We start from the raw sequence: 65,742 nt of genomic DNA on the forward strand, positions 1-65,742 counted from the left end.
ATAAAATGTGACGAGGTACATTATATATACATATGTATATTTCTAAAACTTAATTATTCTTCAAATTCAACTCAGTTTTTCCCTCAATGTTTATTTTTTAAATTCAGAATAATATACATGAGTATAAAATGTGACGGGGCACATTATATACAGATTGTATATTAACATTATTTAAATTTTAATTATTACTCGCTTAGTTCTTAGCTGATAACAATTTGCCAGCAACACAGAATACAAATGAGCGAGTATGATACCCAGCTTATTTATCATTTATTCTTAATGCATATATGATAAATAAGTTTTGATACAAGTTTAGCATAATTTGAAATAAAAATAAAAATTAATGAAGCAATATGCCTCCTTGTGTCAATGTTAAATATAATTTTATAAGCATTAAAACAGTGCTTATAAAATTATATTTGATAGGGGACTGGTAGCTCCAGTTATCAGCTAAAAATCAGTGTAACAAAATAACGGATATAACAAATATTTTTATTTAGGACATCCCTACTACATCCTCAACAGTCAACATTAAGAACTCCAGATCTTCAGAGGTCTACTCCAACCTCGACATTAAGAACTCCAGATGTTCAGAGTTCTACTCCAACATCAACATACAGAACTCCAGATCTTCAGAGTTCTACTCCAACCTCAACATTGAGAACTCCAGATCTTCAGAGTTCTACTCCAACCTTAACATTAAGAACTCCAGATCTTTAAAGTACTACTCCAACCTCAACATTAAGAGCTCTAGATCTCCAGAGTTCTACTCCAACCTCAACATTAAGAACTCTAGATCTCCACAGTTCTACTCCAACCTCAACATACAGAACTCCAGATGTTCAGAGTTCTACTCCAACCTCAACATACAGAACTCCAGATCTCCAGAGTTCTAATCCAACCTCAACATACAGAACTCCAGATGTTCAGAGTTCTACTCCAACCTCAACATTAAGAACTCCAGATCTTCAGAGTTCTACTCCAACCTCATCATACAGAACTCCAGATCTCCAGAGTTCTAATCCAACCTCAACACACAGAACTCCAGATCTCCAGAGTTCTACTCCAACCTCAACATAGAGAACTCCAGATCTTCAGAGTTCTACTACAACCTCTAAATAGAGAACTCCTGATCTCCAGAGTTCTACTCCAACCTCAACATACAGATCTCCAGAGTTCTACCCCAACCTCAACATTAAGAACTCTAGATGTCCAGAGTTCTACTCCAACCTCTACATAGAGAACTCCAGATCTTCAGAGTTCTGCTCCAACCTCTACATACAGAACTCCAGATCTTCAGAGTTCTACTCCAACCTCAACATTAAGAACCCCGTCAGGACATTTGGAGGAAAATGTACGCTAGATGCTGACGTGTGTATTTAGCTTAATCAACTACACTAATCTTGTTATTAGGTGCAGTACGTGGAAAAGGGATATGAAAATAAACCATTTCGTGTAATAAAATGAAGTGAAAACGATCTTTGTTTAATATGCAATCTTTTTCAAGAGGCACTGTATATATATGAAAATTCATCATCATTAACCATGCTATTTTGGGGAGCACTGTATATTTATGAGAAGTCGTCTTCATTTTCCATATCATTTTGGGGGAGCACTGAATATTGTGAAAAGTCGTCAATGCTTACCATTTAATTTTGGGGAGCACTGTATATTTTGAAAAGTCGCCAATGCTTACCATTTTATTTTGGGGAGCACTGTATATTCATGAGAAGTTGTCTTCATTTAATATGCAGTCCTCTAAAGATTTTAAAATGTTACATCTTTTCCTCTTTGAGTAAAACTATTTTTTATGTAACTTCCATGTACAAAATTGATAGGAGGGGGAAGGGGTAAAAAAATCGTATATTAGGAAATTACCGCTGTTTATGTACAAAATTGATGGAACGGGGGGGGAAACAAAAAATTTTAACAATTTTGTATAACAATGATAATGTGCATGCTTTGGGTCCGTCAAAGTATAAAACAATTTTCGGACCCCTCCACCCCCCCTTTCTATCAATTTTGTACAACCCTGGACCAAATATAACGCCCGCGCCTTATTTAATGTGAAACCGGGTCCAAAAATCGTTCTCTTGGCCACACCCTTTATAATAAAAGGATGAACCGATTTCTTTTTTTGTTTGATCACCTGTTAAATGTTGTCAGCTGATGTATACTTTAAGAGAAAACCAGTTGAAAATTTAAAGAAAGGTCACTGAGTACATTTTTCTAAACTTTACAAACTGCCAACGTAATACAACTTAGTTTTTAATTTGATTATTTGACAACGCAAAACATTCTCAACTCGACCTTGACATAATAAAATCACTATAATCAGCTGCGTCATCCTTTCAATGATTGAAAATCCGTTATTTGAGAAAGTAACGGATTTTTAATCACTGATTTTTTGTCGCAGATTAAAAATCGTTAAATAATGAAATTACTTTTAATCAGTGACAAAAAATCCGTTATTTGAGAAAGTAACGGATTTTTAATCACTGATTTTTTGTCGTTAAATTAGATACTTTTAATACCTTACTTAGAGACAATTTATCGTTAATTTACGGATTTTTTCTCTTTTATATTTTCAGATTTTTAATACGTAAGTAAGCGACAAAAAGTCTGTAACTAAGGGATTATTTGTCGCAGATTATTAACATTTTGATCTTAAGGATACAGTGTATGTCTCAAATGAATCCGAAAGAAGTTTTCCACAACACTGTATACTCAGTTCAACTACCATACATAGCCGGTCACTTCCTTAAAACAGATAATTATTCTTTTACATCTATCCAACAAATATGCCTCCATCATCTACCCATTCGGTCACTCTCCGTACCCCTGGAGGTAGTTCTTCTAGATGATTCAGGGCTGCTGGATTCAGTTGCTGCATTGGTACAGAGGATGCTGGCTGAAGTGCAGGAACTACCACATTATTCATCCTATGCGGAATCAAACTCCATAAAATGGGAAATGTGTATTCTCTCTCTTTTATAATGTACATGATAAGAGATGAAACTCCAAATATATTTATCTGGCAATGCACAAGTTCTGCTTGATTAGGAGACTTGAGCCCGGATATGAATATAACGGATGCAAACCCGACCAGAAACAGAAAACCAACAGTCATAGATTTGATCTTGAGACAGTCGCCAAAAGCCTCCTGATTTTCAACTTGAAATGAGCATCTGATGACAATGTTGCTAATGATAAAGATAAAGAAGTACATGACAACAAGGATTATGTTCATGTAGACAACATAGTCTGTATCTGCAGTAGGCATACAGTTACTTGGGAATGATTCTATCAGGTGCACAGTTTCTAAAAAATATGGTTTTAAATGATTGCTTTGTCGTTAAGATCATAACCCAGTTTTTACGATGTGGCCAGGCATGATATGAGACCATCGGAGTTAAAACGAGTTTCACTATTTGCATAGACATGCATGATTGCATTGGTTCAATGAATATCTACTTTATTTTTATATTAAATAATTTTAAACTTTAAACAATTTTAAACAGTTAACATAGAATGCATCATACACCATAAAGCATATATGACAGTGTTATAGACTTTTAGAATAAAATATAAGTTTAGATGCATGCATAGCATACACTTATATAAGAAAACATATACGGCTGCATAGGATGCATGCATAGAACAGATGCAAATTAGAAAATATATACAAGTTTATATACAGCTGCAGAGTAAGTATCAATTCTTATTCAATTTTTGTGTATATAAACTTGCAGTCGTATTTTCTAATATGAGTCTATGATATGCATGCATCCTGAAGCCGCATATTTAAACTTGTATACATATTTTCTGATATGAGTCTATACTCTATAATATGCCATGCATTCTATGCAGCCGTATATAAACTTTATATATTTTTTTATATGAGTCTATAATATGCATGAATCCTATGAAGCCGTATATAAACTTGTATATATTTTCTTATATGAGTCTATAATATGCATGCATCCTATGAAGCCGTATATAAACTTGTATATATTTTCTTATATGAGTCTAAAATATACATGCATCCTATGAAGCCGTATATAAACTTGTATACATATTTTCTTATATGAGTCTAAAATATACATCTATAATATGCCATGCATTCTATGCAGCCGTATATAAACTTTATATATTTTTCTTATATGAGTCTAAAATATACATGCATCCTATGAAGCCGTATATAAACTTGTATACATATTTTCTTATATGAGTCTAAAATATACATGCATTTTCTTCCATAAGTCTATGTATATATGAAAATTATATTGGTGTTTTATTTCGTCCTTATTTTTTACCTTTGCTTATATGAAGCCAAAGAAAAGGTAAATTGAAGAGAAGACCAAGGAAAAAGGAACTTAAGAAGCACCTGGTAGCCATCTTTTCCTGCTCAAAGGACATGATCCACTCGTTCTAGGTAAAAAAATTATTTTTATAAAACATGATTGACACGATTAAAAAAAAAATTATTTTAATATAAACATTTGGGTGTCACAGTCTTCCATAAAAATGCTTACCTGAAAAATCAAGAAGAGTCTGAAGGATGAGATGAAGAGAAAAAGATTGAAGATGATGAAGGATCCAAGAATAAGACCATATCTTGCCATCTTGCAGATCATCAGCGGAATAGGAAACAGCATACTTCTCCACATAGTTGGTACACACTTAATCGCATAATTGTGTCAAAATAGAATTGCTCAAAATATGACATTAAATAAAATATGGGTCCTCATTCGGTTTTTTCAAAATTATTTCATGACTTTCTACTATTTTGATTTGAGAAAGTACTACATTTAAACCCAGAACTTCGGAGACATCGAAAGAATTTGTAAAATGTCGTCTTCAAAAATGTTCAATGGGTTTCGATTATTAGACCTAAATCTCAGTGGTTGTAAAAATGAATAAATATAGCCATGAAATATGCGGGAACAGTTTTAAAGAGCTCCAAATAATTATTCAATTAAAAACCTAAATATCTGTAGGATTCAAAATTGTCATTAGGTTTAGAAAACGACATTTTATAAATTATTTTGGTGTCTTCGAAGTTCTGATTTAAACTGTTTATAAAAGAAAATGGGACTAAAGATTGACTTCAATAGTTTCTCTCTATAACAAAGTTTGATAGCATGTATTACCACAAGGTACATCATGATTGCCAAAGTGTCTACAACCATGATGTTGAGGAACACATTGATGGTTAGCTTGTGTGCTGGCAGATTGTTCTTGTAGTTGTGGAGAACCCAGGCTAGGACGCTAACTATGGCCAAGAAGGTTGCCATGATGAAGAAAACTTCAAGATGTTCACCAAGTCTAATTTCGATAATGTATGGCCTCATGGAACAGTTAAACAATGTTGAATTGGTTGCCTTCATTTTAATATTTTGTTAATTTTTCAACTATTGTTAATTTTTCACTTTTTCTAAGCTAAAAGTAACATTTAAGACTCTAAGTGAAATCTAGTATTGCTAGTGCAAGCAAGAAAATTTGATTACTGAAGAGCAACCAATCTTGAAACAGAGAAAGGATTTAATTTTTAAACCTCGGAGCTCCTCTTATTTTATTTTATTCAAAAGTACATAAGCCTTAGGTCCAAATATATTTAGAAAGGATTTTCAGTTTCTAATTTTCATCCATATTCATCCTAAATATGTCAAGAAAAGAAATTCTAAGATATATATTTTTAACATGATGGAATTTAATACCCCAAGATTCACGTTGGATTAAAAATTGAAAATTTTAATGATCATCTGGGGGTCTCCATCGTAATTATGGAGGTCTCCCATGAGAATATGGGGGTCTCCAATGAGAATCTGGGGGTCTGCAACGATAATCTGGGGGTCTCCAACGAAGATCTGGGATCTCCATCGTAATTTTGGGGATCTTCAACGAAAACATGGGGGTCTCCAATGAGAATCTGGGGGGTCTCCAACGATAATCTGGGGGTCTCCAACGAAAATCTGGAGTCTCCATTGAAAATTTGGGTGTCTCCAATGGAAATATAGAGGTCTCCAACAAGAATCTGGAGGTCTCCAACAAAAAGTTAAGGGGGGTCTCAAATAGAACTCCAATGATGATGATTTCTTCACAGATTCAAAACATAAGGCAAATATTTTTTTTTTGCAATGTTTTCATTTTTTGATTTATTGCATATGTTTTAGATAACAGAATTTAAATTAGTCCATGAGTTTAATTGGAACGATTCTTTTCAAAAACAATAAAAAGTTTAATGGATGATTTTTCATTACATATTTACGTTGAAAAATAAAATTTTTCAGTTTTTGTTACTTAAATGACTTTGGAGTTCTCAAAACGCACTGAGACCGTGTGTAAGATTTTGGTTTCATAGATGTGCAGTTCAGACCAATTTCTGTGAAACTTAAATCATCTAAATGGTTTTCTGTCGTTTATTCCTATATGGTTTCAGAAAACTGTTCAAAAAAAAGACCAAACATCAAACACACGTGTTTTGCAGTTTTGAAATCTGGGAGGTTTATTAATTTTTTGTTACAAGTTATAACGAACCAAAGAAAATCAACAACAGTACGCACATCCAGGTGAAAGCCCTCAAATATGTAGTGATGGTTTTCAGAAATGTGTCCAAAGAAGAAAAAGTAGAGATGAAGGTTTCAAGGGTGCCTGCCGAGTGCCTGCATAGAAGGTCACTTATAATTCCGTTTACAGTCCCTTTAAAAGATAATACTAGCGGAATCATGATCATGCTTAGTGAACCCCTTTGATCTTATTGGTCCCCGGTATATTAATATGTTAAAGTAAAAGTACTTGTAGAGGCTGAAGATGAATTTGGGTTGGATAGGGTATATTTCTTTAGTTCGCTTGGAGACTCAGATAAATCAACTTCATCCTGGTTTCAGACAAATACTGGATTATTTTCTTTATTTCAACTTTCTGCTTATTTTTTTTAAAGGGAGTGACCGGCTATGTAAGATAGTTGAACTGAGTATGCAGTGTTGTGGAACACTTCTTTCGGATTCATTTGAGACATATTAAACTATTTAAAGATCTGTAAATCCTAAGTTTCAGGGCAAATTTGACGTTCAAAAAGACAAATACTGGATTATTTTCTTTATTTCAACTTTCTGCTTATTTTTTTTAAAGGGAGTGACCGGCTATGTAAGATAGTTGAACTGAGTATGCAGGGTTGTGCAAAACTTCTTTCGGATTCATTTGAGACATATTAAACTTTTTAAAGATCTGTAAATCCTGAGTTTGAGGGCAAATTCGACGTTCAAAACTACTACTTTGGGGGTGGATACGTTTTTCCTGTCTCAGCTTGTCTGCTTAGTAGTTTTTTTATTTTGTTATTATTTTTTATGAAGTGAATTTTTCTCGGGGTTTTTCTGTCTTTGTAATTTTGAGTGGCCGGCCCACCATTCATAAAGAGATTTACAACTCTTCATTACAACTTTACCTAAATGTGGAAAATATCCTCTTTTTTTTTAACTTGAAAGTAATAATTCTGATAACTTCCTTAATATGTTTCTTCAGTAGAAATACGCAACTTTGTTGAAAAAAAAATTCGGCTTTGAAAAAGTAATATACTACAAGGATATGTTATTCGAATACTAATCTGATAACGTTGTCCAGGGTACTGTTGTGAATCTGAAATTCTAAATAGTTAATGGCAGTTCAATTTAAAACGTTTCAAAATAAGTTCTATTCTATTCAATTCTATTCAATTCTATTCTGTTCTATTTTATTCTATTCTATTCTATTCTATTCTATTCTATTCTATTCTATTATATTCTGAATTTCGAGTCACCTCGGCCGAAAAAATGAGGAAGAAATTGTTGATTCTGGTCGTTCATTAATTCATTTTTTAGATTATCCCTGAGATTTGAATATGTTTTAGTGAAGACAGGTCCTTGGTGAACTTAAAAGTATTTTTCAGAAATAAACATGGGAATGAAAGAACAACAAATCGTCTAATAGATTGGTCGAATTTGTTGTGAGATTGGGAGATAGAGATAATTGTTTTATTTTTACTTCTTTTTCAGATTTATTCAGAAAAAATGACTGAACAGCATTCATTAAACCTGTCTGGAAACGTTGAAAATACTTCAGACTGGATTCTCAAACTGGATATTTCTATGTTTCAGGTAAAATAATCTTTTGTGTGTGAACTGTACAGTAATGCCCAAAAAAATGTGGAATAGAAAGACGACTTTTAGACTTCAGTTCTGACTTCAAATAATCCAATTAACTTGAGACACTGTAATTGTAAATAGACCAATTTCACAATTAATAAGTGATTAAATATGTTACTAAAATCATAACTCACGAACCCCTGGAACGATTTGCCTTAAATTATGCTTGCTGAACTTGTTAGATCGACGGAAATGTTCTTAACTTGGTTTAAAGATTCTTATATAGGGTCAGGTTACTTTTAGAGGGAAAGTATAGTTTCCTCTAAAAGCTGGAATTCCAAGCCTTATTTATATTGTAAGTTTGTATGTAAGTCCGATCCGGCGATCATAACTCATGCACACCTTAACCATCTAGTCTGAAATTTTGATTGGGTAACCTGGTAGAACAATGCTGAAATGTTCTTAGCTAGTTTACAGGCAAAGCTGGGTTGTGATAAAAAACAGACAATTCTTACTGTATTAATGATACTTCTAAAAGATAAAAAATATCTCACGTTTTTGTTGAACCAGTAAACAATGGATTAAAGTGGTCATATAATCAAAAAATAATAATAAAAATATTCTTTAAAAACAATGAATATTACAATATATTTTAAAACCAAAATATGCTAAACTTCGATAATAATTGCTTTTTAGTCAAATTAATAGACGAAATGGGCCATTCAAAAAGATGAACGACAGAATTCGAACAAACGAACTCTCCTGTTTATATATCCGGTATATAACTCTCCTGTTTATATATCCGGTATATAAAAGACATGTTAAGACCACTCCTCCGGCCCTGAAGAACCTGATTTCAGAGGCTTTTATTACTCTGTGAACGGTATAATAAAATAATCAGAATGTTATAAATATCTTGCCACAGAATAGATTGTCAAAGATAGTGAGACCGACAAAATTAGGGGAAAAATGAGAAAGAAAGTCAATATAGAAATTAGGATATAATTAGGATATAATATACAGACAGTAACGGGGTATATATTGAAATATCCAAAATGAGAATGCAAACAATTGAATTTGGAAAACATGATTGTTTTCAAAATGATAACACATATTAAGTTATTTTATAAAAAGAAAACCTAATATTTTTCTGAAAATAAATCCAAGTTTCAGAAGAAAAAGCAACAAAAATGAGAAAGTGATCAGCTACTATGAATTTATTTATTTCGTGTGTATTTTCCAAATATGGTAAACTGTATTACCTTAAATGATAATCTTGTTCATCGCACTACTCATTCATTCATATTTTTATTCAACTACAAAGCAAGAGATAATACAAATAATAAATCACAATTTACTATGTAGTTTGGACCCGCCTAACCAGAGTTGGTTGTTTTGATTGGTTGGCCCATTAAGAAAGACTTTTTAATTTCTGAATTGGATTTAAAAGTTCGTTGTTTGTATCTTTATGAAGCTTAATTCTGGGTTTAATATTGTTAAACAAATCTTGTGTTTAATCTAGAAGAAATACGTGGATTTTATTGAAACCTAAAAATCCACACACACAGATATCTAGTTTTCCTCGAATTATAAATGTGTTCTGAGAAGTCAATAAATTCTCCGGATCTAATATTAATCTTAATATTTCAATCCAATATGTCCACTATCAAAACTAACCAAAATTGTCTTATCTAAAAGAAAACAAGAACTATAGAGTAGACCATTGTGACCTTTGAGGGAACCAGGAGAATTAAGGGAACTAAGAGAATCAAGGGAACTAAGAGAATCAAGGGAACTAAGAGAATCAAGGGAACTAAGAGAATCAAGGGAACTAAGTGAATCAAGGGAACTAAGAGAATCAAGGGAACTAAGAGAATCAAGGGAACTAAGAGAATCAAGGGAACTAAGAGAATTAAGGGAACTAAGAGAATCAAAGGAACTGGGGGAATCAAGGGAACTAAGAGAATCAAGGGAACTAAGAGAATCAAGGACCTTGTCTATTTTTAGGATTATCCTGATTGGATGTTAAACATGGCATTTTCTTTCTGTATAATCTTTCTAGGTAATAATTTGGAAACTTTATTTTACTTTAATTTTCCCCAACCTCACTATTGCCACTGTTGGGTGGGTTTTAATTTATGCTGCAAATATAACTAGAAAAACACAGAATCATACACAGAGATTTAGACTGCCATCGCAAATTCCATCAATTTTCAAGACTGGATGAAAAATGATGTAAAGTTAGTTATTCTGAAAAATTGCTAATTTCACTTATTCAATTAATAAAAAATCTCGAAAGAACTTTTGATTTAAATATTCAAAAACTATACAGACAGGTCAATGAGGTCAAGAATGAAAACTTTATAAGGATGTTTTTTGGGCAATTTTACCCCCAAATATATTTAGGCTTGAACATATCTCAATGAAAAGATTTTTGCACAAATTTAACCTTAATTGAATTTTATAAAAGAGATTTTTTTCGGCCTGCGCGCGCGCGCGCAAACTCTAGCCATTACTTTTTAGTCTGTGGATTGCCTGGCAACATTGTTACAATACTGGCTCTCTGTAAGTGTAAGAAGGTAAACTCAGGGAACATTTAAAGTCAAGAGTGGAAACCATGGAGCATTTAAAATCAAGAGTGGAAACCATGGAGCATTTAAAACCAAGAGTGGAAATCATTTTCAGCCCGCCTTGATTTGCAAAAAATACGCATTGTCGAAGTCATGGAATGGTTAAATTTTTTTTTCAATGTTTTTTACATTATTTTGTTTGTCTGTTTTTTGTATGAATCGATCAATTGATAATTTAAGGCTTTAAACTAATTTGGTTTCAAACTTTTAACGGGTATATAAATAACTATTTTACCTGAGCTAAAAACTTTAGAATGGTGGATATCGAGATCTATGCTTGTTATCCTCTTGTTATTAATCTCCAGATTAATTAACCGATCGGGATTATGGATATTTAATTCTAAAGTTTTCAGCTCTGACCATTTGCATTACCAGTTTAAAATAAAAATGTTAAAGAAGAAATTCTATTTATATTTGGAAAGCCCACGTTTAAAAAAAACTCAATAGCGTAATTATTTATGGACAACAACAGTAAAAGATACAATTAGAGCAAAAACATGAAAAAACCGAAGTAAAATACATAATATTCTATAAAATACAGTTAAACTCTAAATAAGCCATACATCGAAAGAATTCGTCAAATGTCGTATTCTTCCCTTTCTGATAATGGAATGTTGCAGATATTTAGTTTTTTAATTAAATGATTATATGGAGCTCTTTAAAACTGTTCCCGCATATTAATGGCTTTTTATTTATTTTCGCAAAAACTTATATTTGCCTAAAATAGTATAAACCTCATTGAAAAATTGCCAAGACAACTTTTGATAAAGTTCGAAAGGTTCGAAATCTTTCGATGTATGGCTCATTTAGATTTTAACTGTAGATTAAAACTTATAATAACGTTTAGCGTCAAACATGAACATTAAAACGGCAAACGCTGATAGGGCCCAAAGGAATTGAGTTTTTGACACAAACTCAAATTTTCTTATCCCTATATCTATAAAACCTAATTGTACCTTTGATATTTCAAAATTAGATTATTTGATCTAACAGATTTAATAGTTTGAAATGTCTAAGGTCTACGACATAGGGTTGTAAAGATATAGGGATTGTGAAATCATAGTTTGTGGCAAAGACTCAATTCCTTTATGTAATATCTCACATTAAAAAAGATAAAATCTTTTAAACGTATGACGAAAGCTTGCCGGATCAGAATCAAAAGTTTAAATAAGAAGATTACTACTTTACATATCGCTATTAATAAGAAGATCACTTTACAAATCCTTGTTTATTTCTATTAATACACGATTAACAATAAAATTTTTTTTTTAAATTTTAAAATCGTAAAGCTTGAGTTTTTAATCCTACATTCTCAGTTTAAATACTAAATAGTCTTCAATTTAAAACAAAAATGGAATGATGAATTAAAAGGAATTTGCATATTTCTGGATTTTCGAATAAATTAATAAATTAAACTCATTGTTCAATTTATAAACATAACTATAGTGGAAGCAGGGGGNAATCACATAGATCCAGATTGGGATGGTTGGTCTGCAAATTTTACCTGACTAACTAGCTTATACTTTTAGCCTTAGTTTTTCAGATGTAATTGGAAAAAGTCTCAATAATTTTTGCAACCCTTGTTGTTCTGTTGATCAGGGGTTTCTGTAATTACAAATGGGGGATTTAAAACAATAATTTTATTTTGTCCATTGAAAAGGTTATAACTTATTGTTTGCAAAAAAAACATTTTTTAAATACACACCAAACAAAAATTGCAAATTTTCCTCATAGACTTTTGATTTTGGCAAACTCGCTGTTTGCAGATTTAACCACCGTGACGAGTTCGCCAAAGCTGTATTTTTGCTAAAACTTTGTTGCTATAACTTTGATTTTTAAGGTTTTGTGGCTGAAGAGGTCTCTAGTAGAAAACTTGAAATAAACTTGAAAACATTTTGTAGCAAAAACTGAGACATTTCTTGCTCGGAAAACTATTCTTTAAAGGGACTGTACACGTATGTTCAAAAAAGCCTCCAGGAAAAGAATAGCATTTCCGATTCTTAACCATGCTCTTTATCTGAGTAACAATGTGGAAAATATCGTGTTATCTTTCTTCTTTCTGAAACATAAACGTGCTTGTCATTTTTGTAGTAATCGACTTTTACCACATTTTAGAAATATACTTTTTTTAATGACTCCCTAGGAGTATATTTTGTAGGTGTCCAATCTTCTGTTAATGCAAAAAATGGTAGCTTTAAACATTTCAACATTTCAACAATTCTTTTGAGTAAATAAAATATTTTATTAGACCCTAAATAGACTTGGAGAAGAGGGGAACTGCATAAGGTTGAGTTGAGAACGCTAATTTAATATAATAGAGCACTTTTGAATTTAATCAAAATATATTTAAGCTACGAGCATTAAATAAAATTTTTAAAAACCATTAAAAATTGATTATTGGTTTAAAATGAAAATATTTATATAATGAATTTTCACTGCGTATTTCTTTTTTAATTTATTTGAAACTTTCCCTAAACCTACAACACATCTCCAGTCTGTTAAAGGTTTTTCTTTTAGGTTCGAAACACAACAGCTATTTTCATCATAAACTTGTCTGTATCCGATCTACTCTTCTGCAGTTTTAACCTTCCTCTAGCTGCTTCAGTGTTCCAAGCTAGACGCTGGGTGTGGGGTAGTCAGCTTTGTCAGGTAGTTGCTGGATGTGGGGTAGTCAGCTTTGTCAGGTAGTTGCTGGGTGTGGGGTAGTCAGCTTTGTCAGGTAGATGCTGGCTGTGGGGTAGTCAGCTTTGTCAGGTAGTTGCTGGGTGTGCGGTAGTCAGCTTTGTCAGGTAGTTGCTGGTTGTAGGGTAGTCAGCTTTGTCAGGAAGTTGCTGGGTGTGGAGTAGTCAGCTTTGCCAGGTAGTTGCTAGGTATGGGGTAGTCAGCTTTGTCATGTAGTTGATAGGTGTGGGGCAGTCAGCTTTGTCAGGTAGTTGATAGGTGTGGGGCAGTCAGCTTTGTCAGGTAGTTGCTGGGTGAGGGGTAGTCAGTTTTGTCAGGTAGTTTCTGGGTGAGGGGTAGTCAGCTTTGTCAGGTAGTTGCTGGGTGTGGGGTAGTCAGCTTTGTCAGGTAGTTGCTAGGTGTGGGGCAGTCAGCTTTGTCAGGTAGTTGCTGGGTGTGGGGCAGTCAGCTTTGTCAGGTAGTTGCTGGGTGTGGGGTAGTCAGCTTTTTCAGGTAGACGCTGGGTGATGGGTCCTCAACTTTGTCAGGTAATTGCTGGTTGTCAGGTAGTTAATAAAAGTTCCGTTAACAAAACGGAGATTTTAAAAATAAACATAAGACTTTGTTAATAATCGGCATAAATATTAAATTTTTAAATTTTTAACAAACGGAAAAAGACGTGTTTGAAAAAACAAACAAATTAACACTTGAAAAAAATGTAATGGATGTGTTTTAAAATATCGGCGGGCGGCGACTTTCGTTCTTTTTTTTCTGCTTAAAATTGAATGAAACTGGCCGGAAAGAAAAGATAAGATTGTGTATTTTGATGTTTTTACTATCAACTGATTTTTCCATCGCTTATATGTTGAATTACAGAAATTTTATGGGTTTTGATTTTTTATAATTATCATCTTTCAATGTTTGTAGCTATTTATACATAAAATAATCGTTAACGGTTCGTTAATCTGACACCGATAACGTTTTCTAAAATATCTGCTGTTAATGCCATTAATAATATTGAGATCGTTAAGAAACGGTGGTTTAAAAAACAGTGTATTAAAGTAAATTAGAATGCCTTTTAGTATTGCTGAACAGGAGTGGATATAGAAATTTATTATAGGGGTAAATTTACTATAAGTTGCTAAAAACTGTAAAATTGTGTTTTAAAATCATTGCCTTATAAACAAGCATAGAAATATGACCAATTCAAGCTAGAATAAAGTAACTATATGTTATTTTTAAGCTGTTCCCTTTTCTGAGATACGGTTTACTGGCTGTATCCATATTCAATATTTTAGCCATAACTATCAACAGATATATAATGATAGCTCATCCTACACTTTATCCCAGGTAGACATTTATTTATTTATTTATTTATTTATTTATTATGGTGATACAGATAGCTCATAAGTATAACAACAATAATCTGCACAAATAAAATTTGTCGAATATAAAAAGTTTATAAAACCTACAATTTAATTGCTTTTAAGTCGATTGAAGAGCTTATTAGACCTGGCATTTAAATTGGGATTTACCAAAGATTGATCTACTACTGGGACATCTTCACATTTCAAATTTACTTTTTATGTTTTTTAGAAGACATTTCAATCTTTCACAGAAGAAAACATCTTTGAGAGTTTTTTAAATTGCGTCAGACTTCGTAGATTTGTTTGAAACCTTCTATAATTGTTAAAAAATAATGGAATATCTCAAAAAAAATATGCAAAACTTTTTTTTTAGAATACATTCTTGTCTACAAATGCAAATGTGTGTATAAATATCATCAATTATTCAAAAGATTTGTAACTCAGGAATTCAAGAAGAAAGTTGGATTTAAAATTCAAATTCAAAGTTTTTCCCTGAATGGACAATTTAATTATATTTCAAGATAAATCCAACAATTTGAAAAGTAATCTTTCATTCGTCATTTTTCATTTTGCGGTCATTTTCTTGGATTTGCCGCTGAATCTGTGTTCCCGCCATTTTGTTTTTAATTGGCCGCCATTAACTTTTAAAAACCCCGCCAATTGTTAAAAATATGTTTATTTAACAGGCTATATAGTAAACAGCTATTACCTTTACATGTAATCGGAACATGGATCGGAGGTTAGTTAAAATATACTATTAGATACTCTTAAAGGGAGTGTTAGTGAAAAATGAAAGGGAGTATAGGTTGACGTCGAATTGAATTCGATATCGATCGCTACTAATTTTACTTCGATCTGTTGTGTCTTTAAGGAGAACATTGTTAAAAACGACTCTACCGAAGAACTTTAGACCCAAAACAAATTCACGAAGTTGCATTATTCCACTTAGATTGTAAATAATTCAATAAAATCTAAAAAAACTAATTCAGATAATACTACCTACAATTGTCAAATTGTATACAGCTGATATTTCATAATATTCAAAAAAAGAATTTATGAAAATTTATGAAATTGACGTCTTTATATCAAAAATCCTCGAAATTTCAGGAATGGATATTTTCAAAAGTAACATGTGGATCATATAAAACGAAGATCAATTCGATATCATCCTATATGTAACTCCCCCTTTCGTTTTTCGCAAACTCTCCCTTTAAAATTTATAATCAATGGAAATTTAAGAGCCAGAGAGATTCAATACTAAACTTAGGGCGAAAATTTTATCATTGAATTTTAAAATTGTTTCACTTTCCAACAATTCTATTTTGTCTGAGAGCAAATGACATTTCTTTGTAAAGAGCTAGTTTGACAACATGAACCATCACAAGGTTATTATATAAGGAAAGTTGATTGCAGTTGCGTATACTCTGCGTACATTTTGAAACCAGTTCTGTCTTGGCGGAATTTGTAAACAAAAGTAGATGCATCAAAGTTTGTTCAGTATCCGAGGAGGATAAAAGCATTTAATTTTGATAATTTTGATAATTCACATAATAGTTTCCTTTGACCAGAATGTTTCATTGATTTTTTATGTGAAGAATGGATCCCATGTCAGGCTTCAACATCCGTCTTGTGTTTACATTACCGCCCAAAGACAGTACACTGCAGTACAAAAGATGCGCACACCTCTGAAATACCTTTCCTTGCATTATAATCTTGGACCAGAAAAAGGAAGTTTTTATATTAGTGGGATTCAATGAAAATTATTGCATAATAAAAAACCATACTTTTATAATTAAGGATCGTTTGATGATACAGGGTGTCCAATTAAACATGTGAATTGAGAAACGACTTGATGATGAGGTTTTCATAAAGTTGTATCTTAATAATTTGCGATATATTTTTTATTAAAACAATTGATTTACTATATAAATAAATATTTGTATAATTTTGCAATATCTCCGTCAATTTTTCAATATCAGATGTTTATGCCGGAATACTGCAATATTTGCTTTCATGAAAACATTCCAGATTGACCGAAGACGATATAAAAGTCGTCACTGAGTTCCTATGTTTATTGATGGGGCACCCTATATATTTACCAGCAGATTCTCATATGGAACGAAGCCTAACTTAGAGTCTCATTAAAATCTACCAAGAAGTGACATAGCCAGTAATCTACAGTAATCCATGCATGGTATATTATTCTAGGATTAGAAAAGAATCTGTGAGTCGGAAAATCAAGAAAAAAACTAAAATCTCGTCCTTAACAACATCAATTTGATTACTTCCCGGAGTAATATTTTTGAAAAGTTGTTGTAAAAGAAAAATGTTAACTTTTTAAAACAAATTTTAGGAAAACAACAATGTTCTTAACTGAATAGGTTTTGGAAGTTTAGTGCCCACTCTTGCATCAGTATGGGGGGAGTTTGGACTCGATCCGGGAATTGGTTCATGTACAATTCTTCATGACAGGTTATGTACAAAACTTCTTGACAGGTTTATGTACAATACTTCATGACAGGTTTATGAACAATACTTCATAACAGGTTTATGCACAATACTTCATTACAGGTTTATGTACAATACTTCATGACAGATTTTTGTAAAATAATTTATCACAGGTTTATGTACAATACTTCATCACAGGTTTATGTGCAATACTTCATTACTGGTTTATGTACAATACTTCATAATAGGTTTATGTACGATACTTCGTGACAGGTTTTTGTACAATAATTCATCACAGGTTTATGTACAAGACTTTATGACATGTTTATAAACGTACAATAATTCATGACAGGTTTATGTACAATTATTCAAAACCAGGTTTATGTACAGTACTTCATGGTTTATGTACAGGGTTACTCAAAAAAGAATATGACTGTAAAAATGACCTATAACTCACATAATATGACAACCCCAAGTCTAAACTACGTTTACTGCCTTACATATACTCGTTTACTGCCTTACATATACTCGTTTAATGGCTAACATATACTCGTTTAATGGCTCACAAGCTTACAGTTCCAGAGAATCGTGAATATAAGAAAACAGACAGTATACATTTCGTACAGTCGTCTCTGAAGTTTCATCCTTTGTGGGTAACACTACATATCATAGTCTATGACAGCTTTATTTACAAGCCATAAATAATTTATTTTTCACCTAACCAAAGTTATATAACCTAGTTTATTTAGAAATGGAAGATCGCCAAAACAATTTCTTTTTGTGTTTGCTTTCCTGGCACCTTGCCTAGCAATCATTCTCTGCTACGCCAGGTTAGATTGAAATTATTCAGTGAACCCAGGGAGTATAGAATAGAAGGGAGATATAACTGATGCGGTTCATATGATTATACATGCTTGGCGGACGGATACTCCATTTGTATAAGAAATATTTGTCTGATGTACATTTACCGCATATACAACAACCTATTCTGAATATTTCTTTTACAAATGGAGTACCGTCTGCAAAGCATGTATAATCACATGGTAGGGCGGACCGCGTCAGTTGTATCTCCCTTCTATTCTATACTACCTGGTGAAAACAGACCAAATATGCTCACAGCCAATATTTATCAGAATACAGTGAGAACCAGAAAACTCTGGAATAGACGAATTTTTATCGACTTAACTTATGACTTTTCATAAATAGTCAATTTTATCCGACTTCAGAACTCGGAATGGTATTAAACGTTGATCTCCATAATTTGCAGACCTCTACAGATTCATTTAATTCGTCTTCAAAAATCTCTGCAGTGATAACTTTAACTGATTCTCAAATTTAATCAGATAACGAGATCAAGCTTTCAAGATTATGGATATAGTCAATGATGGAACTTTTAAATTTTAAGATCAATGCTTGATTCTTCAATGTTTTCCCTGCAGATATTTACCACCAGGGATATCGAAGAGGAATTGATTGAATTGATCCGTGAGTCTGCATTAGATGATGTTTGATCGATCCCAAACTCCCAAAATCAATTCTCTAAATTGATCCGTGAGTCTGTATTAGATGATGTTTGATCGATCCCAAACTACCAAAATCAATTCTCTAAATTGGTCCGTGAGTCTGTATTAGATGATGTTTGATCGATCCCAAACTACCAAAATCAATTCTCTAAAATGGTCCGTGAGTCTGCATTAGATGATGTTTGATCGATCCCAAACTACCAAAATCAATTCTCTAAATTGATCCGTGATTCTGCATTAGATGATGTTTGATCGATTCCAAACAAACAAAATCAATTCTCTAGATTGATCCGTGAGTCTGCATTAGATGATGTTTGATCGATCCCAAACTACCAAAATTAATTCTCTAAATTGATCCGTGAGTCTGCATTAGATGATGTTTGATCGATTCCAAACTAACAAAATCAATGCTCTAAATTGATCCGTGAGTCTGCATTAGATGATTTTGATCGATCCCAAACTACCAAAATCAATTCTCTTAATTGATCCGTGAGTCTGTATTAGATGATGTTTGATCGATCCCAAACTACCAAAATCAATTCTCTAAATTGGTCCGTGAGTCTGTATTAGATGATGTTTGATCGATCCCAAACTACCAAAATCAATTCTCTAAATTGATCCGAGAGTCTGCATTAGATGATGTTTGATCGATCCCAAACTATCAAAATCAATTCTTTAATTTTCTGAATAAGAATATTTTAAGGATCAATTAGAAAAAATATGTTATGATAAACACTTACAATGAGAAAAACATTCATCAGAAATGCACAGTTTGGATTTACTAAAGAAAGAGAACAATTTCTATATTACTGAGTGTTTCTAAATACTTACATTAACTTCTATCATTCTAACCTGTAGTTTCAACCAAAAGTGCTTCTTATGATTACAATTTTTGATTTTAATATTCAGAAAAGATAAGCTTATAAGATGTTTGAAGTCCAGTATTCACTATAATTCTCAAAACAAAGAATCACTTTTTTTTCATAACGTTTTTTAGCTCTTCTAGGTGAAATTTTCTAGAAAACTAAGCCCTTGCAACTCACTGTAATGTACTACTCCCTATACCTTTGCAACCTGATAGGGAAACATCTGATATTTCAAACGTACACTCTTTTGAGAATTCATAGTTTAAAATATTAAACATCAAAGGCAAAGATGCAGGGGCTGGAGTTTCTGTTTACCGAATCTTTTTGCTTGTTCAAGCTGACGTGGTTCAACTGAGTCTACGTAGTTCAACTATACTCTCACATTCATTAAATCTAGTTTTATAAATAAGTATACTGAAAAATAAGCATTCATATAAATCAATTAAATATCTGTTTTCAATTAAAAAAAATCCGGGATCTACGACCTTGTTAAAAAAAATCTTTTAAGGAAATTATCGATTTTTCAAAATAATCTGATAGGAAAATCTTTTAATAAAATAATTTCCTTCAAATTACGTCATAAATAAATTACATTAACTTCTTAAAAAGAGATTAAGGTTAAAACGTCAATATGGAATTTTTTTTTCTCTGTTTATATATATTTTTGGCTTGTCTGTCTGTTTGTTTGCATCAAAGAAACTTCAAAATATATGAATTTTTGTGGCAACTCAGATTATCCTAGTAAAGTATTATGACTGGTCAAAATTGAAAATTGTGCCTGAAAAATATCGACTTCAACGATTTTTGAAAATGTACCAATTTTGCGGAATTTTTTAAAAGCTAATATTATTACTAGGAAAGGGTGAGCAAAAACATAATTTTAAATAATTTAAATAAAAAAAAATATTTTTGATTTTAGAATATTTGTGATTGCGCACAAAGCTGCCAAAAAATCTGGGAAAAAGAAGGAGTCCAAGGTTATTGAATACAAACAGGAGGATGTAAACAATGTTCAGGTAGAAACATTTTTACACGAAAATGAATTAAGCGAAAATTGTTTTCGAGAAATTTCGCGAAAACCATTGATGCAACAATTAATTGCGCAAAAAACTTGTAAAATTTTCTGAAAGCTCAGTATTAGAAATTTTTTTGCACAACAGATTAAAGCAAAATTTTGCGAAAAAGCAAATTATTTCGCGTTTTTCGCGAGTGAACGAAATGCCAAAAAATAAGAAATTTTCACTTTTCGCTGGAAACCCTACTTACAAGTTACAATACACTAAAAAACTCTTTTAAACTTTAAACACTTATTACTTTTTTGGCTTTTTTGATGCATATGATGGAGAGAAGAACAGTCAAACGTCTGGTTTCGAAAAAATCAAAAATAGTCTATTAATTTCTTTATTAATCCTACAGATTTAACATTTATTTATTTATTGAAAAAAAACTTTAAAATATGGATGTAATAACATGTGTCACATGTCAATATTTGTCAAACGTAAAAATGAATATTAATATATTTTAAGAAAGATTAATTTATTAATATAATGTGTGATAAGATGCACTCTCTTTTTTGTATTCTAAGAAAGAAATATAAAAACATGTGGCACTGAGGTCAAAAAAGTAAAAACGTAGCAAATTATAATAGGTTTCTTTAATATGTCGGACGTTTTTTACTTTTATAAGTGAATTTTAATTCTTAGTAAAATACAATGAAAAGTTTCGATTTCGCCTAAACAATATTTTATTCTAACAGATAGAAATATCTTTGAAAATTTATGCAATATGACAAAATGATAGATAGATAAATATGAACATTTTTCAAATTTTCTTGTAATTGCTGGTTGTTGTAAATAATTTTCTATCAAAACTTAGATTGTGAATAGAGAAAAGCATGAATTTTCCTCATCACTGCCTTCATCTTTACTTTCTTCAATGTCTGGCAAAAGCAAGGTAAAATTTAGGGTAATTCAGATCTAACTAGAGTAAGTATGAAAGTTGAGTGCTCTAATTTAAAGCATTACCTTTATTTACGTTTAATATTTTACAAATTTAACTTTTTATTTAGAGATTAATATCTTATTACTTATTATTATCCGACTATGTTTAGCTAATTTGTAATACTAGGCTTTTAGGGCGCTTCGCGCACATCTTCTTTTCATTGTGGCTTTATCTATAAGCATCTTCTCTTTGTACAGTATCAAACAAGAACAAATAAGTTTGTGGATTTCATAAAAATTTTTCGCGCATTTTTTAAATTTTACAAAAATAAAAAAAATTTTATCACAAATAAAATTTTAATCATTCATAAAACTTCCCTGGGGTCACGTGAGGTTCCACACAAAATTTGGGCCTAAACGGTTAAGCCGTTTTGACGTTTATTGGATACAAACAAACACCAAGACAGACAAGCTAAATTTATAAATAGATAGGATTTAAATGAATTCTATCAATTATTGCTTTTACTTTTTATTTTAGAAATAAAGAGAAAATATATTTTTAGATCTGAACATCCTTAAATTGATTTATCCGACTTAATTCAATTATTTTCTATGAAAAATTGCATTTTCCCCTCTGCCAATGTTGAGTAAAAGTCTAGTAGACCAATATATCGGTAGAACCTGCCAATTCACCTAGTTTATACTATACTAAGGGAGGACTCAAAAAATATAGTTTTTCTTTAAATATTTGATATTTAATATTTAATATTTAATAAAGAATTGGATATTGAAGAAAATTTGGGTTTGTGACAGTAACAAAGACTCAATTATATCAGAAACTAGCAAAACTCTGAGTTACTTTTCAAATTAAAACATTTTATAATAACTTAAAAGACTTTGGATTTTGTTTTAACGGACTTTAAAGTGAGGTTAATAAATTAAACAGTATATTTTTTTAATGAGAGAAGAAAAAATTGTGATTTGTGACCTCTTTTTCACATGCTTGCCGCTTGGGAAGTCTGAGATGCAAGGTTATCAACAAAAGATGAGACTATAAAGACGACGTGCAACTCATCAAATTTGACGATCCCAAGATTTTGAGGTTCCTATAAGACTGAATCGACTTTTTTAGGGAAAAATACATAAATTCGTAATTTAAAACCGTGTGCGGTTTAAGGCGGGAGTATCTATGAGTAGCCTGGGCAAAACTGGGTACTCAAGCTAGTGCAGTAAAAATTCCGTACAGTCGTCTTTGAAGTCTCAACCTTTGCGGGTAACCCTGCATGATAAACATGGACAGTATTAACGTCACAAAAAAAAACTTTTTTGTATAGAGATCGTTAATTTTAATCACTTGATCTGAGAGATCCATTGTGCGCACTTTTGTATTTGAGGATAAATGTTTAATCGCTCAATTACAGTTTTCCCTGCAGGGTTATCGAAGAAGAATTTAATGAATCTGCAGATCACCTTTGTTATTGTTTATAATAAAACCAGTTCCTTAGCTCATAATGCGTATTACAGACAACTATAATGAAATAACTGTCATCCTCGTTCTTTCACTATCAATCAAGAAAATATAACTTTGGCTTCATAAAAAACCTTTTTACTAATCCTACAAATTCTAAAAATTTACCAAATTCTGCAAATCCTCGAATCCTTTAAATCTCCAAATCTTCCAAATGTTTGTTTAGGACACTATGACGTCATCACTGCAAACACCATCGCCATTTTTAGAAAGGTGAAAGGAATCTACGATGTAGAAAAATTCTAGAAAAAAAAATTTAAGAATAAAAATTGAAAATTTAATTTTTAGTTATATTTTTATGTCAAAATACAGTTAAGAAACTATGGATTATATAGACGAAATGTTCATTGGACAATTTTTAAATCATAATTTTAAACTAAAATTCGAATTTCACAATTTTATGGGTATCACTGTATACTTTTTTAGAAACAGTTTGGAGAAACCTCAAATAACTAAAGAGAATGAAATAGGAGAGTTTGGAGTTCATCTTTGTGTACCAGGATACATAGATCCTTCAGTACCCCACAGATCAACTGGATTAAATGGAGAAAATGAAGAACGTGTACTTCATTCTATGCTAGAGGGTGGAGTTTGTACAAAACGAGATGGATTGTCAGATTTTGATGTACAACAAGAGAAACAAGGGATGTATCGTACATTATTAAAAAACATTTTCCCAAATTCCCAAATTTTCAAAGTGAATGTTATATTTGTAATTTCAACCTTTTATTAAGAAATAATGGGCATTCATCACAACGGTACCCTAACACGTATATCTGATCTGAATCGGACCTAGAAATTACATCCATACTTTCCCCTATTTCTAACTGACATCTTTAAATTTGTTAATTCAAACTTTGGTCCAAACTTTAGATTTACTTAGAGTAAAGTTTACTCTGGAAGTAATAATATCTGAGAGACGTAGTTGAACCGTGCAGTCGTAGTTCAATTCTCTTGTGTGGTAGTTCAAATAAAAGATAAAGGGCTGAACCACGTCTACGTTAAATCATTAAATCTGGCCTCAGTTTCTTTAATATTGTACCAAATACCTAGCAGGTGTATTGATTTTGAGGGAAGAAAAGGGTAAAAAACTATTAGAAGAAGAAGATGAACATGGTTGTATTTCCGGACAAGATCTACGAGGGGCTGAGGAATGTAAAGGAGTAGGTTCGGAAGTACTACATGAAGGAGTTTGTCCAGATGTTCCTGGTGAACATAAAGTAGCAGGTCCAGGATTTTCTGAGGAACATAAAGCAGTAGTTCCAGGAGTTCCCGATGAACATAAAGGAGTATGTACTGGAGTTCCTGAGGAACATAAAGCAGTAGTTCCAGAAGTTCCCGAGGAAAATAAAGGAGTATGTACACTAGTTTCTGATGCACATGAAGGAGGATGTTCAGGAGTTCCTGATGCACGTAAAGGAAGGTGTATAGGAATTCCTGATGCACATAAAGGAGGATGTCCAGAATATCCTGGAGAACATACATCAATAAGTTTAACAGTTCTTGGAAAAAAAGAAGATTTCAAATTGAATTTACCAGGATTAGGAACTCGCCTAGATAGTAAAATTGTATTTGGACCAGGAGGAGGAACTCATGATAAACTAGAAGTACAGAAAGATAAAGGATACTATGAACCAGGAACCAAATTTAATGAAAAGCAAGAAGTTGAATTACATAAACTAAGTTCCGGCGCACGCAAGAATTTGTGTTTAATCAACGTCTAACGTTTAATTATAAGTCCTGATAAAAAGTCAGGGAGACTCAATTTTGGAACCCATTTTAATGAAGATTTTTAGAATTTTCTATCTAATACTCTTGTTGGACTAAAGATATATTTTAAATAGTAAAGTTCTTAAAGTTGTCAACATCCATTAAAAATATTTTTTTTAAGTTTGTTTAGAATTAAATATACTTGATTAAATTTGGTTCAAGGAAAACTGAATATTGGCAGAGGATTGAGAAGAGAGTCTTGTGTATCCTTCTCCCTGAGAATACCAAATATAACCCCAGGATTTATCAGGTCTGGGTGTCGAATTCATTCTGACAATTTCTAGGCCATAATTGTTAGAGATAGGGGCGTTCGTTTTTTTCATTTCGTTCGTTCATCGTTCGGAAACGACCAATTTTGTTCTTTTTTTCAATCGTTAAAAAAAATTTCGTTCGTTCTGAAAAATATCGTTCATATTCCATCTATTCAAACGATCCAAGTCGTTTGTCCATCGTTTGTTTTTGAACGACACCATCATTCACAAAAAGGTTCGTTCGTTCTGAAAAATTTTGTTCGTTCACTTAATGATGCCCATCTCTAGTTGTATACAGATGTATGATTCTAATTTTATATTATCATATGAATGTTTTGTTTTACAACTGGATTCACTTCTTTTTCTTTAACAGGTGGTAAAAATTACCGAATTTAATAAATTATTGCCGCGTCTCCAATCCGCCGAAAACCGGTTTCAATCTTAAAACATTGAATACGATTTTAAGTGGAACCAACCATATTTGAGCCGCGGCTCAAATTCTTTACATTCGGCCTCTGATCGTTGTTTTTGTCCCTTTAACTTAAGTTGAACCCTTGATAGGTAACTTTTCAATCACCCTCATAATAGATATTTCTTGAGGCAAATTCTTCCTGTAAATTGTGATGAGTTGGTTTAGATGAAATCCAAATCCAAATCTGAGTTGCTTGAAAAATACCATTTTTAGAAAATTGGATAGTAATTCTACATAGACTACAGTATTTTTTTCGATAAAGAAGGATGAAAAAAATTATTCTTTAATAAAATTGGCTGTTGTCAAAGGATTTTCAAAGTTTAAAATTTTTACATAGACAATTTGCATGTCATAAATACGAAAATCAACTCAGAAAAGGGGCTTTGGCATCAACTATTGTTTCTAGGGACACCTCATGTAAATTTACATATTTAATGTGTAAGATTTGTATGTTTTTGGTATTTTTTGTGTTATAATCTTCAATTTATGGTTTACAAAATACAGTATAACTTTGCAACGCCTAATTTTCAAACAAATATTATAAATGTTTATTTGTAATTGGGAAAATTAGGGGATAAATAATGACTGAAGGATTAACTGAGAAATTCTGGAAAGCAAATATTTATTTTTCGTTAGAAATGGAACTCGCCGGCGATCTCTACGTCCAGGGAAGTTATCACAAAAGGATCGACGACTTCTGAAGATGATTTTAGTGATCTTCATCAGGAATGCAGATGATCGATAATTTTGAAATTTAATTATTTGTACCATTAGGTTGCAAAGATGTAGTGATCAGAATTTAATACCCATCAAGACTTACAATTTTATTAATTCATGATAAGTCAATTTTCAAAATAATTATAAATATGTAAAATTTCAAATAAGCATAAACGAGCATTTTACTTATAAATATTCACTTGTCATGTAAAAATGTTTATTTACAGATCAATTATCTGCGCAATTGGAACCAATCAATATTAATGATACATTATTGATTATTTCTAAAATTAGTTTTCTTGTTTGCTATCTTCCTATCACACTGGTTAAGGTAAAAACAGACAATATCAATTACGATGGAATAGAAAAATTCCAGTTTTGAAACCCCGCTTTGCCTGGACTCGAAGCAATGAAACTTAAAAATGCGTGTACCAGATTAACTTAGACACACAAACGGACAAACAGAGATTTTCAAACAACAATTATTTTCTTTGTTAACTTTATTCTTATTTCAGATAATTTTTGGATTAGATTCAGCAAATAGATTGATCTATTTGCTGAATCAGTACATTTAAGAATGAACAAACATGAATTTTTCGTCGATATTAAACATTAAATCCTCCCACTTTTAATTTGTCCTGCTTAAACAATGAATCTAAAATATTCAATTGTATTTATCAGTGTTGTTTTTTGATTTGTTTAAATCTGTTCAATGTCGAAAGTGTTGATCAGGTGCTAAACCAATCAGGCCAAATTAAGGCAATCAAGTGCAAAGATTGTCACTTAGTAAATTTAGATGTTAAATAAGAACATTTCCTATGGTTGATGTTGTTGTTGTTGTTGTTGTTGTTGTTGTTGTTGTTGTTGTTGTTGTTGTTATTGTTGTTGTTGTTGTTGTTTATGCTGTTGTTGTTGTTGTTGTTTTTGTTGTTATTGTTGTTTTTATTGTTGTTGTTGTTACAGGTGGTCCGTGACCCCTCTCTCCACCTTCTGTCGATACTAGGATATATCCTGATATACCTGAGTACATGTATTAATCCTATTATCTATGTACTCATGTCCAGTGAGTACAGGCAGGCGTACAGGGCTCTACTCACATGCCAGACTACCAGGTACAGTACAGTACAGTACAGAACAGTACATTACAGTACAGTACAGTACAGTACAGTATAGTACAGTACAGTACAGTACAGTACAGTACAGTACAGTACAATACAGAATAGTACTGTAAAAAAATGACAGCTCCGTAAGTTCAAAGATTTTTAAATTATAAGCCAAATGCGATAGAATTAAAATTATAGAAACCGAACTCATGTTATGTATGTATGGTATGTTGCAACTATTCCTCATTCTGGCATTATTTGATTAAAATTCTGTTTTTAAAGAATAATTCCTATAATGCAATACATTGTTAACCAGTTTTTTTCAATAAGGACCATGCTTTGTTAACTTCTAAACTTGTAATTTGACAAATGCTTGATAGGGATCAAAGCATTATTAATAAAAATCGTCTTTATTGTATTGATATAATCACCAACCACTGCACTATTTTAGGATGGGGAGATGAGCTGAAACTAAATGAAACCACAATTTTAATTTTGAATTAAAAAAATATATTTAAAACCGGCTTGATAAACTTCATTCTAAATCTGATAAAAAAATCCTATTAATTTTAAATCGCTTTATCAATGTTTAAACTAACTAGAACACAACCAGAGTAAATACCATTATGTAATTGTAAACTTCATTATCAAAATATTTAAAAAAAAAACTTCTTTCAATATTACATTTTTAGCATACTGTTATTTTAGCCAATAGCTCGTTGATTCTTTTTTTAACAATATTCTTTTAGCTGTAGAAAAGTTTTATTTTGAAAATTTTGTCTGTCTAATAAAATAATATTAGTTACCTACAAAATTGGACCAGCTATGTGATTTTTTAAAATGAATTGTGAGAAAAAAAAGGTGAAATTCTTCTAAAGATTTATGAAGATACTGGCTTGGGAACCCAGAGCTACCAAGGTTACTATAAGTTAGTCCCGCCGTTTACCCGCGCTTGAACGATTCTACCAGGAAACTAAATTTTCGCTATTAAAGTAGACCCACTCAATTATAAATCTCAAAACAAAGCAAAGAACATTCCCGTGGCTCTTCCGAGTTCCCCAATCTAAATTTGAGGCAAATCGGTCCAAAGGTTCCTGAGTTATGATCGGAAAAACAAACAGACAAACATAGATTACATCTTTATATACACATTACATAGAGGCATGAAGATATACCAGTTTTAACAATTGCAAATTTCTCAAGCATAAGGCAGAACAAAGACGACTTAAAAAAAAATTTCTAATAGTGAAAAAATATGAATTCACCTTTTTTTGATTCACACTGTAGTATATATATTTACATATATAAAATAAATGTTTAGACTTTTTTCAGATATTTTAATATTCAATTTGTTAAACAGGCAAATTTTCACTTTTGAAACAGATCCAAAGGATAGAAAAAGTACATAAAAGTAATAAAAAAGTTTTCCTAAATTTAGGTTTCCAATATTAAGTTCCTATAACAATTAAATTTTCTATAGTAGGTGGGTTAAACCGAATAATGAAAGATATTACTCTTGAAAATTTTTAACTTTTTTAACATTTCTTTTATAATAAATATGAATTATTGTATTTTGTAGGTTTGCAAGACTAGGTTTCAATAATTATATGCTTTAAGTTATAAGTTTAAATAATGAATATACCAACACTCTATACAAAGTAGGTATATCATAAAATAATTCAAGCCATGGTGCTGCTTTAGCCTAAACTCATAACACAAGTCACACTGTAGACTTTTTTTCGACGTTACTGCAACTCAAATAGATTCTAGTACAATAGACATGGCATCGTAGAATTTGTACACTCTCAGTACAGTTGTATTCTGACGCCACAAGTGTCAATTCAGTTGTGTTGTGTCCGACAAAATTATTATTAAACACAGATTTCTATCTTGCGTGCAATTTACTTTAGCTTGACGTGAAGTTAAAGGGAGTGTTCGCTAAAAATTAAAGGGGGTATAGGCTTTTGATCGCTACTAATCTTACTTCTATTTCAGAAAATTGCAATCCATGAATCAGATCGTAAAAAAATCAATTTAATTTCAATTTAATTTAATTTCACACTCTCTTTCAGCTATACACTGACCAAAGAGAGTGTGTCTGTTAGAAAGAAGAGAGTCCCATTTAGAAATAGGAGATATGAATTTCTGAACTTTATTTACACAGCAGTATTCAATTTGAAGCGATTAGAAACCAGAAAAAGTAGATGACTTTTTCATGACATTTTTAATGATATTTTACCCAAATACTTTCTTTCGAAGTTTTCTGAAAGTTTGCTTTTCTTGAAAGTTTAAAAGATTTGATTAAATTACAGATTTGCAGTTCGGACTTTAAGAGCTGTATATAACTTTTTAAAATCAAAGTTTAGATAACCTGAAAGTTAAAAAATGTTTTATTTATTTATAGAACGTCGTGTAAAAATACTTTCATAAACCCTCCAGATGAATATTTTACTTTATTAAATTATTGTCTCAAAATTATCTTGCTGTTCTCCTTTTCCTTTAGTGAAAATAATGCAAAGTGTATAAATGACAACCTCTGTAAAAACCATGGATTAATGAGTTGAGAGAAAGAGAAGCCATTATTTGGACCAACATTATCTAGTTTTTGCTCATTAATTGTTTTATTCTGCGGTTTGTCTCTAGTTGGTTTAACGCCAACAAAACAATAACACTAGAGAACAGTATCACAGTCAAATATGTATATAAATATATAGTTCGGGATCTTTGGATCAATTACATTGATCTCCATCTTAAGCAGTTTTTGATTGAGGGATTAAGCATTGATCCTGAAATTAAAAGTGCCTCCATTGGATATCGAGATCAAGCTTTCAAGATTATCAATATCCACACATTAGATCTCTAAACCCCTACCTAAAAACCCTATGTCCTTTAAAATCAGATGATGTAAACCTTTATAAAGCGAAATGTAAACTATCTAAATGATAACAAAATGTCAGATCGGGTTGGAGGAGTTGGAGAGATAAAAGTTTGTAAAATTATTAGTTTGGGCACCCAGCTTTGCACAGGATTGAGGGTACTAGTTACTCCCGCCGTTTACCCGCAATTAGATGATCTTTCCGGAAACTTAATTTTTGCTTTAAAAGTCGACCCTCTTAACTTAGAATTTCAGAACAAAATCAAGAAATTCCTGTGACTCTCTCGAGTTCCCCAATCAAAATTTGAGGCAAATCGGTCCATGGATTCCCGAGTTATGATCAGACAAACAAACAGACAAACAGCGATCAGAACTTTATATATAGAGATAGCTTAACGGGAGTAATTAATTCCTTGTTGGGAACCTTTTACATAATAGATTATAAGAATATATTTAATCAAAATTTAAAGTCCACTTTACTCTCAATTGGTTTAATCCTATCTCATTTTAATAAATATCGTTGTAAACCCCATATTCATATTACGTTGTATATTATATGTAACCTAACTACGCTTATTAACCCTATCCCTGCTGGGGTACTTGAAAACCAGGATACGCTGGGGGGGGGTCAATTTGACCCCCCCTCTAAATCCCATGTAGAATTGAGTCTAACGNACCATAAAACCAAAAAAAATACATTAGTTGAACAAGATTTTTAAGGAACCTTGAGTTCGAGATTGAGTTGTATCTTTACGATACATATTGAGAAAAACTTATAGCGACGTAGTATTATTGAGGAACCTTGAGTTCGAGATTGAGCTGTATCTGTACTTTACATATTGAGGAACCTTGAGTTCAAGATTGAGTTGTATCTGTACTTTACATATTGAGGAACCTTGAGTTAGAGATTTCAATGATTTTTATTATCAAAAAAGTGTGAAGCAAAATGTCATGTTTATTCTAAAACAGAAAATTGTTTTGAAAATCCAATTAATATTTTTCTTGACTTGATATTGCCATCCCTAGTTCATATTCATTACCGTGACATTTTATAAACAGAGATTTGCCTAGAAAGCTAATTTCCTAACTAACTATGCAGTTTAACATAGCATGCCTGTTTAAATGAATCTAAAAAATTTACTCAGAAATAAGCAAATGTTAAAAACTAGTTTTTTTTGGAGTTTCGCATACTCTTTCCTAAGAACATTTAAGCTTTTAACTTTTTTGCGCGAAATTTTATATAAAAATTGGGACGTTTTTGTAAATAGTAAATGTCGGTATTTGTTTTTTTTCTTTAATGTTATATATCTCCGTAAACCTTCCCATGAGGTCATGTGAGTTTAAGGGAAAAAATCCAGCTCTGTGAGCCAAATGGAGCCTTTGCCACAAACTCATATTTTCAATCCCCCTATATCCTTGCAATCAAATGTCTCAGACCTTAAAAATTTCAAGTCCTGGACTATTTTCTATATTTCTATTACATGTGCATGGATCACTTAGGGCAAAAATCAAATTAACAGTTACTACTGAGTATTATGAAAAATGATAACTTTGACATATTGATTATATTTCACACTTTGAAGTTACGACAGCATTTTTCTAATATGTAATACTCATAATCGAGGGATGGAAAGAGTTGGTCATGGAAGAATATGTCCGCGGGTTTGGATTGAGAGATCCCTGAAATATTCCATCTCTACCCCCTGATCATGTTTAAAATGTAACTGTGTTAATATAGTTATTGTATATAATCATGGCATTATTCAATGCTTTTTACTTCATTAAGCTTAGAAACAATAAAACAAACCGGTTTCTAGTCCATTTAAACCTTATTTCATATAAACAAAATAAAAATTAATATTTTTCTAATGAATTAATTTAAAAACACATGGGCATCATTAATTTAGAAATTTGTGGCCGCAGCGCGCCCTTGCCCAATTTGTTCTAGCTCAGCCCCCCAAGTCTGTCCGAGCTGCAGTGCTCGGTCCAGAAATTTTCATATCCCAGACTAATCCTGAAATAATAAGATTACACCATGCATAGTTTTTTTTATAGAAATGGGAGGGAGAAAAATTAATTTAGATTAGTTTAACAAAAGTGATTCCAATTGATCATTCGTCCAAATGATATGACACTCGATTTTTAGCTTATCATCTAATCAAAATTAAGGTTAATTTCCTAGAGAATGCCAAAATGAAGTATCTCATCTTTTCCCTGACTTTACTGTTAATTCAATTCAAACCCTTGATAGCTACAGATACATTCTTTATATCTATTCAGGTAAACTAGTATTTTACAGATACATTCTTTATATATTTTATTGAGTTTACACCAAAAACCTTTTGTTAATGTTAAATAAAGTCGTTTAAGCAATTTTGTTGAGAGAAGTTTCTAAGTTGTAGAAATGTTTTGTTTTAGTTTGAAAAACTGATTTCTGTATAAAATGGTAATTTATACTCGAATCAGAGACAATACCAATACATGGGCGGGCTTGCGAAAGGATGGGCAGTTTCGTTTTACGGAAACTTTTAACGTTTTTAAACTTTTAAAAGGTTTAACAGCAATATGAGAAGGTTCCAACATTTAAAATGTATTCTGCATGTGATAAATATTGTATACACTATATCTGTAAACCTGAACTATGTTCTACATTATTAATTACCTACCTTTGTAAAAAGCTAAATAAAACCCATATCAGATTTATAATAACTGTGCTGTAAATAACTGCGTACCATGATTAGCTTAATTACGTTGTATAGATAATGACATAAAACTTGTAATTACGTTGATTAACTTTAACTTGTAATATAGAACCCCAAATACATTTAGTTGGTATAAGACTCTGCTTGATTACAGTGTGAGTGTAATCGTCTCTTGGTTTGCTTACATGAAACGTCCTGAATCACACTCTTAAAAGATATAACTAGATTGGGAATTGATACAAACAAAATTGTGTCCGGATTGACATTGAAAGTAAAGTATTGGTACAGATAAAATCATGTCTGGATTGGCATTGATAGTAAAGTATCGTTGACCTGACTAGTTCATATTCCTCGCCGATATCACAGCAAGACAGTTGTTTCGGTATTAATAGTTACAGACCCGGGAGATACCTGGAGTATTATATTGAGTTGTATCTTGTAAGACAGATACCTGAGAATACAGACTAAGACATATCCAGATTGATATTGGCTATGGTATTCATGTGAACCTTGAGTTCCTGGATTGAGTTGTACCTGGATTGATACAGGTCTAAAAGTTTGCTTTTATCAAACATGCAAGTTTGTCACTGTAGAAGAAAATATAAGGCAAAAACGATCATTTTAAAACGATTGTTTTTGGTTCGTTTTTGCCTTATATTTTCACCTAGAATAACACATTTGCATATTTGATAAAAGCAAACTTCTACACACCCCAGTCTGAAAGTTGCATGAAGAGACGGTACAACACTTACTGTGTACTATTCAGTCGTACTGTCCAGTCAGCCTTCCTAGCATAGAGTCGACGTTTTATGCAACAAATTTAGATTGGCAAGATTAAAGGAATCAAAGTAAAGAATACATTTTAAAATCATAAGACTCTTCTCAGATTGTCGTAAAACTTTTGAAAGTCTAAAAATATCAAAGTTTCTGTTAACCGAATCTAGCTATTGCCCATCGCTAAGCTTGCGACGGCAAAATTCTCTTCAATTTTTTTTGCAACTTTTGGATCACAGTGAAACAGAGGTTGCCATCTAATTTTACTTCTAAAATAATTGACTGCCTGTCCTCAGCTCTTAAACAATACACCCCCCCCCCCTCTTACATAAAAAAATACAAACAAATTCCGAAAATACTGAAGACTGTAAAACTTGTGATGTAATCTGTGTAACAAAAGATCAAAAATTTAAGCATGTGACATTTTCTGTAAAACCTTTTCTCTCAGAAAATGATTCGAGAAATATAAAACCTTAAAATCCGCCTCTATCTCAAAATATCCCTTGCCCCTATGGTTGAAAAGTAAAAGAGAATGTTGACCTGTTTAAGAGACCAAACATGCAAAGAGTTGCTACATGCCTCATGCGTTTTTTCAATTTTTCATTTCATACTAGATCTATGTGATGTTTTTATAGTGGACAAATAGAAAGATTCAAATGGTACTGTTGGTAATCAGACATGTTACTCTTTAAATAAGTAATCAACCATTGAAATTACGCTTACAGTCCCTTTTATATCTGTACAGGAGGAAGAACAAGGTATAACGGATCGAGCAGTGGTTAAACCATTGGTAGAGTGGACTCAAGTAAACTTGACCAGCTTTTCAATCTGCTTTTGGGCATACAGCAAGTTTCAAAATGATGCGATGAGGAAATTTACATGAAATTATTTCAAACAATCCATGATTCATCATTCAGTCATAAAAGCTGATAAATTCTGAGAAATTAAAAAAATATTATGTTTCCTGGTTAAGTTCTTTGTTATTCTATCTGTCTATTTCATTATATTTTTGATTCCTTGAAACATTAAACTGGTTTCTTTCTTTGCTAAATCATTACGGGAAGCCATAAAATGACGATATTCAAGGCAATTAAGACCTAGTTTAATATTGAAATTATCTTTACCCGAGTTTCAGGTCGTCTTTACAGTGTCACCATGTAGTTTTTGACCTGAAACCTATAAAATGTTTTTTGTTCATTAGTTTGTAGATTTCTTAACACATTTCATGCCGAATGATTTTAACAGTGAATATTTTTAAACAAAGCTATTCATTAAAAAATGAACATGTAAATAAAGTACATATGCCACCCTGTATATAACATCTGAAGAGGTTCCATCCAACCCTTCTTTTGGGATTAATTCCTTTGCTGACACTGAAAATGGACATGATGGAAGGAATATTAATATTGGTATAGATCTTGGCAAAACCAAACTGGACATGAAAAGGTAAAAAATTCATACTTGATTAAATACTTCCAAAAGCATAAAATTAACGAATTTCAAGTTCAGGGAACATTAATTTCAAACAGGTGTATGGCTCATTTTTATGGATTTTATAATGATCCTGGTATGTTCATATTGAGTTAAAAGTTGATAATAAAAACTAACACACAAAATCTTACTAAGCATGATGAGGACAACAATTCTGGCTTTGGGATTATTTTCTTAAATTTAAATTATAATATAGGAGATCTTTTTATATAAAACACCCTTGACTGTTAACAAGACAATGCCAGGTTTGTAGATTTGGCTAATTTCCAAAACTTAGAAATGGACAAAATTGCGTTTTGGAACTAATTTCCTTTGAAGTTATTGATCAAGTTTTAATGTATAAATCAAATCACTTAAACCATAAGGTTTGGTGATGTTAGTGACTGAACTATCTCTTGCAATTTTAATCAATTAATCTTGAAAGCTTGCGGCATTTAGCCTGAATTGGGGTTATTTCAATAAAGCATTTTATCCCTGTAGTAGCTTTTATAGGCAAAATTGGTCTTGGGAGCCCTTGGTAATGTAAAGTTCCCTTAACTTTCTCTATTAGTACTACTTTCGAGTGATTGAGTCATCTGTCTTTCATAGATTCAATTACACTATATACAAATGGGTCAAAAAATTATCGATGATTACAGGTTGTAATATCTGAAATGATTTATTTTGAATCAAATTTTTTTTTTTACGATCTGAGTTCTATGATGCAACTTTCTAAACTTGTATGGACGATACATTCTTCAGTATGAGTAGTTTAAAAAAAATTTCTTCTTACAGACGCCACAGAGAGACATAAGATTACAAGCAATCACCATCATTATTCTTTTGCTGTAAGCCTATACCCCTTTTATTTTTACTCCCTTTTAGACAATAAAATGTATACCATGTCAATGAATGTAAATACTAATATTTTTTTTCCTTCAAATTACAGTAAAATTGGTCATCGTAAGTGGGATCACATTTGTTGGTTACATTCAGACAACAAAGGAAAGATATATGTCAATGCTGAGCTATCGTCTGTGTTTGAGCTAACAAGTGGAGCATTTGATTTTATGGACGGATACAGAGATACTACATTTGATATGATGCTTGGTCAAGAACCTGATTCATGGATTGGAGATTTTAATCCGAAACAGACTCTACGAGGACGAATATCAGAATTTAATGTTTGGAATTCAAAAATTTCCTTTAACATGGTTTCAGAGATGGCCAAATGTAAAACAAGACACCAGGGAAACATTGCAAAATGGGAGATTGGCAATCTTGTATTTTACAATACCTCAGCTCAGAGTATGCAATACGAGGATTTTTGCGCACCCTCGGAAAAATTGTTTTTAGTATCTGATAAAATGTTGCTGTCAGAAGCAATTGATTATTGCAAGATTCATGATGCTCACCTGTATGCTCCAAGCTCGGAAGAAAAGAATGAACAACTGGGTGCCATGCTTGCTAAAAAGTATAACAGTTGTGTAATCCCTAATATTGGACACACAGAAGGCAAGTAGAAAAATCTGTAAAAATCATAATGCTGTAAGTAGGGATGGATCGTTTTCACTTTTAACCCTATTCGGGCTGAGGGATGGGGGTTCCTGGAACCCCCCCGCCCTATGGTTATTTTTAAAAAATATTGTTTTTTTAATTAAAAAACAATCTTTTAATGAGAGAATACATTTTTTAGTCGGAAAATCCTTAGATCAGAATATATTCAAGTTATTTCTCTCAATTAAAAAGAAGACATTTAGGACAACATTCATAAACTTATTTTCCTGAAAAACATTAAAATTAATTATCATAAAACTTAGATTCATTTCAGGGGCCATGAGTTCCAAAACTTACAATTGGCCCATTTCTAACACCGAGTGTTAAAAAGGGCACAAATTGAAAGACTGGGGTTTTAGAATCCCATCTCACATTGAGAGTAAAAGTCTATAGTAAAATCTATAACCAACATTTATTAACCCTATTTCTGCTGGGGTACTTGAAAACCAGGATATGCTGGGGGGGTCAATTTGAGTTGAAACTAATGGATTTTAAATCGTTTTTAAAAATGATTAACTAACAATTCTAGTTGTAGTATGATCTTAGGCGTACTGTCATGGATTGGAATTCTCAAAAATGAAAGTGGTCAAATTATTAATTTGAAAGATGGAGTACCCCCTAGCTATACTAATTTTAAGATAGCACCTACTGATATCAGTAAATGTTTTCTCCTAAGAACTGATGGTTATTACTATGCTGCATTAAGGGAATGCATCTCGCTTAAGATGTGTTTTGTATGTGCTTTTACAGCTGATCCATTGTATACGCTTAGAGGCACATGTTTACAGTCAACTTACACTTTAAACTATTATTTGGAACCAAACAATGAAGGTATACTATTTTCCATTTCTTTGGCATAAGTCTTAACCATCGATAATTAAATCTGAGTTGAGTTTTTATCCGTTTCTACAGGAATACAATTTTTCCTCCTCCATTTATATGTATACATTTAAACATTATAAAACCTTTTAATCATATTTCTGTTAAGGTGTCTCTTATGTTGGCTATAAAGGAGGGAGAATAGATGGAAACAGTTCTCAATGGTCAATTAGTAATCCAGTACTAAGTGAAGGAAATAGTGTTCTAACAAGTGAAAAGAAGCCAAGAGGTAATAAGTCCCAAACATAAGTCAGTTTAAACATTTTTATCTGTTATTACAGCTCACCCTCTGGGACGAAATATGTGGAGAGTAAATGATTCAACATGCGGTCGAGATAATATTTTGACCCAGCTTACCATATCAGCCTGTAGTGCTTCAGACTACTTTACGTGCGACTCTGGAGAATGCGTTCCGCTCTCTGCTCGATGTAATGGAACTATTGAGTGTTTCGATGAATCCGATGAGCTTAATTGTCTCATGGTAGTAGTTGATGAAACTTACATTAGTGCCTTGCCACCAGAGTTGTCTGATAATTTTAATCCCCTTAACATTAGCCTGGAAATCCTTCAATTTGACAAGATTGACACCTTGGAGTTAACCATAACTTTCACAGTGGAAATAAGAATTCAATGGGTGGACCCCAGGATCATACTTGATAGCATTGAGACAGAGACAGAGCTTGAAGGTATTAAGTTTATTGATAAGATAACAAAGAAATATATATTTTTGATTAAAATAGAGAATGCAAGAGAACAAATGTGGCTTCCCCTAGAGTATGTTGTATTTGAAAATGGACTTCTGGGAAGGACTGAGATTGATGACGATTTTACTGTAACAGCTAACCCAATGTCGCAGCCGAAACCACCATCAAGAGATGACCCTATGGAGTCAATACAGTTTAATGGAATAGATGCTTATCTGGTCATAAAAAGAAAATTCCAGGTCATCAAAAACAACGTGATTGCCCTACACATTTCTTTTTAGTTCTTTGGCATTCTTATTCTAATAGTTAAAAATTAATCATTGTGAATTGTTTTATGATTATAATTAAAAGTCACTATGAAAATTCAATCTAAGATTCATTTTTGTAATACTTGGAGATTACAATAAGAACTTTATGAAATGATTTTGCCTAACAAAAGTGAAGCCCCTTACAATATTTATTTAAGGCAACATTCTTCTGTGAAATGGATATTTTCAACTTTCCATTTGATAGGCAAAGCTGTGAGGCTGTTATCTCCATAAGGTAAACTGTGAGTCGTACAAAGTGCTGGGCCATGGGATGTTACAGCGTTTGCAAACAATTCATTTAGGATTACTAATTTTTTAGAATTTCATATTTTTTAAAAACTAAACATTCCATTTAACTAAAGGTTTTTCCCATTTTTTCTTAAAGTTGCTGTTTGTTAACTGATTGAATTCCAAGAGTTACTTTGGAATAAATTGACTCCTGAAATTTCGAGGATTTTTAATAATAAGTAATGAAGACAACATTTTTATATTTTCCGGGAATGTTTAAAAATTCAGCAACAGTTGTGAAAAAAAGTCTAAAGTCAAATGTTGAATAACAAATATTATGAAATATTAAGGATGTTATATCTGAATAAGAATTTTTAAATTTAAATGTATTATTTACGATTTGAGTGTAATAATGTAACACTGTGAATTTGTATGGCTCTTTGGTATACGTCTTTTTTAACCATTTTCTCCTTATAAGCCAAACAGACAGAAGTAAAATTAGTTGCAATCATTATAGAATTTATTTCGACGTCAACCATTATACCTCCTTTCATATTCGCGAACACTCCCATTAAATTCTAAAATATTGTTAAATTTTTTGAACTATTATTAGATTTTACTATAAGGAAGTTGAATGATTGACTTTACATGTTTAGAACACAAGGTGGGAACAACAGCATAAGGCTGGTACCCTCTGAGAATACCTTACCTGTTGAGTACAACGGCCCACGCAATCTGAAACTATTCAACCTGGGTGATATAAGGTCAACCAATCATTCTAAAATAACATTTTTACCATTTTCCATACATAGTCAATACTCTTCTCTCAGAGGAAATAACAAATTTTAAAATTTCTATAATATAGAAATAAATATTTTACAAAAGAATTTGAAAAAGTTCCCAAAACTCTCTCCCAAAACTCTCTCCTAAACTCTTTAGAGCTTAAAAACAGAAATTTCCAGGACTCAGAGAATGACTTTGAAAAAATCAATTTATTTATTAATAATACTCTAGCTGGTATACTGATCTCTAATCAATCATATTCTAGCTGGTATACTGATCTCTAATCAATAATACTCTAGCTGGTATACTGATATCTAATCAATCATATTCTAGTTGGTATACTGGGATGAAGGGTAGAAAAAGCTTGTTCCACATCAGAATAGATTTGATTAGATTATACTCACAGCTCATCCTCTCAATTTTCCTTCAAACCTTTATACTCTGGATACTGGCTTTCCTGTCCTTCTTTATCAAGGTTAGTTTTTAAAGGGACTTTTAAAGCTAGATTAGTCTTACAGAAACTTTTAATATTTTAGACTTATAAAAGGTTTAACGACAATATGAGAAGAGTCCAACGCACGATGTAAAATTGTATTTTATAGAAGTTTACTTTAATCAAACATTCAAATTTGTTGTCATAGGTGAAAAAAAAGGCAAAAATCAACCAAAAAAAAATTCGTTTTAAAACCTCAAATATGATAATTTTTGCCTTATATTTTCTTCAAGCGTAACAAATATGCATGTTTGATAAAAGCAGACTTCTGCAGAATAAGTTTTAAAAAGTTGGTACCTTCTCATATTCTCGTAAAACCTTTTAAAAGTCTATAAAACGAATCTGGGAAGTGCACATCCCTAACTATAATTGAGTTTTAGTCACCCTCCATACAAAGTTGGCAATACCCGCGGAGTTATCCTTAAAAGCTTTGTTTAGTCAAGTACACAATAAAAATAAAAAAACTTTCAAAATATCAAAACTGTATCATGTTAAAGTTTGCTTTTATTAAACTTCGCAATATCTTTCAAATGTATAAACATTGCAAAACATTAGTTTTTACATTGTTTTTGGATCTTTCTTTGATCATTTTTTGCATAATCTTCGGTCTGGGTCAAACTTTGACATAATGTAAGAAAAGCAATTCTAAAAACATTCGCTCTTTTACTATGCGCAAGATTTGACGACCCAGAAAAAATCTAATTAACCTAAAGGGAGTGACCAGCAATGAATATGCAGTATTGTGTCAATTTTTTTAGGATTTTAGGAACAGCTGTTGAGAAAATAAAAATTAACTCTTATCCTCAAAGTTAATTTAATATATTCATTTTAAATTTATTTTGGTCATTCAAAGTTTTTGAAACTCCGTGTATTTTTTTGGAAAGAATTAATGTGCGGCATTATTTTCAAGCACGCGCAAATCACAACAACTAGTTTTGATTAAGCAGAGAAAATTGTCGTCTTCATACATTTAGATTCTAAATTGAATGAAACAAACTTTTAAGAAATGAGGCGAAATCCAAAAGTGTTGCTCCTATTAATTTCAACCTGTTCTATATCTTTTCAACTATTTAGTTTACGGTAGAATTTTTTGGACATTTTTTGTCGTTGTTATTTAATAATTTAAAAAAACGATTCTAAAAAGATGTTTTGAAAGTCGACTTTGCAATCAAACTCAGTAAATATACGTTGTAGAAACGTTTTATAAGTCTCAAATGAATTCTAAAAAATTTGTACACAATACTACATATTCAGTTCAACCACCATACATTGCCGGTCACTCCCTTTAAGGCACACATCACTAATGATAGAATGCAAGGATATGAGTAGTTGGATTATATCCATTCATTAAAAAATCTGGATTTGAGCTGGACAGCGTTTCATTATTGAACAGCAGTTTCTGAAAATTTAATGAAAAAAATCCATTATACAAATGCAGTAAAAATAGATAATTGGCATGTCGTTAACAAACGAAATCAAACCCTAATGACCAAAATGAGCAGTTATTTCGAATGTTTTAAACAATTTTTTTGATTAAATTGCATGTAGGACATTTCCAAAGAACTTTTTTGATGCGTAATAATGCTATTTGAATTACAACTTCTATATTTTCGGAAATCTTAACCACAAAACCTTTCATTATTAGATGGAAGTTAAACGTAAAGCGGTAAACTCAAATTTTGTAATATCTATACGTTATAAATGTCATTAAAAATCCGAGATCGGTAACAAACAGCAACTCTATGAACGAATAACTGCTTCATATAAACTTATCTGAGGCCGAATAAAAAATTTCTCAAATTTGAGACGCGGTTCCACTTATACTTGCATTACGTGTTTCGAGATTGAAGCCGGCGGTCAATTGGAACCGGTTTTTAGCTGTTCAGCGACGAGTTTTAAATTTGCCCTCAGTTTAGTTAATTCATCAAATAGTAAAGAAATGGCTCGAAAAAAGCTTTGCATCAAGCTCTAATCTGGACTGTTTAAGAGTAAGAAGTAAATTTACACCAGATCCCTCTAAATCCTTAAATGATATTACCGTGATCTTACTGCAGACTACATTTGTTGCATGAAACGTGCTGGGTCGACTCTACCCCAGGTAGCCTGACTGGACAGTACGACTGCAAATCTAAACACAGTATGTGTTGTACCGGCAAGGATCATGCAATTTTTTGAGGGGGGGATTTAATCGGCATAGTTTGCTTATGTTTTTTTAACAAGATTTTTACATTTTTCATATTTCATATTTTTATTCAAACGTCATGTGAGTTACGTCCATTGCTATGAAGACGACTTTTCCGGTACATTGGTTGGAGCACATCGAGAGTAGGCTTATTAAATAACCTTGTTTGGTAGGAAAACGTGCCTCCAACATCTGGGCTGATTATGATTGATATCTGGTTTGTGTGGTTTATTGCCAGGTATGTTAACTTTTCACTTTTTGTAGAAAAAAACCTTGGATACTTTCTTTTCTTTTAAAATGAAATATATGTAAAATAAAAGCGAATTAGAGATAAGTTTGACAAAAACTATTGCTTCTACACAAGGATTTATCAAATATTGTGTTACAAAATCTGCAAATCTCTGGATAAACTTTTACATACACACTTTGGCGTACACATAACAATTAAATATCAATTGGAAATGTATATATTCGAAATAGTAAAATTGGGAAAAGATCAAATGCCTAATTTCAAAACAGAAACCCAGTTTAACTTTTTTTTTGACAAAAAAAGATCATTTTTACTTTTTTTATTGTTTTCGAAAAGCTTCAAATCATTTGACAAGTTTTGAGTAATAATAATATATTTTGTTTCAGTGTGTTCATGATCACCATAATTCACATCTTTATAGAAAATGTTGAGAATGTGGTGAGAACTTTTGTTAAATTAAATTGATTTTTATCTCCTAAACAATCGGCTATACCAACTGTATGTAGGGTATCAAGCAAAAACTTTCACTGAAAATGCGAAAACTATTTTCCGTATTTTGCAAACTTTTTCACGAAATTTTGCATTTTATCGCAAAAATGAAAAACCTCAGCTGAACAATTAATTGCGCAAAAAATTCTCTGCTTTGATTAATAATTTCTCTTCCGTACTTCATTTGCAAAAATTTCACATTTTTCCCCCAATAAAATTCACAATTGTTTTATTTGTAATTTTTTTGCATTCTTTCGCAAAAAAGAAAAGAGCAAAATTTTGTGAAAAAGAGAAAACTTTCGCATTCAAGCTCATTTGTAAATGTCGTCCTCGTAAACACTAAACTGCGTTTCTCTATCTATTAGCCGGGGAATAGGAAAAAAGGGAAGGGAAATGGCGCTGGCATCGCATGAGAAAGCCAGTCACACTGCTTTGCAGACGAGTTCGGTATCACACACGCACACTCTTTTGATACAGACACACACCATGACTATAACAGTCAAGGAAATTGTAGAACAATCTTGTCAATAATAAATAAGCTTGAATAACGAGTAGTTTATTGTAAACTTGAATAACGAGTAGTTTATTGTAACTTGAATAACGAGTAGTTTATTGTAAACTTGAATAACGAGTAGTTTATTGTAAGCTTGAATAACGAGTAGTTTATTGTAAACGTTCATCAAATTTTATTCTTTGCATGAAAATTTGGCTTTACAGTGATGACTTAAATATGTAAATAATATATTCCATGTATATTAAACTTATTTTTAAGTAAACAAGTAGCAATAAACAAATGTACTCTCTTAGACTGTACAAATACCGAGATTCTCATGTACTGTAAATACCTACAGTACACACTTTCAGTTCGGTATTACTTACACACACTCTTTTGGTACAGACACACACACACATGACGTGTCCGCCCCCTGCTATTAGCGCATGAAAGCACAAAGTCAAGAATAATAATAAAGAAAAAAGTCCATAATACCGTTCTAAACCTGGAGGGGATTTTTTTTTACAAACTTATATTTCTAATCCCTATATCTACCCTACCCAATGTTGTAGATCTTAGATATACTAAACTATGAATTCTGTTAGATAGAAGAAAATCCAAGGAGGGTCTATTTGCATTGCATTGAGAACAAATAGAAAAAATATTACTAAATTAACGTAAAATAATTTAGAACTATAATGTTTTGCATGCAAAAGTTGATTGCCTTGCCGAATTTAAACTCATTTTATGAAGTGTCCCAAGATATGTCTTTTTTTAAGCTTGTCAAATACACAATGATAATTTCAAGTGATCCTCCATTTAAAGAGCCAACATAAAGGGTGAACCAAAAAGGGATTAACGACGCTAATTTGTTTCGCATGGTACATGTTTTAGGATGAAAAATACGAAAGTAGGAATACAATTATCACGGATAAAATCTTGTAATGCTTTCATTTAGAAACAATACTATTTCAATGAAGCGTAACGTAAGAAACATTAAAGCCTGAACATCTTAATACCACGCAACGTATACAACATTTTTTTATATCTTTCTTAGAAACGAAACGAATAAACAGTTTTGATTGCCAGATGTAAAATAGTGTAACAAAAGAAGTTATCACAATAACGTTTCGAGAAATTGTAACGTATGAAAAGTTGCATTTTTGTAAAATTTCTAAACGTAATTAAAATGGTTTATAATGGAAAAGTTAATTAAGATAAAACGTAACGTTAACAAAAAATATTCTTTGCAATGAAATTCATTGGAACATTTACCTTGCATGAAAGTTGAACGTTAAACAATTTGTGGTTACATTACTAAAGCTTAAACGCAACGTTGGGAAAGTTTTTCAAAACAGGAAATGCAAAAGCGTAACAGAGCTTACTTTTTTTCACTAACATTTACTAAAGCTTAACGTTCAGTATAAGGTATTCAAGTGCAGAAAATTCATTACGTAACGTTACTCTATGCCATAAAATGTGCAAACGTAACGTTTCAAACGTTTATACTTTTGATGAACACTATCGTAACGAAAGCTAAAATCTAGAAAAAACAAAACGTTGACATCTCTAGCACGTACGAGACGTAAGTGAATGAAAGAGTACATTACAGAATTCGTAATTATGCTTCTAGCTCTATATAATGTCTGCACCAAGTTGTTGAACATCTTTTTCTCTTCCATCGATTCAACTGTCAGATTCAGTTGTCAGATTCCGTCGTCAGACTCAGCTGTCACTGTCAGAATCAATTGTCAGATTCAGCTTTCAGACTTTTCCGTCAGATTCAGCTGTCAGACTTAGTTGTTTTCTGTCAGTTTTCAGCTTTTAGCTGACAATTAAATAAATTACATTTAAAATACATAATTTATGTTTGTTTAGCCCATGCTGAAGAGTCGACACCTAAAGCTCGCTATACCGATGAAGAAAACCTACTTAGACAAGCTGAAGAATGATCTGAGGATGATGGGGAAGCGAGATCTACTGAATCTATTGGCAGAACTAGTCTTTTTCACAAAAACAGTTCTTTTTATCTTTATCTATATCATCTGCAGTGCAGTAATGCATTGATTTAATCCCCATGCCTTCTGTGGTATTAAGACATAACCTTACACCTTACCTCTAAAAGCCTCATACCTTTCAGCTACCCCTTTGCCCTCACCCCTTCCAGATACCCCATAACATGAATACTTCTATTCTAAAAAAGATTTAATTCATGCAAAAAGTAAACAGTAAAATAATCAAAAAGGTAAATTAGTTTTTACGTTGTTTTAACTCTATTATTAAATTTTACTTGAGTACAATGAATGTTTATGCTTTGCTCCGTGTTTGAGAATTTGATTAACTACGCACTCATGCTTGGCATTTTCAAAATCTTTCAAAATTCAATTTTTTATCCCTTTTGAACTACATTACCGGCCTACGATTCCCCAACTGAGGGAGGTTAAGTTACATGATGTTCCTTGGTACAATTAAGTACAATAACCACCCGTGAATAAAATTGCACATTTTCATCTTAAAAGTGGTTAAAATTGTGTAAAACTACCCCCTGGCCCCAGGCCCTNTGAAATATTAAGTTACTAAACTGTACCGACAATAAAGTTAAATAAAATCCAGCTATGCAAAGTTTTTGGAAAAAAAAATTCTTTCATTTTCATAACAATACAGGGGCCACATACCAATACAGGGGCCACTTCTGTAAAACTGCTTTTCCGGAAATTGCAAATTATACTTAACCACGGGTTCTCTCGACCAACCCTCCCACTTCTGCCCCTTTATTAAAAGTAAATTCACCCTAAATCAAGCATAAAGTCGGACCGCGATAACCTTATTGCACCGGCTAGTCCTGTCCATAGAGCCAGGTACAGTACATACTGGGAACGGAAAGGTTGACCCGGCTCGGAAATTCAAACGTACTATAACGGCTGCCCGTGCTTGATTATGAATCCTTAACTTCCCAGTACTTGCAGAAGATAATAGAAAACCAAAATAATTTCTTTTGTATTGCTTATTTGCACATTTATAATATTTTTTCTATTGCTTTTGGCTGATAAATTGCATTATATGTAAATTATTATGTGTATAATAATACAAAAATTCAAATTGAGTTTTTAAATATATAATAAAAGAGTGATATGCTATGATGAAAATTTTGTCAATTTTATCAAAGTTTGAAATAAAGAAATTTAAATTAAACATTTATTTCTGATAAAGTGTGAACTAGATATCAATGTTTAAAATTTAGAAAACTGATTATTTTTAATTGTGGTCTCTCTGCAAAAGAGACTTTTCCACTGCAAGAAAACATATAGAAATTATCAGATATGAACACTTTTCCAACACTAGAACATCGACAGTATCTTTCATATTCAAAGAGAATAGAATATATATTAGAGGGGAATTTAGGGAATCTCTTGGTACGAATTTTTTCAGTCCCTTTCAGCCTGAAAGGGAGTTCAAAGTGTGCAAATCATGTAAATCTTCACAAATTATATGCAGTAGAGTACATTAATACAGTATGTTCCCTAGACTATTCATTTCAATTTCGAATTTTTTAAAGCTGTTAATAAACTTTATTATGAATTAGGTGAATAAAAACATCATTTGATTTATAGTTATAACGGAAAATCATCGTTTGTATAGTGAAAGGCATAGAGTCTATGTGAAATGATCATTGGTCAACTATGAAACCAGCCTATTTCATAATTTGGGTTTCTTTTAACATTAATTTTAGATTTTCTATAAAATCATATTCCAGGGCTCAAAAGGTTATATAGCATAAATATGTGAAGTATATATTCTATTCTCTATGTTCATATTACTAATCATGATGATCAACGAGGTTATAGTGTATAGAGTGATGATGTACGCTAATCCTTTAATAATTGAATAGGCCGCGCCATCAACTATACCGAGAGCGTACTGCATATTTGTTTATTATAAGTTGATTCTGGCCTAACCTTATAGTATATCAATATTGGTAAACAGTTGTAAGTGTACAGTACAACTAACTCAGCACACAGGTAGAGAACTACAGAGTGTCCCACGAAACATGACATTTAATTAATAGCTATTTTTAGTTAAACAAATCTTTTGCTTAATTAAATTTTACTTAGAAATCAATTTTGATATAATATGACTCCCATATAATATTTTTATTGATCTTTGGTATCACACAACATAACAAATTATGTAAAAAGACATTCTAAACTATTCACCATCTGTCATGTTTCGTGGGACACCCTGTATCATCCCCCCTGATGATGATGGTTTCAAGAGTATGGTTCTGAATCGGGCGTTGTTGTCTTAGAATGGAGGTTCACTTGAAATTTGGCTTACCTTTAAACAATATTTTTTGAGTGAAACGAAGACAACAACAGGGGCTGGATGTTATGAATTTTAGCCAGGTCTAAAGACGGTTCAACCACCTATTTCAATCAGTGATAGAGGATTTGTCCATGACCTGAGATGAACAAAGTTCGTTTTTTAAAAGTAGTCGTTTTTAAAACGATCGTTTTAAAAAACTATCGTTATTAAAAACGATCATTTTATAAAAATCGTCGTTTTGTTAACGATCGTTAACGACGACCCTTCGTTAACGATCGTTAACGACAAACTGTCGTTAACGATCATTAACGAATCGTATAAAAAACGGTCACAAATCGTTTTTTAAAAAACGATCGTTTTCTAAAACGATCTTTATTCGGTTTTTAAAAGTTCAAAACGAGTGGGTCGTTTTTAAAAACGATCGTTTTTTTCCAAAAACGAAACGATCGTTTTCAAAAACGATTAAAAACCCTAACTGCACAACTACGGATAAGTATTTGAACCGACGGTAGAAAGTTCAGCAACCTAACTAAAATTCAAAAAATTTGGTCCCAGAATTTTAAAATTATACCGGATTTGACTTCAAAGTAAAAAGTGTAACCTCCTTTTTTTGATGCCGTTCATTTGGAAAAATTAATGTTGACATGAAACGCTGGCCAGCTAGGTTCATTTTTAAACATCTCATGAATATTTCAAAAGGTAAACAGTATTAAAAGCAAATTATACCTTATCTTTCATTTCGTTTTTCACATGAAATACAAAATGAATTTTTAGCTTCATTTTGATTTAAATTTTTCATTATTAATTTCTAATAACTTTTAAATTATTATTAAAACGCATTATTATAGTAATTTTATTGGTAGTGAATACAGAACACACTTTAATATTAAACTTAACAAAAATAGAAATCTTAACTTTTACTTTATTTCGAAAAAAAATAATACGATAATTGACTAGTTTCACGGAAATCAGGTACATTTTGAATCAGCATAATTCACACGAATTTAAACAATTTCAACCAAAAATGCCAGGAAGGAAAATCAGGGCAGTTAAAGGCATAAGCCAAGCCACAGCCATTATAATAGCAGGTCCTGTTCCAAGTAAAGACATCAAACCTAAGATATTATAAATATAGAAATCCTTTGACATTTTTAAATTATTGCATTTGTGAAGAATTTGGTTTTGGAAGCAAAAAGATTATTTTAATATCAAAAATAAATGAAGCCACATCTTTTTTGAAGAATCCATGATGAATTTGATTTTCCAATAAAATTATATAATAAAATTATCAAATTTTGAAAGCAAAACAACGGCCAATAGGGTTAGTAACTAATTTGTTATAACGCGTTGCATGTAAAACATTTTTTTTAATTATGAGCTTGGTAAACTTTATTTTCCTCAGATACAGGGTGTCCCAAAAAACATGGGAATTCAGTGACGAATTCGATAACGAATTTGTTATGAACTAGTATTGTAATACCTAATTTCAAAAGCCATAATATTATTATGTCCGCTAGAGTTTATTTTATGAAAAGGGTAAAAGACTGTAAAGATGTGTCTATAATGTCTACGCAAGATGAACAGTGAAGACGGACAAGTTTACTCTGTTTGTATACTGCAATTTTCTTGTTTTACTAAGTACAACTGAAGAATCCATGATGAATTTATTTTTTGAATAACATTATATCGTTGTTTTGTTTTAAAATTATTAAATTTTAGCAAGCAAACCAACGCCCAAAAGGGTTAGTAACTAATTCTAAAGAACGTTGCATGTAAAAAAAATCTTTTTGGAATTATGAGCATAAACTTTAATTTTCTCCGATATAAATATCTGCTCATAATGTTAATGTTTAAACTGTTTTTACTAATTACTTAATTAAAGAAACCTGTTATAAAGGGAAGACCAAAAACAATTGAAAGTCCAACGTTTTGTTCGCTAGCAGCCGGAGGGGTCACCTGGGCTAGGGCGTTAATACCATCCTGCAAACTCTCTACTATCTAAAAAATTCTAAATTGAAATTTTTATAACAAACTAAAGATACAGGGGAAGCTACGATGAATGAGCCTTTGTAAATCAAGCATTGCCATGGAGCATGGGCATCCGTAGTTAATTTGAATTTCCGATCGCCGGGTCAACCTTTCCGGTCCCAGTTTGTACTGTACCTAGCTCTATGGACAGGACTAGCCGGTGCAACAAGGTTGTCGCGGTCAACCTTTATGCTTCATATAGATTGAATTTACTTTTACTACAGGGGCAGATTTTCGTGAGAGGGTCACTTAAAATTACGCACACAGTCCCTTTTTCCTGATGAACTAAGTAATTTGACAGAAAATAAAGCGATCATCAAATTGAACTGGCATAATGGATGTATTGAAGAACAGTTATGATCATTAAAAACCAATGTGCATTTAAAGTTTTTTATTAATTGAAATTTTCGTTTAAGGATAAGACTTTATCAATGAAAAACTGTTTAAATTCAACGATTTGAAGGTTGAAGTAATGGTCTGTCTAAAATAAGCCTTTAAATACTAAAAAGTTTTGTGAAGAAAAAAATTTTAGGCCATTGAATTATTTTTGTCAGAAAACAAAATGAATCGATTCCGTTCCGTGGGTAAACCTGGAAACAAGGCAAATTCCATACTGAAGAAGTCCATAGATAAATAAATAAACACAGATAGCTTATGTATGCAAAATCACCAAAAATTGTACAGTCCGTGAAGTTTCTCTATGCAGAAGTCCGATAGCCACGTTTTTTTTAAATCAATACAGAATTTATATAAATATATTTTGTAAAAGAGAAGAAAAAATTAAACAGTTATACTATATACTATATACTATATATTATATACTATATATATACTATATACTATATACTATATACAAAAAAAAACAATCATGAGTAATTTTGGGTTTTAAAACTGTGCCTGATTGGCAAACTTTGGTTTGCATGGGTATATACAGGGGCCAAATTCCCCCCCCCCCCCTCCCCCCCGGTCTCCCAAGAAATTATATTTTTCTCATAGAAACCCCGTGATTTTAGCAAGCTACCCCCTCCCCCAAATTTAATTACTCAAAACAGTTTATAAACCTCATACTTTTAGGTGTCGGTCACTTTCCATAATTTGAAAATGGTTAAAGACTGGTACTTTTAAAATTGAACTAGAATAAAAAAGTTTATTCATACCAAGGGTTTACTGACATAGGGTCAAACAGCTTAGGATAAACGACCCAGGGTCAAACAAATTAGGATTAAACGACCCAGGGTCAAACAACTTTGGATTAAACAACCCAGGCTCAAACGACAAACTGTCAAAAAAGTGACAAAGGATAAAGCGACAAAAAATCAATACAGAAAGAAAAAATTATGTATTATTTCAGGGTTTGATTAAGCTAAGACAATTTCTGGGCTAGCGGCTAGGACAGGCTAAGGGGGCGGATAGTAGTTCAAATGTTAAAACATAACATAAAAATATGTATTTTTTCAGAAGTAGGTTGAATTAAGACAAATTCTGGGCCTAGCGCTGCGGCTAGTAGTTCAACTGAACATAAAACATAAAATAAAAATATGTATTAATTTAGGGTTTGGTTAGGTTAACGTAATTTCTGGGCCGAACGCTGTGGCCAGGATAGGCTAGGGGGCTGAATGCTGCGACTACTAGTTCTAATGTAAATTCAAATTAACTAAAAATAGTCTAAATGAAATTTTGCACGTTTGTCGCACTTTGACCCTTAGTTTTTTTACTCTTTGTCGTGTTTTTTATCGTTTGTCGTTTGACCCTATGTCGTTTGACAATAGGTCGTTTAACCCATAGGTTGTTTGACCCTTTGTTAGTGAATCATACCAAGAGGTGGCAGAGTTGGTTCAGTGACTATTGTAGTTGTAGTTGTAGTCGTTGTTGTTGTTGTTGTTGTTGTCGTAGTCGATGTAGTTTTTGTAGTAGTGGTTGTTGTTGTTATTAAATCTGACAAAGGAACTGGATCTATCCCAGTCAAAACTAATTCTGGAAAACTGTCTTGTTCTGTTGGAGTTGGAGTTGTCAGGGTATGGTTATTAATTGGGAAATAGGTGATAAATGGTCTCTTAGTTGTTGTTGTTGTTGTAGTAGTCGAAGTGGTAGTTGTAGACGTTGTTGTTCTTGTTGTAGTTGTTGTTGTTGTTGTTGTTGTTGTTGTTGTTGTTGTTGTTGTAACAGGTGTTGATGTGAAGGCTGGAAGAACTGGAAAAGGATATTCTGGCAAACTGATCGAAATATTAGAAGAAGAGGTTGTTTCCTACAAAGAAAAGGTTTAAAAGCAAAAATATTTTTTATAATTGTAAACTAAATTTCTTACCAGCATTTCCGGATTGACTGTTGGTTTGATAGAGACTAGAATAGCTGGTTGAAAGGTTGGTTTGTATTGCGGAGGTTTGGTGATAGGTGTACCCCCAGTAGAGATCTGAAGAGGTCTAGAGGTGGTTAGTCCAACATCAGGCCGATATGTAGGTTTATATTGTGGAGGAAAGCTTGTAGTAGGTAGAGTAGCTACCATGTCAGGTCTCTTCATTTCATCTATGACATTTTCACCTTCGATGAAATCTTCATCAGGCCGCTTCATTTCATCAATGACATAATCCCCTTCAATGAAATCTCCTGGTGGCCGCTTCATTTCATCAATGACATAATCTCCTTCAATGAAGTTTTCATCCGGTCGCTTCATTTCATCAATGACATTATCCCCTTCAATGAAGTTTTCATCCGGTCGCTTCATTTCATCAATGACATTATCCCCTTCAATGAAATTTTCATCCGGTCGCTTCATTTCATCAATGACATAATCCCCTTCAATGAAATCTCCTGGTGGCCGCTTCATTTCATCAATGACATAATCACCTCCATTTAAATTGGTGGGCCATTTAATGTCATTTTTATCAGGTCGTTTCATTTCTTCAACCCCATAGTAATCATCATAGTATTGTGGCCTTTTCATTTCATCAACTGAATAGTCATTGTAGATAAAGTCTGCTGTGGGATTTTTAATGTCATCACTGTTATGATCAGCGTCCGTGAAATCATAATTAGGTTCCATCATATCGTTTATCACATGTTCACCTTTTACATGACTAATATCTAGTTCTTTAGTAGTGTTGATCACATTTTTTTCTTTAAAATTCAACTTTATTTTGTTCAACACGTTTTTCTCCCAATCTGAATATGGCTTGGAGTTCTGAAGTGGATTGTAGCTGGTTTTTTGAGGAAAATAATTAAAAGGTTTTTGGCTTGTTTTGACAGAATAATTTGGGCTTGTAGTTATTTCTGAATCTTGGTTTTTATCAGTCAACGAATGCCAAGTAATAAGCTGAGGCTTTGGGGATAAGGTTGGACTGTTTGGATTATAATAACTCACTGTAGATCTCTTTTCTGAGTCTCTAATTTTGTCTCTGGAATTTAAATCCATGTTTTCACTTTTAGTACTGAACTGTGGCTTGTTTGGAGGTTTCCCTAGAAGTTGTGGGTAGTTTTGGAGAGACAAAGTTTTAATAATCTTGTCAATGTCATCACTAAAATATCTTGTTTATTTTTCATTCAAAAATAAGATTTTGTAATTAACAAAAAAAGAAGATTAGCAGATTTAATCAATATTAGAACATGTTTAATCAATCTTAACCCTATTCCTGCTGGGGGCGGGGGGTCAATTTAACCCCCCCTTGTACTTGTACTGCCTGAGTCCTCTGCAGGCACACTTCCTGAATGACTACTTTTTCCTGAAACAAACTAAATCTTAGTTTTGACCCACTTTCAGTTGTACGATTTTGATAACTTTTTGGAAAACCTATGAGATAAGGAAAGTATTGCACAAGTTTTGCAAAGAAATTTTTCAAATTACTTGCAAACAGCCTGTCAAAAGAAATTTAAACATTTTAGTTTTTCTTAATTACATATCTGGATATTTAAAATTTTGAAATTTTTTTTTCACATTTGAAACAGCATGGTTTAGGGCTTTTTAAAAATGTATATTCATTATTTTTGTATTTTTTTGCAAACATTTTTACTATAAAACTGAATTTTGCAACAAAAATAAAATTTTTTTGCAAATTTGCATATTTTTTTTGCAAATTTTAAAAGTAGATCTTAAGAACTTCCAATGATGTATCATTTGTCATATTTGGACATCAAACATGGGATTTAAAGAGGGAGGGGGGGGAGTCAAATTGACCCCCCAGCGTATCCTGGTTTTCAAGTACTCCAGCAGGGATAGGGTTAATGTTTAATTGATATTAGAAAATGCGTAATTAATATTAGAAAATGTGCAATCAATCTTAGAAAATGTATAACCAATATTAGAAAAGGTGTAATCAATATTAGCAATTATGTGTAATCAATACTAGAAAATGTGTAATTAATATTAGGAAATTTGTAATCAATATTAGAAACGTGTAATCAATATTAGAAAATGTGTAATCAATAACAAAAAAAGTGTAATCAATATTAGGAAATGTGTAACCAATATTAGAGAAGTTGTAATCAATATTATAAGAAATCTGGAAATATTCACTTATTTGGGAAAAATATCAAGACACTTTCCTTATTGCGTTAGAGTCAGACATGGTTACTGGCCTCACATTAAAATAGCTTATTACGTTTGCCTCTGGTTTCTCTCTAAAGATATTAATTAGTAAATTGTAATAATTTCGAATTTTCGAAGTAAAAGTTGTATACAAATAAGTCTTTGTCTTATGTAAAGAAAAAAGTTTACTAAATATTCCTGTGTTTAGTTTCCGTTGAGTTGTATGGCCATATGACAGGTTCTAGAATCGGTTTTGGTAAATCCTCTAGAAACCCTTGTATTCTATCTAGGTACCCAGGTGAATTGGTTCCCTTTTTCTCTAAATAGCCGGAAGAACTGGTTCCTCTTTTATCTTGGTAGCTAAGGGAACTGGTTCCTTTTTTCTCTAGGTAGTCAGGGGAAACGGTTCCCTTTTTCTCCGGATAGCCGAGAGAATTGGTTCCCTTTTTCTCCAGGTAGCCGAGAGAACTGGTTCCCTTTTTCTCCAGGTAGCCGAGAGAACTGGCTCCCTTTTTCTCCGGATAGCCAGGAAGATGGGTTCCTCTTTTCTCCTGGTAGCCAGATGAACTGGTTTCCTTCTTATCCAAGTAGCCAGGAGAATAGGATCCCTGTAGTTTGTCCTGGTAGCTAGGAGTGTTGGGCTCCTGTAGTTTGTCCTGGTAGCTAGGAGTGTTGGGCTCCTTTCCACTGCTGAGCTCGCCCAGAGACAGCTCAGTGTTTACTCTCCCTTTTTCCAGGTTAAGAGCACTACTGCTCAGATCAATCGGTTGCCTCTAAAATTAGTTCTGCACTGTTAATTATAATATGGTTAAGTAAAGTACATATACAGTAGAGTACAGTACGGTAAATTACAATACATTAAAGTACAGTAAGGCACAATGTAGTAAAGTACATTACAGTAAAGTACAGTGTAGTAAAGCATAGTACAGTAAAGTACAGTGCAGTAAAGTGCAGTACAGTAAAGTATAGTACAGTAAAGTACAGTAAATTACAGTACAGTAAAGTACAGTAAATTACAGTACAGTAAAGTAAAGTACAGTAAAGTACAGTACTGTAAAGTACATTAGAGAAAAGTGCAGTAAAGAAAAGTACGGTACAGTAAAGTACAGTACAGCACAGTAAAGTACAGTACAGTACAGTAAAGAACGGTACAGTACAAAAAAGTACAGTAAATTACAGTACAGTAAAATACAGTACAGTAAAGTACAGTACTGTAAAGTACGGTAAAGAAAAGTGCAGTAAAGAAAAGTACGGTACAGTAAAGTACAGTACAGCACAGTAAAGTACAGTACAATACAGTAAAGAACGGTACAGTACAAAAAAAGTTCAGTAAATTACAGTACAGTAAAGTACAGTGCAGTAGATCACAGTACAGTAAAGTACAGTACAGTAAAGTACAGTACAGTACAGTACAGTACAGTACAGTAAAGTACAGTACAGTAAAGTAAAGTACAGTAAAGTACAGAACAGTACAGTACAGTACAGTAAAGTACAGTACAGTACAGTAAAGTACAGTTCAGTACAGTACAGTAAAGTACACTACAGAACAGTAAAGTACAATACAGTCCAGTACAGTGAAGCTTAAAATCCAATACAGTAAAGCTTAAAGCACAGTACACTAAAGTACAGCAGTACAGTGTAATACAGCAGTACAGTGTAGTACAGCAGTACAGTGTAGTCCAGCAGTACAGTGTATTTCAGCAGTACAGTGTATTACAGCATTACAGTGTAGTACAGCAGTACAGTGTAGTACAGCAGTGCAGTGTAGTACAGCAGTATAGTTTAGCACAGCAGTACAGTGTAATACAGCAGTTCAGCAGTACAGTGTAGTACAGCAGTACAGCAGTAAAGTGTAGTGTAGCAGCACAGTGTAGTACAGTAAAAGTTAAGTAAAGTACATTTCTGTACAGTACAGTAAAGTACAGTAAATTACAGTACAGTAAAGACCAGAACATTACATTATACTTGCATTATACAGTCCAGAAAAGTAAAGTATTGCGCACAGTAAATTACAGTACAGCGCAGTAAAGTGCAATACAGTACAGTACACTGCAGATCATTTAATGAAAATACAGTAAATTACATTACATTAAAGTACAGTACAGAACAGTGTATTTATAATTCGTACCTGAGTTTGTAGTACAACACTGTCAACTAGTATGAGAAGAGAGATACAGTACAATAACATCATCAACTCCTTTCATCATAATCCTGGGCCAAAGCATCACAAATTTTCATCTTTTTTACAAAAGTACAAATTCAAAAATCGAAAAAATTTAATTAAAAATTGGCTATTTCGAAACTTTCAAAGACTTCAATGAATTTGGACCTTAAAATTTTGCGTTTCCTAACATAGAAGCTAATTTAGGTTGGGAGAGACCTCTTCACCATGCCCTTCGCCCCCCCCCCTCCTTTACAAATATAAATAGGTATATTTTATTTCTAGAATAGATAGAGATTAAACTAGTTGTTTTCTTTAAAAATCTATGATTTTACATATGGCCAGAAAACAAAAGAAAAAAAATGTTGAGTAGCTTATTTTCCTTTTAACTTTGGGATTATTAGAACTAGGCTTTTCGGCTGCTTTACGCCCATCTTCTATTTCAATTGTGGACATTTTATCATTTTATCTTCGTAAACATTATTAAATAATATCAAAAATAGTTCGCGGATTTAAAAAAAATTTTTTTGTGGATTTTCAAGTTTAATGAAATCAAATTTTGATGTAGGCAAATTTTTTAAATTTTAATCATTCATAAACTTTCCCCGGGGTCATGTGAGGTCCCACACAAAATTTGGGCCCGATCGGTTCAGCCGTTTAGACGTTTATTGGATGCAAACAGACAATCAAAGTATATATTTAGATATACAGGGTGTCCCAAATCATATTGGATCTTCATTCGGTCTAAATTACGATTTTCGGGATTTATTCTCTTCCTAATAATTTCCCCCTACTTATTAGACGAAACACCTCCAATTGTATGATTTAAAAATTATATTATACAATTACATCCGGGTTTGCCATTAAAGACAGCCAATGTTGGGTTGGCAAATCCCGTCATTCAAGTGTTAATTTAAAGAATATATCCATGTAAAATTATGTACTTTAATGATAAATATCTATCTATCCATCTATCTATCTATCTATTAGAAAATTTAAGAAGCATGAATCATTTTGAAAAATTGAATATCAGAATTTTCTTGCGGAAAATACTAGTTTTTTCGAGTATTATGGTTGTATTGGGGCGTTAAGACTTGGATATAATCTAATATTATATGAGACGCTCTGTATTTGAGGTTATTATTAATTGAAATTAGAATAGTAATGACAAGTGATCAAATTTGGGGTCAATCTGGTCCATCACATAGAACAGTTATCAATCAAAGCATAGGGTGCATTTCAAACAAATTATTTAAGCCTTTTATTGTACAATAACCCTGAGGCTGAATAAGTTTAAATAGTAAATTTCAAACCTGGTACGGTTAAATGGGTGCTTAGAAGGAAATTTTTAGAAAGACAATTCACAGATGGACATTTTATAGACAAAACATTTCATAAAAATGACGTTTCATAACGAGACATGTAACAGACAAGACATTTCATAAATATGACGTGTCATGAACTGGACATTTCATGAACAAGACGTTTTATAAACAAGACATTTCGTAAACACAGTTAATAGACAAGACATTTCATAAATATGACGTTTCATAAACAAGACATTTCATAAACAAGACATTTCATAAACAAGACATTTCATAATAAACACATTTCATAAACACATTTAACAGACAAGGCATTTCATAAACAAGACATTTCATAAGCAAGACATTTCATAAACAAGACATTTCATAAAGAGGACATTTCATAAACAAGACATTTCATAAACAAGACATTTCATAAACAAGACATTTCATAAACAAGGCATTTCATAAACAAGACATTTCATAAACAAGACATTTCATAAATATGACGTTTCATAAACAAGACATTTCATAAACAGACGTTTTATAAACTAGACATTTCGTAAACACATTTAATAGACAAGACATTTTATAAACAAGACCTTTTTTAAACAAGACATTTCGTATACAAGACATTACATAAACAAGACATTTCATAAACAAGAAACTTTATAATCAAAGCATATCATAGACAAGACATTTAATAGACAAGACATTTCATAAACAAGACATTTCATATACAAGACATTTCGTAGACAAGGCAAATTTTTGACATGAAGTTTCACAGACAAGACTAGGAAGGAAAAGATTAATCGTTTTGAAAATCAATAAAACTTTAATAATTTCAAATCTGTATTATGTTAATGTCTGCATTGTTTTTGGACCGTTTTGGAATAATTTTTGCGCGCAAATGTCAAGGTCGAAATTTGACAACGTGTAAGAAATGCAAATGGTTGGAATACAAAATCTAAACATTTTGTGTACTCGATGTTCTTAAAACAACAAATAGTTTTAGCAATAGCTTGGATATCAAATTAAAACGTGAAATGTGTATATATGCACCCCCCCCCCCCTCTCATAAGCCATGCCTTGTATGAGACAAAAGCCGAACCGGGAAAAGTTTAACCCTATTCCTGCTTGGGGGGGGGGGTCAATTTGACCCCCCCCCCCTGTAGTTTTTTTTACATAATTCAAAAAGTATTGGTCTGAGGCTGTTGAAATTTTCTGACTTTTCTTACATACCCAAAGCCCTCCCTTTAGGCCTAAAACCGGGCTTTAATACTAACTGCCTGAGTCCTCAGGCACACTGCCTGAATTACTGCTTTTGCCTGTAACAAACTAAATCTTTGTTTCATATCCTGGTTTTCAAGTACCCCAGCAGGGATAGGGTTAAAATCTTCTATGGGTCAACCGATTTTCAGGAATTAATTGCATCATTTACTCTCAGACAAATTAGAATCAATGGAAATTTAAACCCCCGAGGGATTCAATGAATAACCCTTGGGCTACGCCCTCGGGTTTATCATTGAATCCCTCGGGGGTTTAAATTTCCATTGATTCTAATTTTTTTGAGAGTAAATGACATTCCTTTTTAAAGAGGGGATTCAATGATAAACCCGAGGGCTTGCGGATTTTGCGGATTTTTTTTTGCCTTTGTAGATTTTCAAAGTATCTTTCAATGAAAATATCCCGGCGGGATTAAATGAATATTGTTGCAAACCAAAAAAACAGCTTTTTATAAAGGAATGATCTTTTTATGAAATTCATGAACTTTCCTTTAATCTCCAACTTTCATTTTCACTTCATTATTGTAACAAGGGGCACATGAAACTAAAATAAAAGAAAGTTTTTTTCACGCATCAAAACCAGCATAATTTGGAGTAAAATCAAATCCGTGAATTTTTAGAAGCATGGTTAATATTAAATTGCAAATCAGTGAGCCCGGTCGAGTCGGTACAATAAACCAATGTACTGTCACGGTTGGGCCAGCCAGCACTATGAGGGTACGATACGGTAGTATAACCATTATATATATATATATGTTTACAGGCTAAATTATTTTATAGATATTACTAAATGCACAGTATTATTGTGCAACAGAGACCAGAGAAATAATTTATCAATTTGAAATAATAATGTGTCTAGCAAGAGATATGCACTAGCTGTTTCACTAAACATTACAATGCATAAAGACGACCTATATCAAGAATATGTGATTTTATCATACACCTATTACCGTTGTGAATCGGATTTTTAACTTTATAAATTTAGGATCAATTGTTGGTAAAGGGGGGGATAGACTTTAAGTGATTCTAACTTTTTATTTATACTGAATTAATTCCGTCCAAGCATTTAAGTAATTAATGAGAAGACATCTTGTATTAAAACATTGTTATTCACAATTCTAGGACTTTCTTTTTTTACTTTGCCATGTTTTTGCACACAGTCAATTTAGTTTTTGTTTTCGGTGCATTTAAAAACAAAGTGGTTGCCAATATTTTAAATATTTAATGTATCATGTAATATTTAGAACTGTTCAGACACGTAAATAAATATAAGTTCAAATTAAATTCAAATAAACAATGGAATAAAAGTGACACGTTTCGAATTCGCAATTTGGTCTTTTAAGCATTTATCTAAATTGGTGATTTTATTTAATATTGTTAGTAGTAACATACAGATTACAGAGCGTCCTACAGGGTGTTTCAATAAACATGAGAATTCAGTGACGACTTTCATATCGTATTCGATCCATGCATGGCATTTTTCATGAGCACAAATATTGTAGTATTCCAGTTTAAACAACTAGTATCGTAAACGCCTGGTCTTGAGATTTTCAAAATGAGGTCTACCATTTTTTAATCTTCAAAATTGGCGAGATATTGCATGTGCAAAATTTGTACAAATTTCAATTAACTTAAAAAATCAAAATTGTCTTAATATCTGTTATCTTCGTCAATTTTTAAGACACAAGAAACGTATATATGAAAAGCTCGTCACACGTACAGCCTCGTTTTTATACTTTCTTTGTCAATCATTATGTTTAACCAAAACAAATGATCTTAGACCGCTGCAAGGTCGTCTTTGACAAAAATTTTCTCCGGTGGCCAAACCAAACGTTTTATACCTCCGACAGATATGTAAACAGCTTCACGTGCAGTGCACACGCTTCAAACTTAGTTAAAAACCCTCAAAACTCGTGATTTACAAATCTTTGAAACCAATTGTCAACCAACGTCAAAACTGCTTAACTGTGCGCCGAATTTTTTTGTATCAACTCATCTGATCCTATTGTCATTTTTGGTCATGGAAGGTTTGTGAACGGTCACAATTGAAAATGTTTTCCTGAAAAATGTTGACATTTATCATTTTTAACCTATTTATTATNGTGGTTACACGAAATGCAGCCATTAAGTCAAAATCAAATTAAGAAAGGTTTCGCGATGTGCCCTCTAAAAGGCTATGTTTTATACTATATATACCTTCGTTGGTTTTTATTTATATTTGCCTTGATGCACTCTTCATACAGGGTGTCCCACGAAACATGACAGTTGATGAATAGTTTTGAATGTCTTCTTCCATATACTGTATTAGATATTAAAGAATTTTTGCAGATTATTTAGTCGAAGCATTTTGTTACTATATATATGTTACTTTGAAATCAATTTTACTTTATATTATGACTGCCATATAATACTTTTTTATTATTCTCTTTGGTCTCAAACAACTTAACAAATAATGAAAGAAGACATTTAAAAAAATTCACCAACTGTCATGTTTCGTGGGACACCATTTATGTGCAAAAAAGAATCCGATTTAGTCGGAATCCTGGGTATATCCAAAATTTAAGAAAACTATGATCTCCTCATTTTCAAAGGGTTAAATTCGACCTTCAATTTGTAAAAAAGAAATCCTACTTTCACCGTGTCAATTTGGAAGGTTTATGTGAAATTATTCAAGCTTATAGTTCAGAGCGTCTCAATATCTTTTAAACTAAGACGACATTTTTAAGAATCATGCAAGCTTTGCATATCTATCAAGGAGTATGGAATAGAAGGAAGATATAACTGACGCGGCCAGCCCTTCCATATGATTATACATGCTTTGCAGACGTTACTCCATTTGTAAAAGAAATATTCAGAATAGGTTATTGTATACTTGGTAATTGTACATCAGACAAATATTTCTTATACAAATGAAGTACCTTCTGCAAAGCATATATATTATATGGTAGGGCGGGCCGCGTCAGTTGTATCTCCCTTCTATTTCATACTCCTTGATATCTACCAATATTAAATACGAAGTAAGAATATCTGTTTGGGTGACTGTCTGTCTGTTTGTGATTTCGATTATAACTCTTGGAATATTTATCTGAAATTTTCTATAGGGATTGATAGAAAAATAGCTCCTTAGAACACCGGGAATATTCTTTGAAATATAAAGTTGAAGGTGCAGGTTGGCCTTCACAGAGATTTTTTTATTTCCATGAAAAGCTGGGTTATCAAGCTAGTTTCTAGTAAATAATAACGAAAAAAGTAAAAAATAATAAAAATCAAAATAATGATAATAATGATAATAATTAATTTCAGCTTTCAGAACTGTCAAAAGTTCATCACAGAAATCACAGTTTTTTTTTATAAAATACATAAAATTCCATTCTCTAGAATTTTGTTGTTTTATACTTTATGCCAGATTTTTACTCCCGCAGAAGTTCATTGATGGGAAAGTTTGAAAATGTGAAGAATTTGAAAATATTCAAAAAAAAGAGGAAAATATGTTTGCATTTTAAAATATCTCATGATCTCTAGCCTCCCTTTTATAGCTTATGTGAAAGATCATTAAACACAAGGTTATAATGCAAAGAAAGTTATTTTAACGGTGTACGCATTTTTTATACTGTTGTGAACCATACCTCTAAAATTACCCTGTTGTAAGGTCGTCTCTGACAAACTGTACCTCCGTTAGACCCTCCGTCCACTTACCAAACCAAACATTTTCAAGGCTTTCGCGTAAATATAAACAAAAACCTCATGGAACTTAAAGTGCATTAAAAGAACCAATTTAAACATAATTTTCAGTGAATCATTTACAAATAAACAGTGAAATTACTTTAACCAGATAAATATTTATTTCAGAAGAATTAAATTGCTTTAGACTTCAGTTCAAACAACTTTTCGCCGTGCCACAGTTTTCTAGATTGTAAGTTCCGTATACTTAATTCACAACAATATCTTTAAAACTTTTATTTATCGATTCACAACAGTAATAAAATATGATCCACTAAATCTGCAAAACCTAGAATTTCCTAAACCTTTAAGCCTTTATTCAATTCTCAACGTTATATGTTTCTTAACGTTATATGTTTCTAAACCAATTGTTCGATTCACATCAACGCCCATTTATTGTTAGTTACCCTTAACTGTTTAATCGTTATTAACAATCATTTATACACATGTACGTCAATAACAATTTGTATTTTGTTGTAGGAAACCTCGTTACTGAAATATACATTTTTTCAAGAAGAAGTTCTCATCTATGTAGGCCGGTAGAAAAGAGCCAACTCGCCTTATTTCCCTCTTTCGAGCATTATTCCTTTTGTTCGGCTCACAACTGTAGTATACTGTCTTTGGGCGGAAAAGTAAACACAAGACTGATGTCAAAGCCTGACATGGAATCCATCATTCACATAAAAAATCAATGAAATATTCTGGTCATAGGAAAATATTATGTGAATTATCAAAATTATCAAAATGTAATGCTTTTATCCTCCTCGGGTACTAAACGAACACTGATGCGTCTATTCATGTTCACAAATTCCGCCCAGAGAGAACTGGGTTCAGATATGTACGCAGAGTATACGCAACTGCAATTAACTTTCCTTGCATTATAACCTTGATTAAACATATATACACGACTGTAAATAATAAGAAGAATAAAGATGATGTTTAAAAATATTATTTAGTCAAAACAACATTAGGAAGCAGATATGATTTAGTATATTTAGATCATATAAAATTGATGAAACGTTATAGTTTATATGTTATAGATACGGCTGGTCCACGGTAATCCTGGTGTGTCTAGTGAGTCTTACTTTTTTGTACAGAAAATACATTTTGGGGCAAAATGCATTTGGAACTTATTATTAGTGCAGTGCAGTGCAGTGCATTTACAATATTTATAATTTGTAATTGTCTCTTATATTATTTGTTTTTCTCTCGCGAAATGCGGTCTTATACTTTTCGCTTCCTTTCGCAAAATTCATTTCCAGTGAAAGAAAATTTTCGTGAAATTTCGCATTTTTTCGTGAAAATTTTTAATCGCCGGAAACTCTAGAACAACACTATAGCTTGGTTTTGTTTTTTAATCGCTTAGGTAGAATTTAATGAATATGGATCAGTACACTAAATAAGGCCAGCTATAGTTGAACTAATATCTTTTCATAGTTCGACAACGTCTTGTGTACCCAGAAAAACGTGGGTATTGACCCCCCCCCCCCCCCCCCCCAAAAAAAGAGAAGAATCACTGTTAAGTTTATGAGAAAAAGGAAAATCTACAAAATTTAACGGGAAGGGGGGGAGGGGGGGATTTAAAAAGAGGGAGGGGTGGAAGGGGGGAAGTCTAATGATTTCTAGTATTTTGTATTTTGTTAAAATATTTGTATATTTAGTTTCAATGTCACAAAAAGATGGATTGGATGACAGGATGTTTTTTTAAAGTGTATAATGCATTTGGTAACGTTTTTGTACAATTAAACTATTTTGGTTTTTTTTTCACATTGTAAATATAATTAAATTAAAAAATTTATTTTAAAAATTTCCTTCTGGGAAATTTACGTACTACAAACTCTGATTTTCTAATCCCTATATCTTTGCAACCCAATGTAGTATACCTTAGATATTTCAAACTATGACTTCAGATAAATCTAAGTTTGAAAAATCAAAAGTTTACAACTTCAGGTTACAAAGATATTAGGATTAGAACATTTTTGTTCGTGGCAAAGACTCAATTCCTTTTTCAATGCATTTAAATTATTTAAAAAATGATTTGACTAAATACTGTATTATATTAAAGTGTCGTTATATCATGCTTTTTTGACTAAGCTCAATCGATGGAGCGATTTACTGACCCCTGTCTCCCCTTGATGATTGGTTAAAATAAAATTTGTTTGTTTTTTACAACAGGTTGTGAGAAAAGAAATAAAAGCTTAAATTTGGGACTAATTAAAAAATTTCAAAAGTTTGAAGCATTAATAAAATGCAAAAAGAAAGGATTTTTGCCTCAAACTCAAATTTTTAAGTCCTACTCGTAAACCTTTAATAACTCCAACTATTAATTCTGTTAGATCAAATAAACTAGGTTTGAAATATCCAAACCATCAGGTTGTGAAGACATAGATCATTTGCGTTTGTGGCAATAACTCAATCAATCCATTAAATCACACGCATCCCTGACCCTTTAGTAATAGTAAATTCAACCTAAAGTCTGACCGTGTCGACCTTGTTGCACCGGCTAGTCCTATTGAGTGTCTGCTTTATTTACAAAATGTACTGGCGGTAAGAGTACAAACTAGAACCGGAAAGGTTGACCCGGTTCGGAAATAAATAAATAAATCAATCTATACTTAAGATGTAAGATTCTGTGCAGCTTGTTTTTGAGATAAATCTAGGAGATAATCCTTTATACTATGGTAAGTTCTGTATTATGCTGTATACCTGTAATACTTTGTTTATTTATGACATATGTTTCCGGTCAGACTGTCTGACCCTCTTCACCTACCCCCCCCCCTCTTAACAGTCTATCCCCCTCCACCTTCAGCTTCTT

At 32.1% G+C, this 65,742-nt stretch overlaps 4 protein-coding genes across 6 annotated transcripts; 2 read left to right on the forward strand and 2 right to left on the reverse strand.

Annotated features, from left to right (window-relative positions):
• The first annotated feature begins 8,037 nt into the window (after nucleotides 1–8,037).
• On the forward strand, nucleotides 8,038–27,928 carry LOC111711655 (G-protein coupled receptor moody). Of its 3 annotated transcripts, none has more exons than XM_023486046.1 (18): nucleotides 8,038–8,135; nucleotides 10,131–10,185; nucleotides 10,647–10,702; nucleotides 13,271–13,402; nucleotides 14,658–14,764; nucleotides 15,468–15,520; nucleotides 17,163–17,253; nucleotides 17,979–18,059; nucleotides 20,538–20,634; nucleotides 21,494–21,571; nucleotides 23,253–23,299; nucleotides 23,513–23,730; nucleotides 24,140–24,724; nucleotides 25,019–25,106; nucleotides 26,216–26,305; nucleotides 26,591–26,627; nucleotides 27,260–27,408; nucleotides 27,851–27,928. In XM_023486046.1, the coding sequence occupies exons 1-18, from the start codon at nucleotides 8,049–8,051 to the stop codon at nucleotides 27,861–27,863; spliced, it is 2,064 nt and encodes a 687-aa protein (XP_023341814.1). In that variant the 5' UTR covers nucleotides 8,038–8,048; the 3' UTR covers nucleotides 27,864–27,928. The 3 variants fall into 3 exon arrangements, with proteins under 3 accessions (XP_023341814.1, XP_023341815.1, XP_023341816.1); XM_023486047.1 differs by having other exon boundaries at nucleotides 24,143–24,724; XM_023486048.1 differs by having other exon boundaries at nucleotides 23,519–23,730.
• A 4,513-nt stretch (nucleotides 27,929–32,441) lies between these two features.
• LOC111711651 (uncharacterized) lies at nucleotides 32,442–40,166 on the forward strand. Its single transcript, XM_023486042.1, has 11 exons — nucleotides 32,442–32,554; nucleotides 34,496–34,620; nucleotides 35,047–35,196; nucleotides 36,170–36,735; nucleotides 37,324–37,608; nucleotides 37,766–37,885; nucleotides 37,938–38,342; nucleotides 38,397–38,599; nucleotides 38,827–38,903; nucleotides 39,553–39,660; nucleotides 40,013–40,166. Exons 1-11 carry the CDS (start codon nucleotides 32,468–32,470, stop codon nucleotides 40,164–40,166), a joined length of 2,280 nt encoding a protein of 759 aa, XP_023341810.1. The 5' UTR covers nucleotides 32,442–32,467.
• Nucleotides 40,167–51,738: 11,572 nt separating this feature from the next.
• LOC111711652 (general transcriptional corepressor trfA) lies at nucleotides 51,739–53,445 on the reverse strand. The gene is made up of 2 exons (XM_023486043.1): nucleotides 52,243–53,445; nucleotides 51,739–52,182 (listed from the first exon to the last, which is right to left on the reverse strand). The coding sequence occupies exons 1-2, from the start codon at nucleotides 53,344–53,346 to the stop codon at nucleotides 51,739–51,741; spliced, it is 1,548 nt and encodes a 515-aa protein (XP_023341811.1). The 5' UTR covers nucleotides 53,347–53,445.
• A 1,199-nt stretch (nucleotides 53,446–54,644) lies between these two features.
• Nucleotides 54,645–56,673, reverse strand: LOC111711653 (protein FAM83H). The gene is made up of 2 exons (XM_023486044.1): nucleotides 56,585–56,673; nucleotides 54,645–55,229 (listed from the first exon to the last, which is right to left on the reverse strand). Exons 1-2 carry the CDS (start codon nucleotides 56,645–56,647, stop codon nucleotides 54,645–54,647), a joined length of 648 nt encoding a protein of 215 aa, XP_023341812.1. The 5' UTR covers nucleotides 56,648–56,673.
• Nucleotides 56,674–65,742: the final 9,069 nt, after the last annotated feature.

Source organism: Eurytemora carolleeae, unplaced genomic scaffold, assembly GCF_000591075.1.
Source record: "Eurytemora carolleeae unplaced genomic scaffold, Eaff_2.0 scaffold1148, whole genome shotgun sequence".
Classification (NCBI taxonomy): Eukaryota; Metazoa; Arthropoda; class Copepoda; order Calanoida; family Temoridae; genus Eurytemora; species Eurytemora carolleeae.

Excerpts from the sequence above, each read along its gene's own strand:
- LOC111711655 (XM_023486046.1), top strand. The coding sequence starts at position 8,049 with ATGACTGAACAGCATTCATTAAACCTGTCTGGAAACGTTGAAAATACT. Across the intron at positions 14,765-15,467 it reads CATCCTACACTTTATCCCAG|GCTATATAGTAAACAGCTAT; the intron begins GTAGACATTTAT and ends TTTATTTAACAG. Across the intron at positions 24,725-25,018 it reads TAAAGGATACTATGAACCAG|GAAAACTGAATATTGGCAGA; the intron begins GAACCAAATTTA and ends ATTTGGTTCAAG.
- LOC111711651 (XM_023486042.1), top strand. The coding sequence starts at position 32,468 with ATGAAGTATCTCATCTTTTCCCTGACTTTACTGTTAATTCAATTCAAA. Across the intron at positions 32,555-34,495 it reads CATTCTTTATATCTATTCAG|GAGGAAGAACAAGGTATAAC; the intron begins GTAAACTAGTAT and ends ATATCTGTACAG. Across the intron at positions 39,661-40,012 it reads TTCAACCTGGGTGATATAAG|TTGGTATACTGGGATGAAGG; the intron begins GTCAACCAATCA and ends ATCATATTCTAG.
- LOC111711652 (XM_023486043.1), bottom strand. The coding sequence starts at position 53,346 with ATGGATTTAAATTCCAGAGACAAAATTAGAGACTCAGAAAAGAGATCT. Across the intron at positions 52,183-52,242 it reads CAGTCAATCCGGAAATGCTG|GAAACAACCTCTTCTTCTAA; the intron begins GTAAGAAATTTA and ends TTTTCTTTGTAG.
- LOC111711653 (XM_023486044.1), bottom strand. The coding sequence starts at position 56,647 with ATGATGTTATTGTACTGTATCTCTCTTCTCATACTAGTTGACAGTGTT. Across the intron at positions 55,230-56,584 it reads GTGTTGTACTACAAACTCAG|AGGCAACCGATTGATCTGAG; the intron begins GTACGAATTATA and ends AACTAATTTTAG.